Source organism: Procambarus clarkii, chromosome 85, assembly GCF_040958095.1.
Source record: "Procambarus clarkii isolate CNS0578487 chromosome 85, FALCON_Pclarkii_2.0, whole genome shotgun sequence".
NCBI lineage: Eukaryota > Metazoa > Arthropoda > Malacostraca > Decapoda > Cambaridae > Procambarus > Procambarus clarkii.
This window is the reverse complement of record NC_091234.1, coordinates 20,883,554-20,945,067: the sequence shown is the minus strand read 5'-3', so window position 1 is coordinate 20,945,067 and position 61,514 is coordinate 20,883,554. Positions and strand designations below refer to the sequence as shown.

At 43.2% G+C, this 61,514-nt stretch overlaps 4 protein-coding genes across 4 annotated transcripts; 2 read left to right on the top strand and 2 right to left on the bottom strand.

The window, feature by feature from the left end:
- Positions 1 to 17,190: 17,190 nt before the first annotated feature.
- Positions 17,191 to 31,353, bottom strand: LOC138358728 (zonadhesin-like). Its single transcript, XM_069316892.1, has 3 exons — positions 31,284 to 31,353; positions 30,066 to 30,099; positions 17,191 to 17,566 (listed from the first exon to the last, which is right to left on the bottom strand). The coding sequence occupies exons 1-3, from the start codon at positions 31,351 to 31,353 to the stop codon at positions 17,191 to 17,193; spliced, it is 480 nt and encodes a 159-aa protein (XP_069172993.1).
- A 3,551-nt stretch (positions 31,354 to 34,904) lies between these two features.
- Positions 34,905 to 38,070, top strand: LOC123746705 (large ribosomal subunit protein mL63). Its single transcript, XM_045728420.2, has 3 exons — positions 34,905 to 35,061; positions 36,860 to 36,971; positions 37,880 to 38,070. Exons 1-3 carry the CDS (start codon positions 35,003 to 35,005, stop codon positions 38,021 to 38,023), a joined length of 315 nt encoding a protein of 104 aa, XP_045584376.1. The 5' UTR covers positions 34,905 to 35,002; the 3' UTR covers positions 38,024 to 38,070.
- A 3,562-nt stretch (positions 38,071 to 41,632) lies between these two features.
- Positions 41,633 to 49,179, bottom strand: SmD1 (small ribonucleoprotein particle protein SmD1). The gene is made up of 4 exons (XM_045728419.2): positions 49,072 to 49,179; positions 43,856 to 43,932; positions 42,530 to 42,727; positions 41,633 to 42,201 (listed from the first exon to the last, which is right to left on the bottom strand). Exons 1-4 carry the CDS (start codon positions 49,083 to 49,085, stop codon positions 42,107 to 42,109), a joined length of 384 nt encoding a protein of 127 aa, XP_045584375.1. The 5' UTR covers positions 49,086 to 49,179; the 3' UTR covers positions 41,633 to 42,106.
- Positions 49,180 to 50,100: 921 nt separating this feature from the next.
- LOC123746706 (RING-type E3 ubiquitin-protein ligase PPIL2) lies at positions 50,101 to 60,936 on the top strand. The gene is made up of 12 exons (XM_045728421.2): positions 50,101 to 50,475; positions 50,699 to 50,879; positions 52,947 to 53,166; positions 54,906 to 55,049; positions 55,432 to 55,597; positions 56,029 to 56,177; positions 56,472 to 56,595; positions 57,026 to 57,174; positions 58,368 to 58,519; positions 58,708 to 58,897; positions 59,666 to 59,817; positions 60,747 to 60,936. Exons 2-12 carry the CDS (start codon positions 50,848 to 50,850, stop codon positions 60,829 to 60,831), a joined length of 1,563 nt encoding a protein of 520 aa, XP_045584377.1. The 5' UTR covers positions 50,101 to 50,475; positions 50,699 to 50,847; the 3' UTR covers positions 60,832 to 60,936.
- Positions 60,937 to 61,514: the final 578 nt, after the last annotated feature.

The window sequence follows — 61,514 nt, the reverse complement described above, 5'->3', positions numbered from 1 at the left end:
GTGACACACCTGCTCTAAAGGTGCACATGTGTGACACACCTGCTCTAAAGGTGCGCATGTGTGACACACCTGCTCTAAAGGTGCGCATGTGTGACACACCTGCTCTAAAGGTGCGCATGTGTGACACACCTGTTCTAAAGGTGCGCATGTGTGACACACCTGTTCTAAAGGTGCGCATGTGTGACACACACCTGTTCTAAAGGTGCGCATGTGTGACACACACCTGTTCTAAAGGTGCGCATGTGTGACACACACCTGTTCTAAAGGTGCGCATGTGTGACACACCTGCTCTAAAGGTGCGCATGTGTGACACACCTGTTCTAAAGGTGCGCATGTGTGACACACCTGTTCTAAAGGTGCGCATGTGTGACACACCTGTTCTAAAGATGCGCATGTGTTACACACCTGTTCTAAAGGTGCGCATGTGTGACACACCTGCTCTAAAGGTGCGCATGTGTGACACACCTGTTCTAAAGGTGCGCATGTGTGACACACCTGTTCTAAAGATGCGCATGTGTTACACACCTGTTCTAAAGGTGCGCATGTGTGACACACTTGTTCTAAAGGTGCGCATGTGTGACACACCTGTTCTAAAGGTGCGCATGTGTGACACACACCTGTTCTAAAGGTGCGCATGTGTTACAGACCTGCTCCAAAGGTGCGCATGTGTGACACACCTGCTCTAAAGGTGCGCATGTGTGACACACCTGTTCTAAAGGTGCGCATGTGTGACACACCTGCTCTAAAGGTGCGCATGTGTGACACACCTGTTCTAAAGGTGCGCATGTGTGACACACCTGTTCTAAAGGTGCGCATGTGTGACAGACAAAGGCGAACTCTTGACGGAAGTGTTTCCGACCGACGGGGGTTCGAATCCTTGTCGGGTCATAGGAGTTCTTAAGTGATTTATGGCTCGGGGGGCCATTCAAGCTTGTTCCATATATATCACAAGTCTAACCTACGCTTGACACAACTCAGAAATGCCAAAACTGCTCTGCTAACCGGTAAATGTGTTCCACAAATCGTTTCCAAACCAGTATTTACCCAGGTCTTTCCCCCTGCTCTAAAATTACTCAATTTCAACCCCTTGTTTGGTGTATTATGTAGCACTGTTTTAATTTACTATAACTTATATCTATAACAACCTTAATGTTATAGGCCTATAATAAACTTATATCTATAAGCTTATTATCTCTATTTGGCCATGAGAGGGGATGCTGGGGCTTGGGAGCTGGAGCCCAACCGTGTCAACTTCAAAAGTTGGGCTTCGTAATATGCACTTTAGGTAATTACATCAATATTGGTTAACAAACTTGTATGTCAGGAGAGGGTAGTAATGGCTGCCTCCCGTCACCTGTCTATCATCACCTGTCTATTATCACCTGTCTATCATCACCTGTCTATCATCACCTGTCTATTATCACCTGTCTATCATCACCTGTCTATCATAACCTGTCTATTATCACCTGTCTATTATCATCTGTCTATCATTACCTGTCTATTATCACCTGTCTATCATCACCTGTCTATCATAACCTGTCTATTATCACCTGTCTATTATCATCTGTCTATTATCACCTGTCTATCATCACCTGTCTATCATAACCTGTCTATTATCACCTGTCTATTATCATCTGTCTATCATTACCTGTCTATTATCACCTGTCTATCATCACCTGTCTATTATCACCTGTCTATCATCACCTGCCTATCATCACCTGTCTATTATCACCTGTCTATCATCACTTGTCTATTATCATCTGTCTATTATCATCTGTCTATCACCACCTGTCTATTATCATCTGTCTATCACCACCTGTCTATCATCACCTGTCTATTATCAGCTGTCTATTATCATCTGTCTATTATCACCTGTCTATTATCACCTGTCTATTATCACCTGTCTATTATCATCTGTCTATTATCACCTGTCTATTATCATCTGTCTATTATCATCTGTCTATCATAACCTGTCTATTATCATCTGTCTATCACCACCTGTCTATTATCACCTGTCTATTATCACCTGTCTATCATAACCTGTCTATTATCACCTGTCTATCATCACCTGTCTATTATCACCTGTCTATTATCACCTGTCTATCATCACCTGTCTATTATCACCTGTCTATCATCACCTGTCTATTATCACCTGTCTATCATTACCTGTCTATTATCACCTGTCTATTATCACCTGTCTATCATCACCTGTCTATTATCACCTGTCTATTATCACCTGTCTATTATCACCTGTCTATTATCACCTGTCTATCATAACCTGTCTATTATCACCTGTCTATTATCACCTGTCTATCATCACCTGTCTATTATCACCTGTCTATCATTACCTGTCTATTATCACCTGTCTATTATCACCTGTCTATCATCACCTGTCTATTATCACCTGTCTATTATCACCTGTCTATTATCATCTGTCTATCATCACCTGTCTATCATAACCTGTCTATTATCATCTGTCTATCATCACCTGTCTATTATCACCTGTCTATCATAACCTGTCTATTATCACCTGTCTATTATCACCTGTCTATCATCACCTGTCTATCATAACCTGTCTATTATCACCTGTCTATTATCACCTGTCTATTATCATCTGTCTATTATCATCTGTCTATTATCACCTGTCTATTATCACCTGTCTATCATCACCTGTCTATCATCACCTGTCTATCATAACCTGTCTATTATCATCTATCACCACCTATCTATTATCAGCTGTCTATTATCACCGGTCTATTATCACCTGTCTATCACCACCTGTCTATTATCATCTGTCTATTATCATCTGTCTATCATAACCTTTCTATTATCATCTGTCTATTATCACCTGTCTATCATAACCTGTCTATTATCACCTGTCTATTATCACCTGTCTATTATCATCTGTCTATTATCACCTGTCTATCATAACCTGTCTATTATCATCTGTCTATTATCACCTGTCTATTATCACCTGTCTATTATCATCTGTCTATTATCACCTGTCTATCATAACCTGTCTATCACCACCTGTCTATTATCACCTGTCTATTATCAGCTGTCTATTATCACCTGTCTATTATCATCTATCATAACCTGTCTATCATAACCTGTCTATTATCACCTGTCTATTATCACCTGTCTATTATCATCTGTCTATCATAACCTGTCTATTATCACCTGTCTATTATCACCTGTTTATTATCACCTGTCTATTATCACCTGTCTATTATCACCTGTTTATTATCACCTGTCTATCATAACCTGTCTATTATCATCTGTCTATTATCACCTGTCTATTATCACCTGTCTATTATCACCTGTTTATTATCACCTGTCTATTATCACCTGTCTATTATCACCTGTCTATCATAACCTGTCTATTATCACCTGTCTATCACCACCTGTCTATCATCACCTGTCTATTATCACCTGTCTATTATCACCTGTCTATCACCACCTGTCTATCATCACCTGTCTATTATCACCTGTCTATTATCACCTGTTTATTATCACCTGTCTATTATCACCTGTCTATTATCACCTGTTTATTATCACCTGTCTATCACCACCTGTCTATCATCACCTGTCTATTATCACCTGTCTATCACCACCTGTCTATTATCATCTGTCTATTATCATCTGTCTATTATCACCTGTTTATTATCACCTGTTTATTATCATCTGTCTATTATCATCTGTCTATTATCTCCTGTTTATTATCACCTGTCTATTATCACCTGTTTATTATCATCTGTCTATTATCACCTGTCTATTATCACCTGTTTATTATCACCTGTCTATTATCACCTGTCTATTATCATCTGTCTATTATCATCTGTCTATCACCACCTGTCTATCATCACCTGTCTATTATCACCTGTTTATTATCACCTGTCTATTATCATCTGTCTATTATCACCTGTCTATTATCACCTGTTTATTATCACCTGTTTATTATCATCTGTCTATTATCATCTGTCTATTATCTCCTGTTTATTATCACCTGTCTATTATCACCTGTTTATTATCATCTATCTATTATCTCCTGTCTATTATCATCTGTCTATTATCACCTGTCTATCATTACCTGTCTATCATCACCTGTTTATTATCACCTGTCTATTATCATCTGTCTATCATCACCTGTCTATTATCACCTGTCTATTATCACCTGTCTATTATCATCTGTCTATCACCACCTGTCTATCATCACCTGTCTATTATCACCTGTTTATTATCACTGTCTATTATCATCTGTCTATTATCACCTGTCTATTATCACCTGTTTATTATCACCTGTTTATTATCATCTGTCTATTATCATCTGTCTATTATCTCCTGTTTATTATCACCTGTCTATTATCACCTGTTTATTATCACCTGTCTATTATCATCTGTCTATCATCACCTGTCTATTATCACCTGTTTATTATCACCTGTTTATTATCACCTGTTTATTATCATCTGTCTATCATCACCTGTCTATTATCACCTGTTTATTATCACCTGTTTATTATCATCTGTCTATTATCATCTGTCTATTATCATCTGTCTATTATCTCCTGTCTATTATCACCTGTCTATTATCATCTGTCTATTATCTCCTGTTTATTATCACCTGTCTATTATCACCTGTTTATTATCACCTGTTTATTATCATCTGTCTATTATCATCTGTCTATTATCATCTGTCTATTATCTCCTGTCTATTATCATCTGTCTATTATCATCTGTCTATTATCTCCTGTTTATTATCACCTGTCTATTATCACCTGTTTATTATCATCTGTCTATTATCATCTGTCTATTATCTCCTGTTTATTATCACCTGTCTATTATCACCTGTCTATTATCATCTGTCTATCACCACCTGTCTATCATCACCTGTCTATTATCACCTGTTTATTATCACCTGTTTATTATCACCTGTCTATTATCATCTGTCTATTATCTCCTGTCTATTATCACCTGTCTATTATCACCTGTCTATTATCACCTGTCTATTATCACCTGTCTATTATCACCTGTCTATCATCACCTGTCTATTATCACCTGTCTATTATCACCTGTCTATTATCACCTGTCTATTATCACCTGTCTATTATCACCTGTCTATCATCACCTGTCTATTATCATCTGTCTATTATCACCTGTCTATCACCACCTGTCTATTATCACCTGTCTATTATCACCTGTCTATTATCACCTGTCTATTATCACCTGTCTATTATCATCTGTCTATTATCATCTGTCTATCATAACCTGTCTATTATCACCTGTCTATCATCACCTTTCTATTATCACCTGTCTATTATCACCTGTCTATTATCACCTGTCTATTATCACCTGTCTATCATCACCTGTCTATTATCACCTGTCTATTATCATCTGTCTATTATCATCTGTCTATTATCATCTGTCTATTATCACCTGTCTATTATCATCTGTCTATTATCATCTGTCTATTATCACCTGTCTATTATCATCTGTCTATTATCATCTGTCTATTATCACCTGTCTATTATCACCTGTCTATTATCATCTGTCTATTATCATCTGTCTATCATAACCTGTCTATTATCACCTGTCTATTATCACCTGTCTATTATCACCTGTCTATCACCACCTGTCTATTATCATCTGTCTATTATCACCTGTCTATTATCATCTGTCTATTATCATCTGTCTATTATCACCTGTCTATCACCACCTGTCTATTATCATCTGTCTATTATCTCCTGTCTATTATCACCTGTCTATTATCACCTGTCTATTATCACCTGTCTATTATCACCTGTCTATTATCACCTGTCTATCATCACCTGTCTATTATCACCTGTCTATTATCACCTGTCTATTATCACCTGTCTATTATCACCTGTCTATCATCACCTGTCTATTATCACCTGTCTATTATCATCTGTCTATTATCATCTGTCTATTATCATCTGTCTATCATCACCTGTCTATTATCACCTGTCTATTATCACCTATCTATTATCACCTGTCTATCATCACCTGTCTATCATCACCTGTCTATTATCACCTGTCTATTATCACCTGTCTATCATCACCTGTCTATTATCACCTGTTTATTATCACCTGTCTATCATCACCTGTCTATTATCACCTGTTCATTATCACCTGTCTATCATCACCTGTCTATTATCACCTGTTTATTATCACCTGTCCATTATCACCTGTCAATCATCACCTGTCTATTATCATCTGTCTATCATCACATGTCTATTATCACCTGTCCATCACCACCTGTCCATCACCAACGAACCCGTCCTCCTAGACGTCACATTTTGACGTATATTTCACCTAAGGCCGTTTTCTGTTTTGGGTTCTCTGGCAGGTTAGGATAAGGGCACATTAGTACAACAGTTTCGTGACGTTGGGGCACATTAGGAGGACTGGCTGCTCCAACACCATCGTGATATTGGTAGACTTACTATCATGTACAAAAACCAGGATTCTCAAAGTTGTGCACCTGGCCCAACTCCGTGGACGACCAGCAGTTAGCACCAGTAGCCCAAGGCTCTCAACCTTCAACAGTCTCATGCTAGAAGAGCCATTCTCAAGAACATCACTCCATCAGCAATCACTCATTCCTAGCCTGGCATCAGGAACTTGTTTGCCCAACAGGTTAACACGCGGGAGATCAGGTCACCTGATCACATGAAGGCTCTGACACACAGTTGGCTACAGGCTCATCCTCTTATATCACTGTTACTTAGATTTATATATCATTCCAAATACAAAAATCTTTATATAGGCTTTAGATGAGCTGAGGCAAGATAACAGCTCTTGCTTGCATTTTCACCAAGTACCTCACCTGATAACCCTAAAGAACCGTAGTATATGTTTACAAATGTGTGTGTGAGAGAGAGAGAGAGAGAGAGAGAGAGAGAGAGAGAGAGAGAGAGAGAGAGAGAGAGAGAGAGAGAGAGAGAGAGAGAGAGAGAGAGAGAGAGAGAGAGTGTGTGTGTGTGTGTGAGAGAGAGAGAGAGAGAGAGAGAGAGAGAGAGAGAGAGAGAGAGAGAGAGAGAGAGAGAGAGAGAGAGAGAGAGAGAGAGAGAGAGAGAGAGAGTGTGTGTGTGAGAGAGAGAGAGAGAGAGAGAGAGAGAGAGAGAGAGAGAGAGAGAGAGAGAGAGAGAGAGAGAGAGAGAGAGAGAGAGACAGAGAGAGAGAGAGAGAGAGAGAGAGAGAGAGAGAGAGAGAGAGAGAGAGAGAGACGCAGATCAATACCTGTATTAAATTTAAAATGTTCTCCAACATCCGGGAATGTGACCTCAAACACACTTTTTGGTGCTACATTTATGGTGACCCCAGGGTGACCCCAGGGTGACCCCAAGGTGACCCCAGGGTGACCCCAAGGTGACCCCAGGGTGACCCCAAGGTGACCACAGGGTGACCACAGGGTGACCCCAGGGTGACCCCAGGGTGACCCCAAGGTAACCCTCCAGGGTGACCCCAAGGTGACCCCAGGGTGACCCCAAGGTGACCCCAAGGTGACCCGAGGGTGACCCCAGAAGTGACCCCCTGGGTGACCCCAAGGTGACCCTCCAGGGTGACCTCCGGCTGACCCCAAGGTAACCCTAGGGTGACCCAAAGGTGACCCCAGGGGGACCCCAGAATGACCCCAAGGACGTACCCTGGGGGGCACTAGGGTGGGAGGACTGGGGAGATGCGCCCCCTTCCCCTCCCCCCTACCTGATGGCTGGGTGCCACTCTCCAACTGTCATGGGGCCAACTGATGGGTCATTGGGGACATTGGTGGTGGTGGGTGGTGGGTGGTGAGGGCCACAGTGCATGGGGTTGGCAACAGTGGGTGGGGAGGGCCACAGTGGGTGGGGAGGGCCACAGTGGGTGGGGTTGGCCACAGTGGGTGGTGAGGGCCACAGTGGGTGGGGTTGGCCACAGTGGGTGGGGTTGGCCACAGTGGGTGGGGTTGGCCACAGTGGGTGGGGTTGGCCACAGTGGGTGGGGTTGGCCACAGTGGGCGGGGAGGGCCACAGTGGGTGGGGTTGGCCACAGTGGGTGGGGTTGGCCACAGTGGGCGGGGAGGGCCACAGTGGGTGGGGTTGGTCACAGTGAGTGGGGAGGGCCACAGTGGGCGGGGAGGGCCACAGTGGGTGGGGTTGGCCACAGTGGGCGGGGTTGGCCACAGTGGGTGGGGTTGGCCACAGTGGGTGGGGTTGGCCACAGTGGGCGGGGTTGGCCACAGTGGGTGGGGTTGGCCACAGTGGGCGGGGTTGGCCACAGTGGGTGGGGTTGGCCACAGTGGGCGGGGTTGGCCACAGTGAGTGGGGAGGGCCACAGTGGGCGGGGAGGGACACAGTGGGTGGGGTTGGCCACAATGGGTGGGGAGGGCCGCAGTTGGTGGGGAGGGCCGCAGTTGGTGGGGGAGGGCCACAGTGGGTGGGGAGGGCCACAGTGGGCGGGGTTGGCCACAGTGAGTGGGGAGGGCCGCAGTTGGTAGGGAGGGCCACAGTGGGCGGGGTTGGCCACAGTGAGTGGGGAGGGCCGCAGTTGGTGGGGAGGGCCACAGTGGGCGGGGAGGGCCACAGTGGGTGGGGAGGGCCACAGTGGGCGGGGAGGGCCACAGTGGGCGGGGAGGGCCACAGTGGGTGGGGAGGGCCACAGTGGGCGGGGAGGGCCACAGTGGGCGGGGAGTGCCACAGTGGGTGGGGAGTGCCACAGTGGGCGGGGAGAGCCAGTGGGCGGGGAGTGCCACAGTGGGTGGGGAGTGCCACAGTGGGCGGGGAGAGCCAGTGGGCGGGGAGTGCCACAGTGGGTGGGGAGGGCCACAGTGGGCGGGGAGTGCCACAGTGGGTGGGGAGGGCCACAGTGGGCGGGGAGCCAGGAGTGCCCGCCCGCAGGACGCCCGCGCCCTGGGCGTGGGGGGCCAGCAGGGGCGGCGCCACTGGGGAAGCAGCAGCCAGTTATTGATTACACCCAGAGCGTGTGTACCCTCATGACGAAGACCACTCCGCTCCCCTGGAGTCACCAACCACACTGTCTCCTCCCACACACACACACACACACACACACACACACACACACACACACACACACACACACACACACACACACACACACCACCAACCACACTGTCTCCTCCCCCACACACACACACACCACCAACCACACTGTCTCCTCCCACACACACACACACATCACCAACCACACTGTCTCCTCCCACAAGTACAAACTTGTGTTGATTGGGTTTATTTCTACACTTTTCACGTTTCCAACAGACATTATCCAATCATATTGGGCTGTAACTACCAGTATCTTAGTGTATGGTTAGTATTGGATGGTAATTTTGGAGTAAACAAAGAATCAGGTTGACCGCGCTTGCCGCCAATTCTTTGTTTACATTGACCTCGTGGCGCGTCTGTTGTTGTGGTCGGTTAATCTCCGATCCACCCCCCGTGTGCCTGCTGGATTAATATATGTTATTTGTGCCCCCATTATACTTTATATATTGTTATAGATATTATTGGTATATTTTATATTCTGGTTTGATTCTTCCCTCATATATAGTGACTCACTCACTCTCCCCTCACACTCACAGTGACTCACTCACTCTCCCCTCACACTCACAGTGACTCACTCTCAGTGACTCACTAGCAACAAGACGTATCTGTTGCTGGAATCGGTGAGTGTCTAGGGGAAGTGAGGAAGGATTGGTGCGGAGGTGGTGAGTGGTGTGGCCTTGTCTGGTATTGAGTGGGTCTGCGGCCTGCCTGCCTGCATCGCTGTCTGCCTGCATCGCTGCCTGCCTGCCTGCCTGCATCGCTGCCTGCCTGCATCGCTGCCTGCCTGCATCGCTGCCTGCCTGCATCGCTGCCTGCCTGCCTGCCTGCCTGCCTGCCTGCCTGCCTGCCCCACTGCCTGCCTGTCTCCCTCACTGCCTGCCTGTTTGCATCGCTACCTGTCTGCCTGCCTGCCTGCCTGTCTATCTGACTGCCTGCCTGCCTGCCTGCCTGTCTATCTGACTGCCTGCCTGCCTGCCTGCCTGCCTGCCTGCCTGCCTGCCTCCCTCACTGCCTGCCTCGTTACCTACCTGCCTACCTGCCTATTCAAGAAACAAGGATCCTTATCCATCACATAAGCATATAATATTACCCATAAAAGCGCCTTTATCTGACGATAATCAACTTCCCTAATGGCCTAGTTCCCCGGCCTCTGTCTATCCGCTAGTTAACCGCCTCTTGACGGCTAACAGACAAACAGACAGTTATCTCCAACAGTATAAATGGTCTTGAAAGCTTCAAAACAAAACTTTAGTATAATTATATAGGATTATATAATTATTTAATATATATATATATATATATATATATATATATATATATATATATATATATATATATATATATATATATATATATATGCAATTGACGATCACAAAACACTGATCATTTTATGCGGAAAATCCACAGAGAAATATGAAATGAGGTGAACGTTTCGGCTCTGTTAAAGCCTTTGTCAACACCAGACTGACTGATGTTGACTGATGTTGAGTCAGTCTGGTGTTGACAAAGGCTTTAACAGAGCCGAAACGTTCACCTCATTTCATATTTCTCTGTGGATTTTCCGCATATATATATATATATATATATATATATATATATATATATATATATATATATATATATATATATATATATAAACGGTCCCCAGGCATATATGCAACTGAAAACACACACCCTAGAAGTGACTCGAACCCATACTGCCAGGAGCACTCTGCATCTGGCCTATAGGGCACCTTAACCACTCGACCAACACGACTGTGAGTTTTCTGGGGAGTGAGTTATCAGGCCCAATTTGCCTAACAGGCAGAGTGATTTTCGTTAATAAAAACTATATATATTTAAAAAAAATTAATATTGTTACATTATTTTAAGAGCGTGAATTACTCACTGAGGTTAGGTTACATATAGATAGTGTCGGGTCAGGTTAGGTTGGGTCAGGTTAGGTTGGGTTAGGTTAGGTTAGGTTAGGTCAGGTTTGGTTAGGTTAGGTTAAGTTAGGAAGGTTAGGTTAGGTTTGGTTAGGAAGGTTAGGTTAGGTTAGGTTAGGTTAGGTTAAGTTAGGTTAGGTTAGGTTAGGTTAGGTTAGGTTAAGTTAGGAAGGTTAGGTTAGGTTAGGTTAAGTTAGGAAGGTTAGGTTAGGTTTGGTTAGGAAGGTTAGGTTAGGTTAGGTTAGGTTAAGTTAGGTTAGGTTAGGTTAGGTTAGGTTAAGTTAGGAAGGTTAGGTTAGGTTTGGTTAGGAAGGTTAGGTTAGGTTAGGTTAGGTTAAGTTAGGTTAGGTTAGGTTAGGTTAGGTTAGGTTAAGTTAGGAAGGTTAGGTTAGGTTTGGTTAGGAAGGTTAGGTTAGGTTAGGTTAGGTTAGGTTAAGTTAGGTTAGGTTAGGTTAGGTTAGGTTAAGTTAGGAAGGTTAGGTTAGGTTAGGTTAAGTTAGGAAGGTTAGGTTAGGTTTGGTTAGGAAGGTTAGGTTAGGTTAGGTTAGGTTAGGTTAAGTTAGGTTAGGTTAGGTTAGGTTAAGTTAGGAAGGTTAGGTTAGGTTTGGTTAGGAAGGTTAGGTTAGGTTAGGTTAGGAATGTTAGGTTAGGTTAGGAAGGTTAGGTTAGGTTAAGTTAGGAAGGTTAGGTTAGGTTAAGTTAGGAAGGTTAGGTTAGGTTAGGTTAGGTTAGGTTAAGTTAAGTTAGGTTAGGTTAGGTTAGGTTAGGTTAAGTTAGGAAGGTTTGGTTAGGTTAAGTTAGGAAGGTTAGGTTAGGTTAGGTTAGGTTAGGAAGGTTAGGTTAGGTTTGGTTAGGAAGGTTAGGTTAGGTTAGGTTAGGTTAGGTTAGGTTAAGTTAGGAAGGTTTGGTTAGGTTAAGTTAGGAAGGTTAGGTTAGGTTAAGTTAGGAAGGTTAGGTTAGCTTAAGTTAGGAAGGTTAGGTTAGGTTAGGTTAAGTTAGGAAGGTTAGGTTAGGTTAAGTTAGGAAGGTTAGGTTAGGTTAAGTTAGGAAGGTTAGGTTAGGTTAGGTTAGGTTAGGTTAAGATAGGAAGGTTAGGTTAGGTTAGGTTAGGAATGTTAGGTTTGGTAATATTTTAACGCTAGTTTTAACTCCAATTAAAAAAAATCATATGGAATGATAAAGGTTTTTATTATATAAGGAAAAAAATAGAAAATATATAATTTCAGGAACACTCGGCGTATTAAGCATATCAGGCCTTGCATACTAGGCCAAGTAGTAGGTTCTGGCTATTAGGTCCAACATACACCCAAAGGTCTTCCCATCTGTTAGATGTGTACGATATATATCTGGGTCCCACCGTGGGACCCCAGGACCCCACTGAGACCTAACCCACCGTGGGACCCCAGGACCCCACTGGGACCTAACCCACTGTGGGACCCCAGGACCCCACTGAGACCTAACCCACCGTGGAACCCCAGGACCCCCACTGGGACCTAACCCACCGTGGGACCCCAGGACCCCACTGAGACCTAACCCACCGTGGGACCCCAGGACCCCACTGAGACCTAACCCACCGTGGGACCCCAGGACCCCACTGAGACCTAACCCACCGTGGGACCCCAGGACCCCACTGGAACCTAACCCACCGTGGGACCCCAGGACCCCTACTGGGACCTAACCCACCGTGGGACCCCAGGACCCCACTGGAACCTAACCCACCGTGGGACCCCAGGACCCCCACTGAGACCTAACCCACCGTGGGACCCCAGGACCCCACTGAGACCTAACCCACCGTGGGACCCCAGGACCCCACTGAGACCTAACCCACCGTGGGACCCCAGGACCCCACTGAGACCTAACCCACCGTGGGACCCCAGGACCCAGTGGTCGCGGCTTATATCTTAACCAACAGAAAACGGATCCCGGAAGCGCGGGAACTCACCCGATGAAAGGCCCTCAAAGGTGTTGATCAAATCGATGTGTTAAAAAGAAAAAATAAGACTAAGGTGTTTCAGCGAGGCGGTGAAGTCACGTGCTGGACCACTCGGAGCAGCGGTGAGAGTGCCGGCGAGTGCCGGAGAGTGCTGGGAGAGTGAGGGAGAGAGAGCATGTTGTCAGAGCTTCTGGAGGCGCTCTGGCGTCATTACTGGAGGGCGCGCGCTCTTTCCTTAACAGTATGTAAGTCTTTCTGGTGTTCTGGAGACGAAGATCAATATCATTTTTATCTCGTTAGTTATCTAATTGTTTTATGGTTTCTTTCGTCTTGCTTTCTCTTGTTTATGTTCCTTCTTTTTTTTCTTCTTGTTTTTCTTATTTCCGTTCTTCGTGTCAGCATCTTTTCGAAAGGCTTAAGGCTCATGCAGATGAGAAGAATCTTGAAAACATAGACACACACACACACCTGTGTGTGTGTGTCTATGTTTCTATAAAACCGCGAAATCAGAAGTTGGAGTTCAAGGAAATTGGCATAATAACCCCGAACGTTCCATTGAAGAATAGACATCGATGAGAAGAGAAAGGACAACAACAGAGAACAAGGAAGAAACAAAGGTGAAAGAGGAACATAGCACGTTAAAGATCAGGGTCAGCAAAGTCAGGGTTAAGGGGCATGGGTAAACTGAGCAAAGACGGAGGGAAGGAAGCGGGAGAACAGACCAGAGGCGGACGGGCGGGGTCCGGAGGAGGAGACAACCGGGAGGAGCAGTCAAGGACAACTGGAAGAAAAGTAGAAGAAAGAAGGGAGCGCACCTCAGCAAGGGCAGTGAACGAGAGGGAAGCGGGGGCCAAAGAAACCTACATAGCAGGAGCAGGGGGCGCAACCACCAAAATGGGAGGGGAAGGTGCGAGAGAGTCAGAAGCAGGGGGCCGAGGTAGAAAGCGAAGACTTCTTACCCACCGGGGAGGAGGAAGGAGAGGAGCCAGGCTTACGCTTCTGACTCGGAGACAGGTGTCCCAGCAACTACGTACTGGGCAACGGATTCCAGCATCTCAACAGAAGCTAAACGAGAGCATACACAACAGCCGTTGGGAGAGCGATGGACATCAGTCCGTACTGACAGGCGGCAGGGAGAACCAATAGACAGAGGAGAAGGATGGGAAGGAGGATGGGAGAGAGACGAGGAAGAAGACACAGGAGACATGACAAACCGGGCAGAAAGAAGGGGAACCCCAGACAGAGGACCAGGAGGGGGACCCTTCGGGATAGAACTCAAAGGAACAGAGGGGGCGGTGGGCGTATCAGGGTCCATGGCCTGGAAACAGTTGTGAGTCTGAGGAAGGTGGGAAGGATAAGGAGAGGAAGAGCGCAACACGCGAGCATAAGAGACGTTAGCATAAGGCGGAAGCCAGCGAACCTGGTGCCTCGCCACAGGAAAAGATAAACGCTCCTGGTGCTTCAAGTTGAGAACGGCTGAATCAAGCTTGTAATGTATACACGCACTGGAGACTGTGTAAACTTGTTACAAATGTTAGTCAGCCTAAGGTCGAAAGGTCGCTGATGGAGTGATATTCTTGAGGAAGAGACAGCAAGCATAAGGCTGTTGAGGACTGAGCGTCTTGGTTTGTGGTTGCCATTTTCTGTGTGGCTACCAAGTTGGGACAGGTGCACAACCTTGACAATATTGCCCTGAGTGTATACATAACAGTAAGTCCGCCACCATCTTGTCGGAAATTTCCGACACCCCAAATTCAATAAGATAAATACGTTGTATTAAGATACTAATCTAACTAACTGTACTAATAGAAGTTCTAGAACATGCTAAGAGACGATTGCATCAGCCACCACATGTTCACGGTGACTATTCCTTTGCCTAGCACTTGATAGAAACTGTCTTCAATCTGCTTTCATTTGTTATTGTTATCTTAGGTAGAGTTTAAGCAATGTTCATAGTAATTGAGAAGAATAAATTCATGTATAAATTAGCATTTACCTCCTTTCATTCGTAACTTTGCACCAAAAATTCATGCCGTGACTACCAGCTGATGAGAGGAGGGGGACGCCGCGCCATGCGACGGAGTCGAGGAGCACCTGAGACGCGGAGAGGCGTCCGTGGGCGTCCTGCGTCCGTCCGGAGAGGCGTCCGGCGTCCATATCCGTGAGAGGCGAAGGGACCACCGTCCTCTCCCCGATAGACGCCATATTTGTGCTTATAAACTGCAGAATTGTGCCCCTCAGAGTTACAAACTGAGCAGCAGAGTCGTGCTGTTGAACGCATTACCACATATCAAGCTGTCGCAGTCTCCAAGCACGAAAGGACATGTCCCAGTTGAATCCATTTAGTTGTGAGCTCTTAACATTAGAATTTCAACCGTGTTACAAGGCATGATTAACAAAAAAACACCAGTAAGCCTCTCACAATTTTATCGAGTATTATTTCCTATGTCATAATGTCAATATAGTAGACTGTTGCAGTTGGTACATTGTAATTCCCCGGCAGATGTACGGTGGCGACATGGGAGAGTGTTCTACTGGTTTCAACACGATGGAGTTCAGGGCTGGAGTACAGGACAGTGGCCACGAGGTCAACATTTACTACATAACCCACCTGATTACTCTCGTGTTCTTGCTGGTTCAGGAGGAAACCTTCAGATCAGCTAAGCTGAAGTTTTTGTAAACTAATCAGTAGTAGTGTAGACTACTAACTACTAAAAATTGATACTATTTGAATTTCCATGTATATTTAAACAGGTAGACTTAGCATTATTAATCTACCCCCCAAATTTTGTGGCAGTGGAAACCCCCGACAAGTAACCAAAATTAATACAGTCCGCTCTTACAATTTATTTAATTTCTAATAACAATACTCAGACATACTTGCTGAGAACTTCCCACACATCTCTTATTGTGATGTCTGTCTGTGTGTCTCTCTCTCTCTCTCTCAATATTTACCAATTCTCAACTCACACACACACACATACACATATATTAATAGCAAAATATTTTAAAAACATATATACAATGAAGGTTTTAGGTGCAATGGAATAGACAAACAGCTAATTTAACAAATTATTCCTTTTATTTCTTTATTTTTGTTATAAACTTAATAACAAGACATTGAACCAGTTCCTTCTCACAGGGCGAGGATATCATAGATATCCTTCTCACAGGACGAGGATATCATAGATATCCTTCTCACAGGACGAGGATCCCATGGTATTCCCTTATACGGAACAAATAGTCCTCCGTCCGCGCCTTGTCCCTCATAACCTGCTCCTTAGGCATCCTCAGTCCGTCTCTGTCTGTCCTCCACTTGGCGCACTTTGCCTCATACCGCTCAATCCTCTTGCGGTCTCGGTGGAAGGTGGAGTCCGTGGTGGTGTCGTCTCTGATGTGGTCCTGTAGGCGGCGGAGCAGGTTGGGCAGGGATGGCCGCCACTCTTGGTTGGACAGTGTCGCCTCTTGGAACAGGTTCACTAGTACCGGATCTTTGGTACCTGTTACCACTAGGATCTCCTGCATCAGACGGCCGTATTGGAACACGTCTGAGGAGAAGGTGCTGGGTTCACCAGCCAAGAGTTCTGGGGCGTAGAGCGGGTAGTCCTCGGGGTCACCTTTTGTAAGGACCACTTCACCACTCTTACAGGAGAGGCCGAAGTCGATCACACTAATTTTTGGGTGGTCGGGTGAGCCTTCAATCATTATATTGTTGGATTTTATGTCGTTATGCACATAGCCTTTTGTGTGGACATGTAATAATTTTAGGCCAATTTTAAACCCAATCTGCACTACGTCGTATCGCGGGTGGCATAAAATCTTATCCACGTTCGTGTCCCCTTTATAAGTCGTGAGGAGAGCTGGGCGGTCTTGAGACACCGCCAGTAGGAGGGGCGCGCCTCCAGCCCCCTTCAGCTCTGACAAGACGCTGGCTTCCCGCTTGAAGCTCTTAGCAGCCGATGCATGGTTGGCCACTTTAAGTGCGGCCTGCTCTCCGTGCCAGTTAACCAGGGCTACTCTACCATAAGTCCCGGACCCAAGAGTTTTTATTTTCTTCCTTAGGAGCTGCGCCACGTCGTGAGCCCCAAGACGCTCCATTTTGCCAGACTAACTAGTCACATGGCCACCTAGTTAAGCAGGTGTTAATATCCTAGATGCCAGATAATATAGTCAAGAGGATCACCAGGGCTGGCCAGAGGGGCAGGCAAGGGAAAATGTTCATGGTCCTCACACCATTTTGATCACCCGTCAACTTGTCTTAGCAACACCGTACACATTATTGACAGGACTTTATCCTCAACTTGTCAAGTGCAGTTTGACGGCGACTGTCAAGATGATTTTCATCTGAGATGGTAATGCTTTCTTCTGAGATGGTAATGCTTTCATCTGAGATGGTAATGCTTTCATCTGAGATGGTAATGCTTTCATCTGAGATGGTAATGCGTTCATCTGAGATGGTAATGCTTTCATCTGAGACGGTAATGCTTTCATCTGAGATGGTAATGCTTTCATCTGAGGTGGGAATGCATTTATCTGAGATGGTAATGCTTTCATCTAAGATGGTAATGCTTTCATCTAAGATGATAATGCTTTCATCTGAGATGGTAATGCATTCATCTAAGATGGTAATGCTTTCATCTGAGGTGGTAATGCTGTCAAGAGTGACACAGTTTACATAAGAGTAAGTTGTGAGTTTTGAGATAGTGAGGTAATTGTGTAAGTGAAAATGTTTATGAGTGAATATATGGTCAAGATTATTATACTGACAGTGAAAGTATGAGAGTTAGTGGGACAGTGAAGATGTTGGTGAGTAGTGTGGTAGTGATGGTGAGTAGTGTGGTAGTGATGATGGTGAGTAGTGTGGTAGTGATGGTGTTGGTGAGTAGTGTGGTAGTGATGGTGTTGATGAGTAGTGTGGTAGTGATGGTGTTGGTGAGTAGTGTGGTAGTGATGGTGAGTAGTGTGGTAGTGATGATGTTGGTGAGTAGTGTGGTAGTGATGATGGTGAGTAGTGTGGTAGTGATGGTGAGTAGTGTGGTAGTGATGGTGTTGGTGAGTAGTGTGGTTGTGATGGTGTTGGTGAGTAGTGTGGTAGTGATGATGGTGAGTAGTGTGGTAGTGTTGGTGAGTAGTGTGGTAGTGATGGTGAGTAGTGTGGTAGTGTTGGTGACTAGTGGTAGTGATGGTGTTGGTGAGTAGTGTGGTAGTGATGATGGTGAGTAGTGTGGTAGTGATGATGGTGAGTAGTGTGGTAGTGATGGTGTTGGTGAGTAGTGTGGTAGTGATGGTGAGTAGTGGTAGTGATGGTGTTGGTGAGTAGTGTGGTAGTGATGATGGTGAGTAGTGTGGTAGTGATGATGGTGAGTAGTGTGGTAGTGATGTTGGTGAGTAGTGGTAGTGATGGTGTTGGTGAGTAGTGTGGTAGTGATGATGGTGAGTAGTGTGGTAGTGATGATGGTGAGTAGTGTGGTAGTGATGTTGGTGAGTAGTGTGGTAGTGATGGTGAGTAGTGGTAGTGATGATGTTGGTGAGTAGTGTGGTAGTGATGATGGTGAGTAGTGTGGTAGTGATGATGGTGGTGAGTAGTGTGGTAGTGATGGTGAGTAGTGTGGTAGTGATGATGGTGAGTAGTGTGGTAGTGATGATGGTGAGTGGTGTGGTAGTGATGGTGTTGGTGAGTAGTGTGGTAGTGATGGTGAGTAGTGTGGTAGTGATGGTGTTGGTGAGTAGTGTGGTAGTGATGGTGAGTAGTGTGGTAGTGATGGTGAGTAGTGTGGTAGTGATGGTGAGTAGTGTGGTAGTGATGGTGAGTAGTGTGGTAGTAGTGTGGTAGTGATGGTGAGTAGTGTGGTAGTGATGGTGAGTAGTGTGGTAGTGATGGTGAGTAGTGTGGTAGTGATGGTGAGTAGTGTGGTAGTGATGGTGAGTAGTGTGGTAGTGATGATGGTGAGTAGTGTGGTAGTGATGGTGAGTAGTGTGGTAGTGATGGTGAGTAGTGTGGTAGTGATGGTGAGTAGTGTGGTAGTGATGGTGAGTAGTGTGGTAGTGATTGTGAGTAGTGTGGTAGTGATGATGGTGAGTAGTGTGGTAGTGATGATGGTGAGTAGTGTGGTAGTGATGGTGAGTAGTGTGGTAGTGATGGTGAGTAGTGTGGTAGTGATGATGGTGAGTAGTGTGGTAGTGATGATGGTAAGTAGTGTGGTAGTGATGATGGTGAGTAGTGTGGTAGTGATGATGGTGAGTAGTGTGGTAGTGATGATGGTGAGTAGTGTGGTAGTGATGATGGTGAGTAGTGTGGTAGTGATGGTGAGTAGTGTGGTAGTGATGATGGTGAGTAGTGTGGTAGTGATGGTGAGTAGTGTGGTAGTGATGGTGAGTAGTGTGGTAGTGATGGTGAGTAGTGTGGTAGTGATGGTGAGTAGTGTGGTAGTGATGGTGAGTAGTGTGGTAGTGATGGTGAGTAGTGTGGTGATGATGGTGAGTAGTGTGGTAGTGATGATGGTGAGTAGTGCTGTACAACACGTGCACTCCTGTACTTGTGTCCACATTCTTGGCTACAGAACACTTCACAAAGCCTTGAAGGGAGCCACACAAGGAACTGACGGTGGGTTGTGACACAGACCTTGACGGTGGGTTGTGACAGAGACCTTAACGGTGGGTTGTGACACAGACCTTGACGGTGGGTTGTGACAGAGACCTTGACGGTGGGTGGTGACAGAGACCTTGACGGTGGGTTGTGACAGAGACCTTGACGGTGGGTTGTGACAGAGACCTTGACGGTGGGTGGTGACAGAGACCTTGACGGTGGGTTGTGACAGAGACCTTGACGGTGGGTTGTGACAGAGACCTTGACGGTGGGTTGTGAGAGAGACCTTGACGGTGGGTTGTGACAGAGACCTTGACGGTGGGTTGTGAGAGAGACCTTGACGGTGGGTTGTGACAGAGACCTTGACGGTGGGTTGTGACAGAGACCTTGACGGTGGGTTGTGAGAGAGACCTTGACGGTGGGTTGTGACAGAGACCTTGACGGTGGGTTGTGACAGAGACCTTGACGGTGGGTTGTGACAGAGACCTTGACGGTGGGTTGTGACAGAGACCTTGACGGTGGGTTGTGAGAGAGACCTTGACGGTGGGTTGTGACAGAGACCTTGACGGTGGGTTGTGACAGAGACCTTGACGGTGGGTTGTGACAGAGACCCGGGTGGTGGTGCAGGTGTAACAGGACACCATCACAGTGTAACGTGTACACAGACCCGCGCCACCAAACTATATAATCTCCTCTACTCCACAAGGGATTAATCTAATAACAACTCTAATGGCTCGCTTTATAGGCGGTCTGCTCTCTCTCTCTCTCTCTCTCTCTCTCTCTCTCTCTCTCTCTCTCTCTCTCTCTCTCTCTCTCTCTCTCTCTCACTCTTTCTGTCTCTCTCTCTCTCTCACTCTTTCTCTCTCTCTCTCTCTGTCTCTCTCTCTCTCTCTCTCTCTCTCTCTCTCTCTCTCTCTCTCTCTCTCTCACACACACACAACACAAAGGATAGGAGAAAAGGTATTTCACCTCGAACTCTTTCTTTTCAACATATTTCCTGCCCCTGTCTTCCACCCACCGTCCCCGCGGCCCGGTCCTCGACCAGGCCTCCTTTTTGTTACACACCCCCTCCAGGAAGCAGCCCGTAGCGGCTGTCTAACTCCCAGGTACCTATTTTACTACTAGGTGAACAGGTGCATCAGCGTGAAAGAAACTCTGCCCCCCTTTGTTTTCGCCGAGGATCGAACCCGGAACCTCAGGACTACGAATCGCGAGCGCTGTCCACTCAGCCTTCCTGGGGGTGTGAAGTCCTTATGATTTCCAGGGAATCGGGCGAGTCAATGTTTGTAAACAAAGGCCTGGGGGGGAGAGGGGGGGGATAGAGACCTGCGCACGTGGTGAGTCAGCTGATCACGTCACCTGGGGTTTCAGGGGTGGAGGGGGGGGGAGGGGTGGAGGAGGGGGTTGTGAATCATCACACAATTCATAGTAATCATTGTTGAGGTTCCCCCCCCCACCCCCATAACCCACCCCTCGTGTCGTAGGGGATACGATCTTACCCACGAAGTGGTGACTTAAGTTGTTTTGGGTTTACTCTCCAACACTACTGCCGTTAGTGGTGTGTTGTGGTGTTACTGGCATGTACTGGTGTTACTGGCATGTACTGGTGTTACTGGCATGTACTGGTGTTACTGGCATGTACTGGTGTTACTGGCATGTACTGGTGTTACTGGCATGCACTGGTGTGATGTGGAGAAGTTAGCATGCGAACACACGAGCAAGAATCCATATGTATCCATGAAGAATCCGCCTTGACAGCTTCACGAACGGTGCGCGGCGAGGCGAGAACGCAGCTGCCAGCCTCACCTGTCCAGGCGGACATATTGTCTCAACCCCTTCCCCCGTCCACCGCCCACGCCACCCCCCCCCCCACCCCGGCGTCCCACCAGCCCCTGCAGGAGGCTGGACCCCAGAGCCGAAGCCCAACCTCAGTAAACACAATCGTCTCCGAGGTTGCATACGGCAACACTGCAAATCAGAGGTAATGACAGGTGAGGCGACCAGACCAAACTGAATCTACAACTCCAAACCTGAACTTGACCTTCCAAAACTGTCATTTCATGTGTGTGTCTGACCTTTGACCTTTCAGACAAGACTCTTATGTCAATAGACATAAGGTGTGACGTCACAGGTCCTGCCTCCCCCCCCCTCTTATGGCTTAGATTAAGAGATAGTGTGGCCACACTATGACCCACCAGTGTGGCCACACTATGACCCACCAGTGTGGCCACACTATGACCCACCAGTGTGGCCACACTATGACCCACCAGTGTGGCCACACTATGACCCACCAGTGTGGCCACACTATGACCCACCAGTGTGGCCACACTATGACCCACCAGTGTGGCCACACTATGACCCACCAGTGTGGCCACACTATGTCCCACCAGTGTGGCCACACACTATAACCCACCAGTGTGGCCACACACTATGACCCACCAGTGTGGCCACACTATAACCCACCAGTGTGGCCACACACTATGACCCACCAGTGTGGCCACACACTATGACCCACCAGTGTGGCCACACACTATGACCCACCAGTGTGGCCACACACTATGACCCACCAGTGTGGCCACGCTATAACCCACCAGTGTGGCCACACTATAACCCACCAGTGTGGCCACACTATAACCCACCAGTGTGGCCACACTATAACCCACCAGTGTGGCCACACTATAACCCACCAGTGTGGCCACACTATAACCCACCAGTGTGGCCACACACTATGACCCACCAGTGTGGCCACACACTATGACCCACCAGTGTGGCCACACACTATGACCCACCAGTGTGGCCACACTATAACCCACCAGTGTGGCCACACTATGACCCACCAGTGTGGCCACACTATGACCCACCAGTGTGGCCACACTATGACCCACCAGTGTGGCCACACTATGACCCACCAGTGTGGCCACACTATGACCCACCAGTGTGGCCACACTATGATCCACCAGTGTGGCCACACTATGACCCACCAGTGTGGCCACACTATGACCCACCAGTGTGGCCACACTATGACCCACCAGTGTGGCCACACTATGACCCACCAGTGTGGCCACACTATGACCCACCAGTGTGGCCACACTATGACCCACCAGTGTGGCCACACTATGACCCACCAGTGTGGCCACACTATGTCCCACCAGTGTGGCCACACACTATAACCCACCAGTGTGGCCACACACTATGACCCACCAGTGTGGCCACACTATAACCCACCAGTGTGGCCACACACTATGACCCACCAGTGTGGCCACACACTATGACCCACCAGTGTGGCCACACACTATGACCCACCAGTGTGGCCACACACTATGACCCACCAGTGTGGCCACGCTATAACCCACCAGTGTGGCCACACTATAACCCACCAGTGTGGCCACACTATAACCCACCAGTGTGGCCACACTATAACCCACCAGTGTGGCCACACTATAACCCACCAGTGTGGCCACACTATAACCCACCAGTGTGGCCACACACTATGACCCACCAGTGTGGCCACACACTATGACCCACCAGTGTGGCCACACACTATGACCCACCAGTGTGGCCACACTATAACCCACCAGTGTGGCCACACTATGACCCACCAGTGTGGCCACACTATGACCCACCAGTGTGGCCACACTATGACCCACCAGTGTGGCCACACTATGACCCACCAGTGTGGCCACACTATGACCCACCAGTGTGGCCACACTATGACCCACCAGTGTGGCCACACTATGACCCACCAGTGTGGCCACACTATGACCCACCAGTGTGGCCACACTATGACCCACCAGTGTGGCCACACTATGTCCCACCAGTGTGGCCACACTATAACCCACCAGTGTGGCCACACGCTATGACCCACCAGTGTGGCCACACTATAACCCACCAGTGTGGCCACACACTATGACCCACCAGTGTGGCCACACACTATGACCCACCAGTGTGGCCACACACTATGACCCACCAGTGTGGCCACACACTATGACCCACCAGTGTGGCCACGCTATAACCCACCAGTGTGGCCACACTATAACCCACCAGTGTGGCCACACTATAACCCACCAGTGTGGACACACTATAACCCACCAGTGTGGCCACACTATAACCCACCAGTGTGGCCACACTATAACCCACCAGTGTGGCCACACACTATGACCGACCAGTGTGGCCACACACTATGACCCACCAGTGTGGCCACACACTATGACCCACCAGTGTGGCCACACACTATGACCCACCAGTGTGGCCACACTATAACCCACCAGTGTGGCCACACACTATGACCCACCAGTGTGGCCACACACTATGACCCACCAGTGTGGCCACACTATGACCCACCACTGTGGCCACACTATGACCCACCAGTGTGGCCACACACTATGACCCACCAGTGTGGCCACACACTATGACCCACCAGTGTGGCCACACACTATGACCCACCAGTGTGGCCACACACTATGACCCACCAGTGTGGCCACACACTATGACCCACCAGTGTGGCCACACACTATGACCCACCAGTGTGGCCACACACTATGACCCACCAGTGTGGCCACACACTATGACCCACCAGTGTGGCCACACTATGACCCACCAGTGTGGCCACACACTATGACCCACCAGTGTGGCCACACACTATGACCCACCAGTGTGGCCACACACTATGACCCACCAGTGTGGCCACACTATGACCCACCAGTGTGGCCACACTATGTCCCACCAGTGTGGCCACACTATAACCCACCAGTGTGGCCACACACTATGACCCACCAGTGTGGCCACACTATAACCCACCAGTGTGGCCACACACTATGACCCACCAGTGTGGCCACACTATAACCCACCAGTGTGGCCACACTATAACCCACCAGTGTGGCCACACACTATGACCCACCAGTGTGGCCACACTATAACCCACCAGTGTGGCCACACTATGACCCACCAGTGTGGCCACACTATGACCCACCAGTGTGGCCACACTATAACCCACCAGTGTGGCCACACTATGACCCACCAGTGTGGCCACACACTATGACCCACCAGTGTGGCCACACTATAACCCACCAGTGTGGCCACACACTATGACCCACCAGTGTGGCCACACACTATGACCCACCAGTGTGGCCACACTATAACCCACCAGTGTGGCCACACTATGACCCACCAGTGTGGCCACACTATAACCCACCAGTGTGGCCACACACTATGACCCACCAGTGTGGCCACACTATAACCCACCAGTGTGGCCACACACTATGACCCACCAGTGTGGCCACACTATAACCCACCAGTGTGGCCACACACTATGACCCACCAGTGTGGCCACACACTATGACCCACCAGTGTGGCCACACTATGACCCACCACTGTGGCCACACTATGACCCACCAGTGTGGCCAAAGCTATGCCCAGCGATACACGGTAACTGATCATATCGCTCACCTGTCCAATCCACGGCTTTTCTGTGCAATAATTCTAAAAAGTAGTTCATTGCCTTGCAACCTGTATTGTCAGCCGTTCTCGTAAATAAAGGCTGAATGCTCGTTAATCCGGCCGCTAAACATAGTGTTTAGGCAACCCGTTCTCAGACCAGGTCCATTCCATCCAGCGGTCGACCCCAAAGACACATTCATCAATTTTAACATGCGGTTCATTCAAAACAGGAATTTTCTCAAATATACATATGTATAATGATATATTTAACAAAAAACTGTGTATATATATACATATTGTGCATACTTAGGCTCTGGTTAGGTTAGGTGTTTAGGTTCTGTTGGCGATTATTTGTGTTTGTAGTACGTGGGTGAAGCATTTACAGCGTTGTGGTTCGAACACCAGTCGTCAGTGAAGCACTTGTTCCGGAAGTGTTCGAATGTCATCAGTTGTGAGTCGTGTGTAAACTGTTTGGCTTTCATAAACAGGGAGGTTTCTTTTCACCGCGGGGTACAAGGTAACCCGCGGCCCGGTCTCTGACCAGGCCTCGTGGTTGATGGACTGGTCAACCAGGCTGTTGAACGAGGCTGCTCGCAGCCTGACGTATGAATCACAGCCAATCACTCGAGGCTACACGACATTCAAAGAAACTCTTTTGCAAACAAAGGTAGCCAATAATCCCACATGCACTAATCACGTTGACCAGACCACACACACACTAGAAGGTGAAGGGACGACGACGTTTCGGTTCGTCCTGGACCATTTTCAAGTCGATGAATGCGCTAATTACATCAATACATAAGAACATAAGAACATAAGAACAAAGGCAGCTGCAGAAGGCCTATTGGCCCATACGAGGCAGCTCCTATTTATAACCACCCAATCCCACTCATATACTTGTCCAACCCGCGCTTGAAACAATCGAGGGACACCACCTCCACCACGTTACGCGGCAATTGGTTCCACAAATCAACAACCCTGTTACTGAACCAGTATTTACCCAAGTCTTTCCTAAATCTAAACTTATCCAATTTATACCCATTGTTTCGTGTTCTGTCTTGTGTTGATATTTTTAATACCCTATTAATATCCCCCCTGTTATGTCCATTCATCCACTTGTAAACCTCTATCATGTCACCCCTAACTCTTCGCCTTTCCAGTGAATGCAACTTAAGCTTTGTTAATCTTTCTTCATATGAAAGATTTCTAATTTGGGGAATTAACTTAGTCATCCTACGCTGGACACGTTCAAGTGAATTTATATCCATTCTATAATATGGCGACCAAAACTGAACTGCATAATCTAAATGGGGCCTAACTAGAGCAAGATATAGCTTGAGAACCACACCAGGTGTCTTGTTACTAACGCTGCGATTAATAAATCCAAGTGTCCGATTTGCCTTATTACGAACATTTATGCATTGATCCTTTTGTTTTAAATTCTTACTAATCATAACTCCCAGATCCCTTTCGCAATCCGACTTCGCAATCACAACACCATCTAGCTCGTATCTTGTAACTCTATCATCATTACCTAACCTCAGAACTTTACATTTATCAGCATTAAACTGCATCTGCCAATCCTTTGACCATTTCAAAACCCTATCTAGATCAACTTGAAGTGATAGTGAGTCCTCCTCCGAATTAATTTCCCTACCGATTTTCGTATCATCGGCAAATTTGCAAATGTTGCTACTCAAACCTGAATCTAAATCATTTATATATATTATAAACAACAGAGGTCCCAGGACAGAGCCTTGAGGCACTCCACTTACAACATTTTCCCACTCTGACTTGATTCCATTTATACTAACTCTCTGTTTCCTTTGGTATAGCCATGCCCTAATCCAGCTTAATATAGCACCCCCAATACCATGAGACTCTATCTTTTTAATCAGTCTTTCATGTGGCACTGTATCAAAAGCTTTGCTAAAGTCAAGGTATACAACATCGCAATCCTTACCACTATCAACTGCCTCAACAATGCTAGAATAAAAAGATAACAAATTTGTTAAACATGAACGGCCATTTATAAAACCATGTTGCGACTCAATTATTAATTTATGTTTTTCAAGATGAAGACGAATTTTATTTGCTATTATAGATTCGAGTAACTTTCCCACAATAGACGTTAGGCTAATTGGTCGATAGTTAGACGCAAGTGATCTATCTCCTTTCTTAAAAACTGGTATCACATTAGCAACTTTCCAAAACTCTGGCACTCTGCCTGACTCTATTGATTTATTAAATATGGTTGACAGTGGGTCACAAAGCTCCTCTTTGCATTCTTTAAGCACCCTAGCAAACACTTCATCCGGCCCTGGGGATTTGTTTGGTTTGAGTTTTACTATTTGTTTAAGAACATCCTCCCTGGTAACTGCTAAACTCGTCAACCTGTCCTCGTCCCCACCCACATAGACTTGTTCGGCTGAAGGCATATTGTTAAGTTCCTCTTTAGTAAATACAGATACAAAATGTTTATTAAAAATACTACTCATCTCTTCATCACTATCTGTTATTTGACCTGTCTCAGTTTTTAATGGACCTATCCTTTCCCTAGTCTTAGTACGATATAACTGAAAAAAAACCTTTAGGATTTGTCTTTGCTTGCCCTGCTATGCGAACTTCATAGTTTCTTTTTGCTTTCCTTATCTCTTTTTTAACATTTCTAACCAGTTGTATGAATTCCTGTTCTAAAGTGACCTCCCCATTTTTAATCCTTTTGTACCAAGCTCTCTTTTTACCTATAAGGTTCTTCAAATTCTTTGTTATCCACTTTGGGTCATTAGTATTCGATCTATTCAATTTGTATGGTATACTACGTTTCTGTGCTTTGTTTAGAATATTCTTAAATAAGTTATATATTGAATCCACATCGAAATCCCCATTTAAGTCACCTATCGCTGGGTTCATGTCTCGCTCCAAGACCGGCCCACACCCCATACCCAAGACTTTCCAATCAATTTGACCCAAAAAATTTCTTAGGCTATTAAAATCAGCTTTTCGAAAATCTGGCACTTTAACAGAATTTTCTCCTACTGGTCTATTCCATTCTATGCTAAATCTGATTTCTTTGTGATCACTGCTCCCTAGCTCACTCCCTATTTCGATGTCATTAATTTGCGTTTCCCTGTTAGTTAACACTAAATCTAAAATATTATTTTCCCGTGTTGGTTCCTTAATGTGTTGCGTAAGAAAACAATCGTCAATTAATTCTAGAAAATCTTCTGCTTCACTATTCCCTGTTTTGTTCAACCAGTTTATTCCGCTAAAATTAAAGTCACCCATGACATAAATACTGTTAGATCTAGATGCTCTAGATATTTCATCCCATAGATGCTTTGCTTCCATTCTGTCTAAATTTGGTGGCCTATATATTACTCCTATTATAATATTATTAGCTTTTTCGTTTAATTCAATCCAAATAGTTTCTGTGTGTGGCTCTGTTTTGATTCCCTCTTTGAGACTACATTTCAAATTGTCCCTAACATATATGGCTACTCCACCTCCTCGTCTAATATATATTTCCAGGAAATACAAATGATAATTTGCAGCAACCCCACTTTAATTGGAACCTTTTTTTTTGAGCTGTTTCATGTCAACCACTTGGGGTGGACGGTAGAGCGACGGTCTGACTTCATGCAGGTCGGCGTTCAATCCCCGACCATCCACAAGTGGTTGGACACCATTCCTTTTCCCCCCGTCCCATCCAAATCAAATCAAATCAAATGTTTATTTAGGTAAGGTACATACATACAAGAGATTTTACAAAGAGTGATGGATTTATAGATAGGGCTAGTACATACAATGCCTAAAGCCACTATTACGCAAAGCGTTTCGGGCATATATCCTATCCTTATCCCAAATCCTTATCCTGATTGATGAAGATTAAGCCACCCAAAAGGTGGCACGTGCATGAATAGCCCTTATCCTGACCCCTTCCAAGTGTTATATAGTCGTAATGGCTTGGTGTTACAAGTTACAAACAGAATGTTGGATTTCTAGATAGAGCGAGTATATACTGTCCCTGAAGCCTAATATACTCGCTATACCACTAATGCGCACATCGCTTCGGGCAAACCTTAGTTTCCGAACTGTTTTCTTAATCTTGAATGCTGTAATAAACTATTCCTACATTTACAGTTGGAATATAACAAAATCTTCATTTTTTTAATGTAACAAAATCTTCATTTTTGAAGATTTGTTAACACTTATGCTTGTAATGGCGGGTAAGTTGAGCTTGGCGGAGCCGCCAACAAGCCGGTCGGCCGAGTGGACAGCACGCTGGACTTGTAATCCTGTGGTCCCGGATTCGATCCCAGGCGCCGGCGAGAAACAATGGGCAAAGTTTCTTTCACCCTATGCCCCTGTTACCTAGCAGTAAAATATGTACCTGGGTGTTAGTCAGCTGTCACGGGCTGCTTCCTGGGGGTGGAGGCCTGGTCGAGGACCGGGCCGCGGGGACACTAAGCCCCGAAATCATCTCAAGATAACCTCAAGATAGCCTCGGACCAGCCCTGGCCTTGTCTCTCACCATAACTAGTTACTCCTTGAAGGGACCTCCATATAACCCTAACATGTATATACACACTGGCTGCCTGTCCCCTACACAATGATTTGTTATTAATTATTATATATTGTATACCTTATTAAAGAGAACACAGTACAGTTTCGTCATAGGGAGATTCCTAGACTGGAATTCACTATCAAATTTCAATATATCGAATAATTTTTAGTGTGAAATGCTGTTATTATATGGATAATTTGTTGTTTAAATAATATTACGGACTGATTAATTTATTTGGAAATACTTCACATCTCAAGAAAGAGCAGTACACTACACTACATAGTATATTAAGTACAATACATTAAGTTTATTTATTTATTTTTATTTATTATATTTATATACAAGAAGGTACATTGGATTTGTGAGAATACATAGCATAGTATTCACAATCTTGTAAAGCCACTAGTACGCGCAGCGTTTCGGTCGCTTTCAACCAATGGCGCCCACTGGCAGGATTTTAAGAACAACAATTAACATCAGATATACGACCAACAACCTAACACATTATATGATAATATCCTCAACACCAGATAAAACTAATTAAATGCAGAACTCCACTTACCTTATACCAGCATGGTATAAATCCTTATCATAAGCTACGGGATTTATAGATCAGTGTTTAAAGGGAATATCAAAAATAAAAAAATACAGCAGATGCCATCTAACGGCAGAAAAGAACACTATCAACAGGCCTGAGGGCCACATTCACGACAGCACTTATGTAAGCACTTACGAACGTGTACATCTTTCCTCAATCTTTGACGGCTTTGTTTACATTTATTAAACAGTTTACAAGCATGAAAACTTGCCAATCAACTGTTGTTATTGTTATAAACAGCCTCCTGGTGCTTCCGAGCTCATTAACTGTTTAATAATTGTAAACAAAGCCGTCAAAGATTGAGGAAAGATGTACACGTTCGTAAGTGCTTGCGTAACTACTTCGTGAATCTGGCCCCAGCCTTCAAAAATACAGCTAGCGCCATCTGTTGTGTCGACATTGCACTATCAAATGAACAAAGCCACAAGGGCCGTGACGAGGATTCGAACGTCTGGGATGCTCTCGGACGCAGGTTCGAATCCTCGTCACGGCCCTTGTGGATTTGTTCATTTGATGCATCACGCAATTGTGATTTCTGTGTGTAATTGCACTGTCAATAGCGGAACAGGAACCCATAAGGCGGGTTGTTGTGCTCGAGTAAAAATTCCCGCGCTTGTATATCATTGGTGGAAATGCTTTGTTGACATTCACCACAACAGCCAATCACCGAAAGGGATCAGCTAAAGGTGCCACCCAACTTAATAAATCATCTTATTTCAGCACAACAACCCGACTTATGACATTCTGCTTCAACTTTAATCTACCCAGAAAAGTGGTGTTAATTATTGAAAAGTGTTTATTGAAATTATAATTAAATACTGCAGGATATAAAAGTTGTTAAGATAAAAATGGTCCGGCAACTTACCTTGTGACGTCATCACTTGGGTTGCCTCGAAGCAAATAACATCAATGATAAATAAAGACGGTTCCGCCCCTCTTATTTGCACTAAATTATTCACTTAGATGAATAACGTCCGTCAGGTACAAAACAATGATGTCGTTGCGCAAAAGGAAGTATTTCTAAGTTAGCATTTCATTCATAGAAAAGTGCTGACATTTTCCTGCAACAGCCAATCACAGGAAGGTATTTGCCACAAGCCCCGCCTACTTCTTGAGGCATCTGGAGCCTTTTCTCCCACCATCTTAATCATTTCAATTTTCTCCTCAAATGTCATCAATTACCTTCTTTCTTTTTGCGTATCCCGCTTCTTGAAGCTTTCCCCGAGACAATGAAAGCATCTGGAGCTGACATGTTGCACGGATGTTGCTAGATTGTCACGATATATGCAACACTCACAGGATCAACACTCGTGACAGATCAAAACATTGGGTCGTGTCTCACAGGGTTGCCAAATCCGAATTGCTGAAAGTAGCGAACTGACGCTCTAAAAGTAGCGAATTTGTAATATAAGTAGCAAACTTGTAATAAAAGTAGCAAACTTGTAATAAAAGTAGCACATTTGTAACAAAAGTAGCACATTCGTAACAAAAGTAGCACATTTGTACCAGAAGTAGCACATTTGTAACAAAAGTAGCACATTTGTAACAAAAGTAGCACATTTGTAACAAAAGTAGCACATTTGTAACAAAAGTAGCACATTTGTAACAAAAGTAGCACATTTGTAACAAAAGTAGCACATTTGTAACAAAATTAGCAAATTTGTAACAAAATTAGCAAATTTGTAACAAAAGTAGCAAATTTGTAACAAAAGTAGCAAATTTGTAACAAAAGTAGCAAATTTCTAATAAGGATAGCCCAATTTTTTTGTTTTATAGTGACTGATACGATTTTCAAAGTAATATATTTTAACACATTAACATTTAATATATTTTAACCCGCTACACGATTTAAATAATTTTAATAATATTATCTCTACATATATATATATATAATACCAAAATGTGATAATAGGATAGCTGACCAATATTAATATTTTACCTGTCATTTTTTTAAATTTTGCTGCAAATCACCTAATTAAAATTTACCAATTAGATTAAGGACGTGTCCGAAATGCTGTGCGTGTCAGTGGCTTTAGAAGATTGTAAAAACATCACTGCTATGTACTCTCATAAACCCAATGTACCTTCTTGTATATATATATATATATATATATATATATATATATATATATATATATATATATATATATATATATATATATATATATATATATATATAAAATAAATACATAACAAATAAATAAAATTGACATGGGTGGTTCAGCAGAAAGCTATCATTACGAAGGAAGGGATATAAGGATTAGGAATGGGACGGGGGGAAAGGAATGGTGCCTAACCACTTGGGCAGTCGGGGATTGAACGCCGACCTGCAGAAAGCAAGACCGTCGCTCTACCAAGTAAAAAGGAAAAAAGAGAAATAACATGACTGTAAATTTTGAACACTTGCTAACCTGACTCTTGTGTAATTCTTACAATACATTATATATGCTGTAAGTTTAATGGTATGGACTGGTGTCAGAGGACAGGAGGGAGTGTCAGAGGACAGAAGGGAGTGTCAGGGGACAGGTGGGAGTGTCAGGGGACAGGTGGGAGTGTCAGGGGACAGGTGGGAGTGTCAGGGGACAGGTGGGAGTGTCAGGGGACAGGTGGGAGTGTCAGGGGACAGGTGGGAGTGTCAGGGGACAGGTGGGAGTGTCAGGGGACAGGAGGGAGTGTCAGGGACAGGTGGGAGAGAGGTATAAGGGACTGCGGTCGTGTACCAACAAGGAACAAGAAGTGTCAGGTGACACAAGTGCTCCACATCCCTGCCAGTGGTGCCGGAGCAGCGAGCGCCGGAACACCAGGGAGCACACGGCCAGGAGCACCACCAGTAACAGTAGCACTGTGTTCATGTTGGTCATGAGGAGCAAGTCCTGGCCACCCTGCTGTGTTATCTGGCTATCCTTCAGCAGGAGGCTGCCGGCGGCTCTCGCTATCCTCTCTTTTAATGCCCCCAGGAGCGGCACTTCCGCCACCAGTGCCTCCGCTACGGGCACTTCCGCCGCCAGTGCCTCCGCTACGGGCACTTCCGCCGCCAGTGCCTCCGCTACGGGCACTTCCGCCACCAGTGCCTCCGCTACGGGCACTTCCGCCGCCAGTGCCTCCGCTACGGGCACTTCCGCCATCAATACTTCCGTCAGCGGGAACTCCGGCAGCAGCACTTCCTTCACGAGCTCTTCCGCAGCGGACACCTGTGGCTGGTCCACCTCCGTCTGGTCCACCTCCTGCAGCTGGTCCACCTCCGTCTGGTCCACCTCCTGCAGCTGGAGGTCCTCCGTCAGGTCGAGCTGGTCCAGCTGCGCCTCCAGGTACTGGTAGCGCAGCTGGTGCGCGCGCGCCATACAGCGCATCACGGCTAAATGTCTAACTAGAGGCAGGAGATAGTTCTTCAGTTGGTCCGGCGGGTAGTGACCCTGGAGGGTGTGGTGACCCTCGAGGGTGTGGTGACCCTGGAGGGTGAGCGCGGCCTCCTGGTCGACTTGGGAGTGACAGTTGGCCTCCGTAGGGTGCGGCGGGGCGGCTGCGGGTGGCTGCGGGAAGGGGCGGCTCAAGTAGCCGCAGGCGGCCGCAAGCACTACAAGAGCCACCTCACACAACCGCTCCATTACAACACCTTTACGCTCCATTATTATTTATCACAACTTTATTAACAAAATGTTTATTTTGGTAATAAATGTCATCATTGGTAACTATATTATGGTGATGTTGTTAGTGGGAAATGGGTTGGTGAGTCACAAGACAACCTGGTTACTAGACAACCTGGTTACTGGACAACCTGGTTACTAGACAACCTGGTTACTGGACAACCTGGTTACTGGACAACCTGGTTACTAGACAACCTGGTTACTAGACAACCTGGTTACTGGACAACCTGGTTACTGGACAACCTGGTTACTAGACAACCTGGTTACTAGACAACCTGGTTACTAGACAACCTGGTTACTAGACAACCTGGTTACTAGACAACCTGCTTACTAGACAACCTGGTTACTAGACAACCTGGTTACTAGACAACCTGGTTACTAGACAACCTGGTTACTAGACAACCTGCTTACTAGACAACCTGGTTACTAGACAACCTGGTTACTAGACAACCTGGTTACTAGACAACCTGGTTACTAGACAACCTGCTTACTAGACAACCTGGTTACTAGACAACCTGGTTACTAGACAACCTGGTTACTAGACAACCTGGTTACTAGACAACCTGGTTACTAGACAACCTGGTTACTAGGCAACCTGGTTACTAGACAACCTGGTTACTAGACAACCTGGTTACTGGACAACCTGGTTACTAGACAACCTGGTTACTAGACAACCTGGTTACTAGACAACCTGGTGGTCACCACACCACCTGGTGGTCACCACACCACCTGGTGGTCACCACACAACCATCCAGTGACCCTTGACCTCCTATACCAGGTCATTCACGAGTACTTGATGAGTATAAGAGTGAAATACTCACTATATCAACACGTCATCCTGTTACGTTAATTATATATATTTTACTACATTCTAAACTACATAAATTGTCTAGACTTGAGTGTATATAGTTTGACAGTTAGCTAAATGGATATATTTATATATTAATACGAAACGTATAAATTATATGTCGGAAATGGTACGAATATATGTATTAGTATTGTGTACGAAGTGGCTGATGAATATGGTCGTTTCGTACACGAAATGATTCTAAGCTCGTTTAATACTTGTTTAAACCGTGTATATTGCTATACTATTATGTATTAGAATTTTTAAAACTGTATTTCACGCGGTTGGCTTAGGTTAGCTTAGGCTAAATTAAATTAGGCAGGTTTCCAAATATCCCGTGTCGAATGGTGTTGTGTACGAAGTGAGTGTTGTTGTTGTGGTTGGAGGGAGTCGAGGGTCACTCGACCACCATGAGGTTGTCCTTGTTGCTCTTGCGCAGGAAAATGCCCAATGGGTACATCTACGGCGGGTGAGTGACGTCCTGCTGGGCACGGGTTGCTCTTGTGGGTATGTGTGAAGCTGTGAGGGTAGAGTGGCCACCTTAGGGAGCCGGTCGGCCGAGCGGACAGCACGCTGGCCTTGTGGTCCTGTGCTCCCGGGTTCGATCCCAGGCGCCGGCGAGAAACATTGGGCAGAGTTTTTTTCACCCTGATGCCCCTGTTACATAGCAGTAAAATAGGTACCTGGGTGTTAGTCAGCTGTCACGGGCTGCTTCCTAGGGTGGAGGCCTGGTCGAGGACCGGGCCGCGGGGACACTAAAGCCCCGAAATCATCTGAAGATAACCTCTAGATAACCCTCTCAATTGACTTGATAATGGTCCAGGATGGATCGAAACGACGTTGACTCCTCATCTTCAGCCACGTCATTATGACTCGTCGTCTGCATAAATAATTAAATAAATAAATGTTTATTTAGGTAAGGTACATACATACAAGAGATTTTTACAAAGATTGGTGGACTTATAGATAGAGCTAGTACATACAATGCCTAAAGCCACTATTACGCAAAGCGTTTCGGGTTTCGTTGCATAGACATAAAGAGATTATAATGTACTGTATAGTGTGTCCGAAACATTTACAAATGGTTCAGGTAGGACGTACAGTATGGAGGTTTGGTTTACATTTACTCTAAAGTTTCTACTCACTTGTTCCCACTATATTCTCCACTTCTTGGTGTGTAAAGAGAAGCTAACACATTGTGATGTATGCAAAATGTATATGGACTGTACAAATCCACAAGGGCCGTGATGCGGGTTCGAACCTACGTCCGAGAGGATCCCAGACGCACCTTAATCGACTGTGCCACGACGTGGAAAAAGAAGGGGATTTTGTTCATTTGATGCATCAAGCTGTTGTGATTTGTGTGTGTTGTATGTACTGTTTGTTGTAGAAAAAAATGCCATTTTAACAGTTTCCGCTGTTTTTGTTCCCTTGCATGTAGAATGTAACGTAAAAAATAATTATTATATCGAACCCAAAAGTTTTGAAGCTTTTCTAAATGGCAAGTATTCTATATATTAAAAAAGGGATTGTAGTGGCCATTCTCATTATAAGGCTCTAATGCTCAGATAACTACTGGGAAAAAATTATTGATAAAAGTATGTAGAGAACTATAACCATAATGGGTAACTCTGTACAATGTAAACGTTAACCTTTACGATATATTACTAATTCAAATATTATTTTTTTTAGTAATGAGATACAGGTATTATGGTTGTTTATAAAAATAAAGAATGCATATGTTTTTTAATGTGGTGTAAAATAATTCCCATGCAGTGCTGAATGTAGTGCCTTACAACATATACAGTACAGTATATAAACACACACACGTCATAGATTTAAACTAACTAAACAAAGATGCCAAAGAAACATAAGAAAATTCACTTTCGCAAATCGTGGTAAATGGTTGGAACAAGTTAGGTGAGAAGGTGGTAAAGGCCAAGACCGTCAGTAGTTTCAAAGCGTTATATGACAGAGTGCTGGGAAGACGGGACACCACGAGCGTAGCTCTCATCCTGTAACCACACTTAGGTACAGGTAATTACACACACAGTCATCAAAATTTGCTTTTCTGCATTGTGAATATGGCAGGAAAATGCTATTGTAAGCAGTTTTTTTCCCAGACACTATACTGTACTATTGTCCCCACCATTTTATATAACTTTTACTGAAGATAAAACAAATTTTACCCTGAAAGGTGATAAACTGTTGGAGCTGCAAGTGTTAAAATCTTCAAAAATAAATTAATTAAGAAATCCACTTTTCAGGAAGCACCGGAAATATCCAAAGGTTACAGAACTGGAAGTGGGAAATGCTGTAAAGGGCCTAAAGGTTGAAGAAGAAAACATGTTCTACTTACGGCATCCTTACCTGACACTGGTAAGTTCACTTATTTACAGTACTGTAGTACGTAGTAATAATATGGACATGTGACAGGAGTGGGAGGGAATGGATCAAATGGAAGAGGAAGGAAGGGGGGAGGAAGAGATATAAAGGGGGGGTTATCTTGAGATGATTTCTGGGCTTTTTAGTGTCCCCGCGGCCCGGTCCTCGACCAGGCCTCCACCCCCAGGCAGCAGCCCGTGACAGCTGACTAACACCCAGGTACCTATTTTACTGCTAGGTAACTGGGGCATAGGGCGAAAGAAACTCTGCCCATTGTTTCTCGCCACGCCCTGGATTGAACCCGGGACCACAGGATCACAAGTCGAAGTCTCCGTGGTGTAGTGGTAAGACACTCGCCTGGCGTTCCGCGAGTGCTATATCATGGGTTCGTATCCTGGCCGGAGAGGATTTACTGGGCGCAAATCCTTAACTGTAGCCTCTGTTTAACGCAACAGTAAAATGTGTACTTGGATGAAAAAAGATTCTTCGTGGCGGGGGTCGTATTCCAGGGACCTGCCCGAAACGCTACGCGTACTAGTGGCTGTACAAGAATGTAACTCTTGTATATATCTCAAGTCCAGTGTGCTGTCCGCTCGGCCGACCGGCTCCCCAAATGGACTTTTGGATTGTTTCTCATCCTATTATCCCTATCATCAAAATCATAATCTATTCAGTGAGTGCCCTTCACACTTGCAAAACATATGACTTTAGGATGAACTTTGGTGAATCTATATACTGTAGTCATACTAGCTTAGTACTATTCAGCCAGTATGATTATATAGTAACAGCCAATAATCATGATTAGTTATCTGTGGATGTATCTTAAACCCTATTTAGAAGGGTAATTGGTTTCATTCAAGTAGGAATACTTATATATATTTATGGTGTAATTTTTTTTGCAGGACCAGTCCTGGGGTCATGCTCAAGCACTTGGAAAAGGTAAAGCCTTCATAAGGAAAATGTACGCAGCACAGCAGAAGGTTAAACCTACCGTTACATTGGAAGAGAGGTACACAACACTAAGAAATACAGATGTGTGGGATTAAGAGAATGTAATTATAGAAATAACTGTAAATAAATTACATAACAAAAAGTGTGTTGTTTTTATCCAGAAACTTGATTAAATTTGGTGTAGGGGATGTGTGCTCTGGTAATGCCGTGAGCAGTTGCATGTTGCTTATGAAGACTAAAGTCTCATCATAAGGTAGAGAGGGCTGATGAATGTGGCTTCTAGTGTGTGTATGTGTGGCCAAAAGGTCAGCAACCAGACCAAGTGTACTCTACCTTTAGTATGAATATAAATGTTTGGAGTAGCAGTCAGGCTAGGTAACCTCAGCCTAATTTTTGTTTTCTTTCACATGACTAGAGGATATTAGAGTGGGAGTAGAAGTAGCCTAAGCTACTCTATCCCTTTGAGATGTATTTTTTTTTTTTTCTTGTCTCAATAAACTTACTAGAACTTGAACTTGGTATTAGAGTAGGAATCTTCTGTCACTTATTTGCAGACTAAGATTTCACCTTCTTACAATTCATCTTAAGCCTTATCCTACTAGTTTTCAACAGAATATGTATGTTCTACTAATCACTTTACAACTAGGTCCATAATTATGACTGGGTAAACAGAAGCAAGTGGAGAAACACTGGTTTCCAACTGTCTCCTCCCTGCCCAGGGGTTTAACCCGTAATATTCTTGCTTGCAGAGCAAGTGGACCGTATACACTACATTAGTGGGTTGGGAACCTTTCGTCATGTGAAGGCCATATTTTACTTGGCAAAAGATTACATAAAGCAACAGTAATATTTTAGAGTAGGATAGTAATACTGCACAATACTGTATGATGTAAAAGATCATTTTTTATGTTTTAGATCTAGCTACTCTGAACTAAAATTTCCATGTAGCATGGGCTATGGTGAGCCTGTATACAGTATTTTATATAATGGAGGCTTATAGTTAAAGTTCCAAGGAACTTATGCACTTATATACACTATATTATAGTAAAAAGAAAAGGTAAATATTTTTAAAGTCTAAAAGAGTACTTTTTTATTTGTTTACAATACAGTAGTTATAAAAGCAAAATTAAAAATAATATACAAGGAGATACAAATATGACCTTTTATATAAAATTTGAACCTGTCTGAGATTGGGCTTCATGTCTAGAAGACCACAGATTCTACTCCTCTGTACTACACCGTAGGGGTCTGTCTTCTTTGATGTAACAGATCGGGGGTTCAATTGTCTTCTACAACCATTGTTTCCAATGTACAGTGGATGATGGTCACTTTGGCTCTGATCATAACCTCCCCATTGACTGGTGCCATGTGTGGCGGTGCTATCCCACGTCACCAATGAAATTTTTGGAAATTCCCCCTTTAAAATCAAATCCTCATGCTCCCCTTGTCAACAATGTAAGCTCTTGAAAGCTCTGCTTATCTTGAGAACAGTCGAGTGAGCCTTAAGAGAAGCTTTCCTTCTGGCTAATGGGTTACAGTATACTGTACTATACAAGCCTTTTGACCTTGGCACTTTGATAATTACTTCTGGCCAAAGTTTAGTACTGTATTCAAACCATGTGTACCTAATAGGATATTCATTTTATCATTAGTTTGTGTTACAGTACTAAACATAGTGATGTTCCTAAACCCTGCGGCAGATCTAGCATTATGCATCATCCTATGATTTGCCTATATTAATTTTTCACTTTTGTGCCACAGCTTGTCTGTTATTGACAGCATCGTCCAAATGAAGTTGTTTTAATGTAATTTAAGTGACAATTTGTAAATATACTTGGAGCCATGTGCATTGGCCTAGATAGGCAAGGTGGGTTCATTTATACTCACAGGATCTGTCACAGCCACATGTCATGGTCGTGTGTAGCATTTCCTATGAAAACAATCTCTCGGACTCTTAACTACAACATATGGTCTCCAAACAACCTTATGCTCGCCTTCTCTATAATGTGAGAGCAGTTGGCCCTCATTATCTAAAACACAATTTTACAGTGTATTTAATCACAAATGTGAAAAAAATACTTTTAATTTAAATCAATATTCTAGTACGTAAGTTAATGAAGTACAGTCTGAAGACTAGGCAGACTATGTTTTTAATATTTCACAAATTATATTAATACTTTGGTCAAAATTACCAACCTCGATTCTCAGGTGGGATTAAATGCTGCATTAAGGATAATCTCTCTCCCATGTCTGCAATATATGCCAGAAATTTGGCAATGGTGCTTCAGTTTGTAGTACAATGATCTTTGTGCCCCTTTTGTGGGAAGTCTGACCACTAAATCTGCATGTGCATTTCAATGGGCTTGTTGAATAAATTGTGCGAGTAATTCAACTTCCTTTTTCTAGGTCCTGTGACCATTTTTAAATTGGAACATATCTTCCTACAACTCAAGGCAAGAAGCAAATTAAAAAAAAACAGGGCCTCTTGGAGCCGGTCGGCCGAGCAGACAGCACGCGGGACTTGTGATCCTGTGGTCCTGGGTTCGATCCCAGCCGCCGGCGAGAAACATTGGGCAGAGTTTCTTTCACCCTATGCCCCTGTTACCTAGCAGTAAATAGGTACCTGGGTGTTAGTCAGCTGTCACGGGCTGCTTCCTGGGGGTGGAGGCCTGGTCAAAGACCGGGCCGCGGGGACACTAAAGCCCCGAAATCATCTCAAGATAATCTTCTCTTCCATAACATGCTCATATAATGTCGTTGGCCTCTCTTCTGCCTGTTTCAGAAAAGCTTTGATATCATATGACCTTGACCACCAGAGCAGCCCACACTATCTACCATATTAACACTGCTCCTTCTACATATGCAATCACAACTGACATTCACCAATATCTGCATTGCCCATACCAGAAAACTTAGTAGTAGGCACCCATCAGTCTCGGGAGACTATGGTGTTGTGCTCTGGAGTGGCCTCACCAGGGCGCAAAGCCAGGGTAGGTTGATATGGAGAAGCTGTTACCCAGGCAGCTGTTACCAGAAAACTTAGTAATTATCAAAAAATACTAAGCCTGGAAGACTATTGAGCACCATACCAGGAAACTCTGGTCCACAAACTCATACCACTTCCTTGCATATTTTGCAACCATTTTATAGATGATTCAACATGGAAAATTTGTTATTCATAATTATGAAGTTGAAACAAATCCACAAGAGCCGTGACGAGGATCACAGTTGTGGATTTGTTCATTTGATGCATCACGTTAGTGTGATCTGTGTGTAATGAAGTTGGAACATCCCTAATCAGACAAAATATTGGCCATCTTATGGGAACCTGATGGAACAGGCCCTATACTTTACTGTCAGAACTGTTATTCCTCTCAACAGCCATATGCATCTTGGCATGAACCAATTTTCTGGAGAAATAGTTTTCCGTTTCAGCGAGTAACAGGATTTTATCCAAGGGGCACGACAGTCCTTCGACATCACTAATCTGTATCAGAATTTTTGCTCTAATTACAGCCAGCCCAAGATTTATTTCTTGCAAAACCAATTAAAAAAATTTAATTTTTTTTTTGTTCATCAAGGACTATACTATGAAAAGTTATTTTAAATTTAGGAAAAATTATAAGTGTGAGAGTAAGCGGATGGGGACCTCAGTAAATTTATTACCTTACTCATTGACAAAAGGAAATTAAAGTTGTTATTCATACAAAACTTAATTTATTTAGAAAAAAAAAAAAAATTACTACATTGTAAGGACTTGCGTGCCTATGGAGAAAAACTTCACTTTTCAAAAGATTTGTTATTATTCACTTTATAAAATAACTCCACTTTCTGAAGGCTTGTCCAAACATTCATTAACTTCATCCGGTTACATAACACAGTACACTCACAAAAATAATGATGAAAAACTATAGCTCAACTAATCAAAGTAATAATTAACAAACTGATTCTGAATTCAAAAAACTAATAAAACATTTTCTAAAAACTCTACAAAGACAATGTCTGACACTATTTTCTACTACTATACTGTAGTTCGCAAGTTGCCGATTTAAAAAAAAATAATGATCATCCTTCAGTGACACTATTCAAGACCTGACCAAGATCCTAACACCCTTCACATACAGGTTGTTTCATTTTTTGTACCAAATGAACAATTTTATATTTGTCAAAGCCAGCTCTTAACGACGTGGTGGGCCACCTCTGCCACGTCCTCGAGGGCCGCCGCGACCTCGCCCACGTCCACCGCGGCCTCCACGTCCACGCCCACCCATACCTGTAATTAAAAATAAAATGGAACCACTTATAAATCAATCATAATTAATTAGAACATTACTCTTTCTCTCTAGATTACATCAGTGGGAGAAGTCCAAGAGCAAGATGGGGGAATGTGTCAAAAGTCGGTCTGCATTTTTCAATTAGTTTAGGCACAAAATATCCCTGAAGCATCTACAGTACTGTATATTATATATATATGTGTGTATATAATGCATAACATGTCATTTAATTAAATAATATATTAATGCATAACATGTCATTTAATTAAATAATATAAGTGGAAATCAGATGCTACACTTAGAAAATTCTTTAAATAACATGCTTACCACGCCCACGATCTGACCGACCCCGCCTTGCTCTGGGGCCATCGTCAATCAGTAGATTTTCTAGGGGCAGAGACTCTGGCAAAATGAAATAACGGATGTTGTTGCCTCGGATGGTCAATGTATCGTAGCTAGCTGGATCGTGGTTCTTTAAAGTCATTTTTACACTCTTCAAGTGAGTGTTCATAGCAACATCCACACCTGTTGGAAAGAAAGGGTCAATTAATATACAGTATACACAATCACTAATGGATAATTCTGTATTACAGTATTTTATAATTTTCACATGATTTTACATGTTGCAGTACCAATTATGCTATTTTAACTGCATTCACAAGTCACAAACCAAAAGCTTTACATAAATTGAGTCTAGTTTCTGTTACACTTCATTTTACTATCTTGAGATGATTTTGGGGCTTTAGTGTCCCCACGGCTCGGTCCTCGACCAGGCCTCCACCCCCAGGAAGCAGCCTGTGACAGCTGACCAACACCCAGGTACCTATTTTACTGCTAGGTAACAGGGGCATAGGGTGAAAGAAACTTTGCCCATTGTTTCTCGCCGGCGCCCGGGATCGAACCCAGGACCACAGGATCACAAGTCCAGTGTGCTGTCCACTCGCCCGACCGGCTCCCAGTATTTTAATACAAAAAGCATAAGTCCAATTAGTGCAGTTTTGGTTTTAATCAACCATTAGCCTTTTTCTTGCCTAAAATAATGCTTACAAAAATTCAACTTTTAATATGTAATATGATTCCTTAAGGAACAGACTAAGAAACTGTGTAAAGTTTTTCATAGGTACATTTTATTTAGACATAATTACTTGTGTTTTTCTCCTATAATTATACTGTACTTTTTGTTGTGGGTTGTCTACAGTACTGTTAAGTTACTAACGGAGTTAGTAAATTAATAAGTTACTTTAACCATAGGAACGTCTCAATGCATGCTACACCTTACATGCATGCTACACCTTAACAGTCACCTTATTAAATTTGGGATTAGTTCAGAGGTTAGGAATTCAGTAGGAGCAGTGATGAGGGTTCGAACCTATGCGGTGGGTGTTCCCATGCACACATTTCTAGCGACTAGACTACAACATGGTATAAGGATTGCATCCTGGAGTTCTTCTGAACACACAAGGATTTGCAATCCTTATACCGTGTCGTGGTATAGTCGCCAGAAGTGTGCGTGTGGGAACACCCACAGCATAGGCTCGAAACCTCATCACTGCTCCTATGGATTTTCTCGTTGATGCAGTCACATTAGTGTGATTACTCTGTGTTTAGAGGTTAACCTTGGGATAGGATAGGTCAAACAACTCAACCACCCACCTGTAATTGTACCCTGGACTTGGGTGCCATTCTTCAGCTCAATGGTCACTGTCTCATGACTGAGCTTCATGAGAAACCTGTAAAAAGAAAAAGTCAATTAGGCTTTTCATGTAATGTTTTAATGGGAAATATTTATACATTTGGTATCAAAGGATACATTTTATAATGGGAAATTATATTCCTTTGGGACTGTCAGTTCTGATACTGCAAATGTGACGCTACTCCTTGAGTAAACCAATTAAATATATTTTGGGTATCTCTAAAATTTTTATCTTCCCAAAATATAAATAAAAGCACAATGGTATATACTGTACAGTTGTATTGCAATTTATATATCAGTTATCTGTAATAGATCAAGTCTGAGAACCTAAACGATGAACAGACTTTCAAGAAAGTTTACAGAGTTCATAACGTAAGACTTATCAAAGGTAGATGGGTTCTCAGTGGAAATGTGTATGTGTAGAGACCCGGGCATTGCTAGGTACTCGGGTATATAATATCAAGAGTTCTATTGTAGTTATTCTAATAGTCGAGAGTCAATTGAATGTTCGTGATGGTAAAGCAACCAACACCCTAGATGGGAAGAGTGAAGTAAATATATTTAAGGTCCCCTAAGACATAAGATGATTACATGCAAATACATAGGATAACATCAGCAGCATTTGAGGAAATGGACATTAGGAAAGCATTAAAAGCCTAAAAACTGTTTCTTTGTAGACAATTTACACAGCCTACATTAGATCAATCCAAGAATATGTAGCAGCAGGCGATGAGTCACAATAACGTGGCTAAAGTATGTTGACCAAACTACACACTAGAAGGTGAAGGCACGACGACGTTTCAGTCCGTCCTGGGCCATTCTCCTTAAGAATGGTCCAGGACGGACCGAAAAGTCGTCGTCCCTTCACCTTCTAGTGTGTGGTCTGGTCAACATATGTAGCAGCAGCTTGGAATATGCATCTATTGAAGCACAAAAATATAGAGCACTGATTACAATGAAATGCCCCTCTGTGGAGGCTCCCTCAGTGGCTCCCTACAGCTTAGACACTGGCACACTTGGGGCTAAAGCTGACCTGCCTGAAACCTGTGATTATCTGTGTAACCATGAACAAGGACCCAGAATTCTGGTTCTGGTACCCAGTAGGTGAATATGAATCTTGGAGGCCTGGTACAATTTCTAACCCTTAGCTGATGGCTTACATCACATGACTTGATTCAGACAAGGTAAGGCACCTTCTTGAGGTTATCTTGAGACGATTTCGGGGCTTTTTTTTTTTTTGTGTTCCCGCGGCCCAGTCCTCGACCAAGCCTCCACACCCAGGAAGCAACCCGTGACAGCTGACTAACACCCAGGTACCTATTTTACTGCTAGATAACAGGGGCATAGGGTGAAAGAAACTCTGCCCATTGTTTCTTGCCGGCGCCCAGGATCGAACTTGGGATCACAGGATCACAAGTCCAGTGTGCTGTCCGCTTGGCCGACCTTATGTCATGTCATGTCATATTTTCAACTCGCCCTCATCAAGTGCCATGTGATCATTAATCAAGCCACCAAACCCAGTTTATGAATGAAAAACACTATACAAGACTCACAACCGATGATGTTTGTATCTGTCTCAAGGGGTGTTTCATTCACATTTGCTCGAATCGCACCTCTCTAAAGGCTTCGTGTACTGAACTGCAAGTACCAATACTGTACCAATTGCAGTCCCCGTGGCACACGGCAAGATACTTGCCCGGCACTTTGTAAGCAGTTTGGCCTGGGTTTGTATCTTGGCCGGGGAGGATTAACTGGGCGCCAATCCTTGACTGTAACCTCTGTTCACCCAGCAGTGAATGGGTACCTGGTTGTTAAACGATTCAGCGGGTCATGTTCCGAGAAAAATTAAGATTGAGGACCTGCTTGAAACGTTATACTGTACATATACGAAATGCTTTACAAGAATGTAAGACCTCTTTGTATTAAAAAAAAAAAAAAAAAAATTATCAACCAAACCATCTAACCTAGCCTAAGTTAGGATGAACTCTTCAATGCACTTTAATATGAAAAAATATTACCTTATACTTGAGAAAATACAGATTTTAAATTAAAAAGATGCCATTTGAAAAAAAAAAAAAATAAAAAATCAATGGTATCATTCCTGGGTGTGAAGGCCTCAGTGAGGAACCAAGGCTGGTGCATACTGCACGAGCTAACAGCACCACCGGACCAGGGAGCCGGTCGGCCGAGCGGACAGCACGCTGGACTTGTGATCCTGTGGTCCCGGGTTCGATCCCGGGCGCCGGCGAGAAACAATGGGCAGAGTTTCTTTCACCCTAAGCCCCTGTTACCTAGCAGTAAATAGGTACCTGGGTGTTAGTCAGCTGTCACGGGCTGCTTCCTGGGGGTGGAGGCCTGGTCGAGGACCGGGCCGCGGGGACACTAAAAGCCCCGAAATCATCTCAAGATAACCTCAAGAAGAACCACTGTTCAGCTTGTGGCCACAGCATCGCTTAAAAATTACAAAATACATATGTAACTGCTATTATTTTGCAAAGATAATATAATATAGCCTGAAAGTGATTAATAAGGTGCACAATGTTCAGATATCAGCGAACACAATGCTGTTTATGATGTTCACAGTGCTTGCACACTGGAGCTTTTGTCGGCTAGTAATAGCTGCGTACCCCACGGGTTATAGGAGATAACATTTATTCTTTCTCTTTCCATTCTCTATGAGCAACTTTTATTAAGCAAAATTTTATTTTCAACATATCATATGAAGGATGTTTACCAGCAAAACTTCTACGTCATCCCCCAGGCCCCAGCCTGGGAAAGTGAGTAAAAATCTCAGAAAAAGCACATAGCCAGTTGCAATAGCTATAACCACTACAGAAAGTCCAATTAACAATATTTTAATACTATACAAATAAGAATAAGCTTTGTAAAAACTAAATTACCAATTCTTTCTGGCCCAGTAAGAATTCTAGTCCACCTCTGTCAGTTCTAGGAACATCTCACTGCATGCTAAAACAAAATCTAGAATTTAGAATTTTTATCAATGCATCATTAAATAAGGGTCTAAGTAGTCCCCGTGGTGTAGTGATTAAGACGCTCACCTGGTGTTTTGCAAGCGCTTTGTCCTGGGTTCGTATCCTGGCCGGGGAGGATTTACTGGGTGCAATCCTTAACTGTAGCCTCTGTTTAACTAAACAGTAAAATGGGTACCTGGTTGTTAAACGATTCTTCACGGAGGTCCTCTCCCCTCACAGTGTTCAAGAGAGAACTGGATAAGCACCTCCAAAGGATACCTGATCAACCAGGAGGCCTGGTCGACGACCGAACCGCGGGGACGCTAAGCCCCGGAAGCACCTCAAGGTAAGGCAAGGTAGGTCATATTCCAGGGAACATAGGATTAAGGACTTGCCCGAAACGCTACTCGTACTAGTGGCTCTACAAGAATGCAAGAACTCTTGTTTATATAAATAAATAAATAAATAAAAATACATGACGGCTTTGGAGATTTAACAATGCATACTGTAGTAATAATTTTGAAGTTGAACTTTAACTGGCATTTTATAGGAGTATTTCCCCCTCCAGGCCATACTTGGAGGTAATTCGCTGAGCTGCCATAAAATAGCAGCCAATACCAGCCACGTCATCTTCAGTAATCCCGAGTTTGAGACGCCATGTCACCCCTGGCCAAAGCAAACCTTGCCAGTCAACCTGCATACTCCCACAGCTACCAGGAAGCTATGGATAAGACTCCAGACATGTCATTATCAAGATGACCCTCACCATTTCAGCACTTTACCCTCGGGAAGGTGGCACCCTAGCGTGTCGTATGGCGTCCCAGCCCTTTACAGTTCACAAGACCATGCTACAGAAATTCAGTGCTAGCACACTTTCTGAAGGTCAGAACACAGTGATGGAAAAACAGCAGTTTCCACTGCACTATTTATACACACATAGGGGGGCTGTGATATATGCATAAATGTACGTAAACATGGGGTACATCAACATCGTTAGCACAAGGGGCTCATCATATCCTGAAGACTCTTCCCATTGGTTTGTGTGTGTAGAGTGCATACATTATCACTCTAAATGTGCAACACTTCACTATTTGGATACAGGCCAATAGGTTGCTGTGCTATGTGAAAACCAGTACATGAAGCACAACTATTATGATGAAGGCATAATTGGGGATGTTATGTCCTTTGGATATAGAAAACTATCTTGTACTGTTTGTATAATTTACTTCCATTAATGAGTATCCAAGACTGTGCCACACCCTAGGAGCCCAAGACATAGTACTAGTGCAATGTACCGTCCGTCTGCAAGGTATCCACACTCGTGGGGTTAGGCAAGCATTCATTAGTCGGAATATTCTTGCATTACTCTGGGGTGAATAAATGAGGTGCAGGTCACTTGGTCACTTTTCAGAAATTCACTCACACAGCACCGCTCCAGTGCCAGGTAAGTCCACTACGGGCTCACCATAGCCCGTGCTACTTGCCCCGCTCCTGTGCCAGTAAGTCCACTACGGGCTCATCATAGCCCGTGCTACTTGCCCTGCTCCTGTGCCAGGTAAGTCCACTACGGGCTCACCATAGCCCGTGCTACTTGGAACTTGTTCAGAGTAGCTAAATCTATAACAAAATGGCCACTTTAGTGCAGGTCAGAGTAAACACCGCAGTTGTTTAAGATTCGCTACCTGGAACAAAAAGTTCCAAGTAGCACGGGCTATGGTGAGCCCGTAGTGGAGCTGAACACTGTAGATGATGGAATATACTCAAGGCCATGTGGGGGAAGCTATGGGTTACCCGAATCTTTAAAACACCACTGCGTGTGGCTATTAATTGAATGGGTGACCGCGCGAGGGACGTGAACTAGCCAAAGAGGACCTTGTATGCCTGACAATACTACACCAATACACCGGCTCGCCCTCAGCCCCTCTTGACGCCTCTCAACACCTCACTAATGCGATAAACCACATAATCAACATCTTAACAATTATCTTACACGAATTAATCATTGATTTTAGTGTTGTATGCAGGAAATACACAAGACACCTGAGATAGCAACAGCCATGAAGCCCGCGGAATGGAACCAAACTCCCGGGAATTCTTGTTATGATAATATTTCAAGAAGTTCGCCATATACAGACATACAAGTCTTGAATATAACATCTGTTACAAGCGCTACAAGTTTGTATGCGCAAGCAGGACTTACTAACCGTACGAGTTTCATGATGTTTGCGGATAAAGACCGTCCTTCAAAAATTGGGAGGCAGCTCAGAGGGACGCCAAACGTTCGTTTCAAAACAAACCACTTGTCTATGAAATCTGGAATAGACAGAAAATATATACCGACTTAAATTTCAAAATATTTTCAATATTTGACTTTAAAAACATATATATGAAAATAAATTATTTAATAATTTGGAAATAGGCTGTATAAAATGACAACTGATTGTGATTATAAATATATGGCGCGTTTTTTTTTTATTTATATACATACAATAGTTCACACAGAAATCACAATAGCGAGATATATCAACATCTTTATATATGTTTATACAAGAGTTCTTACATTCTTGTATAGCCACTACCACGCATATCGTTTCGGGCAAAACCTTGATTAAAAAATTCACTTGAACGTGTCCAGCGTAGAATGACTAAGTTAATTCCCCAAATTAGAAACCTTTCATATGAAGAAAGATTAACAAAGCTTAAATTGCTTTCACTGGAGAGGTGAAGAGTTAGGGGTGACATGATAGAGGTTTACAAGTAGATGAATGGACATAACAAAGGGTATTACAAGTATCAACACAAGACAGAACACGAAACAATGAATATAAATTGGATAAGTTTAGAGTTAGGAAAGACATGGGTAAATACTGGTTCGGTAACAGGGTTGTTGATTTGTGGAACTAATTACCGCGTAACGTGGTGGAGGTGGGGGTCCCTCAATTGTTTCAAGCGTGGGTTGGACATGTTTATGAGTGGGATTGGGTGGTTATAGATAGGAGCTGCCTCGTATGGGCCAATAGGCCTTCTGCAGTTACCATTGTTCTTATGTTCTTATGTCCCCACTCACATGATAATCAATATGTTATTTAATTTATGCTTTAAAATGTAAGATTTTACGGTTATAAACGTATTCAAATTAGATAGTATATAAAATTTGAATATAGTTTGGATTTAAATTTGAATAGTTAGCCAGACAAAACTCTCCAAAGAAAACGAAAATTACAAAGGAAAATAAGCGAGCAAGAGATCAAAACAAAGACCAGCGAGCGCCTCCCTGTACTGTGACCAGCCCGAGCCACAGTGACCTGTCAGGGCTCCCCTACACAGATGAGCCAAGGCTAACCCTCACTGTGACCAGCCAGGAGCACCCTACTCTGATAATTTAGGGTCTCCCCAGACACACACACCCGTTCGGACCCTCCCAACGGGACCCATTAGGGCCACACTGTTGCTTGGTGCTTATCGTTACCTGGACCACATAAGGTGACCAGCATACTCGCCTGGACCACATAAGGTGACCAGCATGCTCGCCTGGACCACATAAGGTGACCAGCATACTCGCCTGGACCAACATACGCTAACATCGTCATAAGAACATAAGAACAAAGGTAACTGCAGAGGGCCTATTGGCCCATACGAGGCAGTTCCTATTTATAACCACTCAATCCTACTCCCATACATGTCCAATCCACCTGACATGACCCACCAACCCACCTGACATACATGACCACTTATATACGCTGTCATCAAGTTACCAGACCAGTTACGGGCTATTCATGCCCGTGCCACCTCTTGGGTGGCTTAATCTTTATCAATCTTTATCGTTACCAGACGTAGAGCGGGTGCAGTTCAAGACGTGAAGCCTGGTAGTCATGTTAAAGTGACCTCGCGCTGTGTAACCTGTTAGGCAAGACAATTATTTTACGTCTTCCCTCAATTGAACTGTTTTAAGATAGAAAAGGTTACTCTAAGCCGCCAAAATGGGGAAACGACAGCATCAGAAAGATAAAATGTAAGTACAATGAGTTGTTGTTATATTGGGAGTCTTGTTGTACTACAAATTTAACTTTCCCATTTTTTTATTTTGAGGATGGGCAATGCCTTGTGGGTCTCTTCTCTCAGTCCTTAACCACTACACTGTGCACTTGTTTTTGGCAAAAACTTCCAAGTCAAGGGCATATTTTTGTTGTTTTTATAAATGTTCAGGTAAAGTTAATGTCAAAATGTTTTCAAATTTGACTATTTCCATTTCAAAACACATGATGTAATGAATATATTAAAAAACATTAAAATATAGCCTAATTAAAAAAAATAGCACAACTCTCAGAGTGCCTAAAGGCACTTTATGCAGTGCAGTGGTTAAGCCACTATTGTATAGGTTGTAGAGTTGTTGGGGCTGTCATATCTATATGACTGTGAGTTTTCAGTTGCATGTATGCCTGGGGACCATTGAGGCTTATTCGCATTTGTGTTCCTCACGTGTGCCCCAAAGAATGAGGTGATTTGATAAAATACCATGCCCAAGATTACCATCAGAGTGCCGGCGGGCTGATGGGCAAATAGCCTCGGCTACCATCAGCTTTTGTCCGGTCGAGTGGATAGGGTGCCCTGTACACCAGTTGCAAAGTGCTCCTGGCAGTATGGGTTCGAGTCACTTCTGGGGTGTGAGTTTTCAGTTGCATATTGTCCTGGGGACCATTCAGGCTTGTTCGCATATATGACTGTATGGAGCTGGCCTCCACAACTTAGCACATTCCATTTGTTCACTATTCTGAATTTGATGCGTGTTGAATGACGCAGACTGAAAACTGCAAATGTTGAGGCATATGTTATACATTGTAAGTTTTGAATAAATTTGGAGAATTTTATAAAAAATTAAATATACTCCAAATAAATTAAAAAAAAAAAATGACAGTAGAATAAAGTTTATAAAATAAACAAATGTAACCCATTTATCTTAAAAAAAATTAAGTACTGAATCAATGGAGAAAGTAGTTTTACAGAACTAGTGTTGCTGCATGAGAATAAGTGGGTAGTAATTTAGTACAACGTCGAAGGTACCACGTACAACTGACCCGTGTTAGAAGCATCCAAAGTCTGCAGCACAGAGTGATAATCACCACAGTCCATGCTCATATTAAAATTGCTAGTTATTATAGAAATGGCTGTGGAACCATTTATTTTTAGAAGGGTTACCCCCACAGCCTGGATAGACCAGACTGTGGGGTAAGGTAAGGTAAGATAAGGTAATGAATGTTAGGGAGGTTTCACAAATCTATGATATAGAAGGAGGCAGTTATTGGCTCCATTGCAATACAGTATTGTATACAGATTATATTATTGAAATGATGCACATGTTAGAATAAATTGGGAGATTAAAGGAAAGCTTTGGAACAGGTGTTGGAGTGAGTTACGTATGTAGTGTTTCCCATGGCATTTTAATATAGCCATGGGTAGGGCTGTCAGGGAAATGATGGCAGAGGTGGGAAGAGTCGGGGCAGAGGTGGAGCTGGATGGCTGGACTCTGCTCCTGCTGGGGGCAACCTCTGGTTGATAAGTTAGTACTAAGAAAAGTAAGAAAACGAGTGTAAGAAAAAAAGAGTGTAAGAAAACTACTAACAAGGCTTCTAAATATTTTTTGGTAGTTAGATGAATAGTATGCTGTAACAATGTTAATGACAGTAGCAGAAGTGCCGTGAGTAGAATTTAGTTCTATCTGTGAACTTCGGAAATACAGTACTGTATTAACAAACATGTTTCTACATTTATAATACTGTATCCTAATAGGAGCTAATATGGAAAGACAAATGAGAAATTTAAAAGGCAATTCAATTCTGCATTTTAAAGTTACAGGCAGTAAGTTTTAAGCTCTTAAACAGTTTGATTATAGTAAATGCAAAGTAAACCTTTTCCAGCTATAAAACAGTACTCATGTTTTACTTTGTTCTTAGCCAATTTTTAATTTATCTTGATGCTTTGCTTGCTTTTCATGTCAATATTTTACTGGTAATTTATAAAAATGTACAGTAAAATAGTCTTCTCGGCTTGGTGTCTTCATTTGGTAATGTCTTGCTTCCAGGTATCTGACCTCAACTGAGTGGTCAACATTGTACGGTGGGTACAAAGCCTCGTCTCACACAGGCGCAAAAGCAAACTTTCGGAGACTCCCCCTCACTCACTGTGCTCTCTCTCTGCTGCCATTTAGTCATCCATATATTGATCCACATGGAAATGTGTATGATCTTGAAGCCATCCTTCCATTTTTGCGCAAGTTCAAAGTGAACCCTGTCACTGGTGAGGTAAGTTCTGCATTTAATATAATTCGTTTGATTTATTGTTTGTTCTGATCTGATGATTCATGTGTAACTGTTACAGATTTTTAAGATAAACAATAACATGTAATACACACAGAAATCTTGTGATTAGCATGATATATCAAATGAACAGATCCACAAAGGTCGTGATGAGGTTTACCAGACCACACACTAGAAGGTGAAGGGATGACGACGTTTCGATCCGTCCTGGACCATTCTCAAGTCGATTGTGACAATGTACAGTGACAATTGACTTGAGAATGATCCAGGATGGACTGAAACGTCGTCGTCCCTTCACCTTCTAGTGTGTGGTCTGGTCAACATACTTTAGCCACGTTATTGTGACTCCTCGCCTGCGTCGTAATGAGGGTTTGAACCTATGTCCGGGATGATTGCAGACGCACCTTAACCATGTCGTGGTGCAGTTGACTAAGGCTACGTCTCATACATAGGTTTGAACCCTCATCACACCCCTTGTGAATTTGTTAATAACATGTACACTGTAACTGAGAAGTATAGGTCATTTGTATATGGTATGCATGAACATACAGTATAAGGCTGCTATCTTACTAACTCATTCATTTCTTTGATACCAGAGACTGCCCATTAATTAAACATGAAAATTTTCTCCAGACTCCAGACATTTAATATATCTTAAGATTTTTAGGTGAACAATTCACATATAATTGTACATGCTCTTGATTCCCAAGTAAGTGAAGCAGGAGCCACTTGAATGATCAGAGAGGTGATGGTGAGTGGCAAGAGTGAGGATAAGCAGGCGATGAGTCACAATAACGTGGCTGAAGTATGTTGACCAGACCACACACTAGAAGTTGAAGGGACGACGACGCTTCGGTCCGTCCTGGACCATTCTCTTATCAGACCATTATCAGTGAGGATAACTTCAACCAGCGTAAAAGTGACACAATAGAGGATAAAAGAAATAGAAATTCTGCCCGAAACGCTTTGCGTAATAGTGGCTTTAGGCATTGTATGTATTAGCTCCATCTATAAATCGATCAAATTATGTAAAATCTCTTGTACAGTATGTATGTACCTTACCTGAATAAACATTTTATTTTATAGAAGAGAAGACAGGCACAGGTTAGGGAAAAGGATATAAAGTGGGAAAAACAGTGTTCATTCATAAAAGTAGTGGAGAGGTGGAGTAGGCCTGGGTACTGCACCATGGTGGTGCAGTACCCAACTTTGGTCTGCAACTGTTCGTTATTAGTTATACTACATTAAGGAATTTACAATGGTTTAATAATGAAACATTATAGTAACTTCAATTTGATTTCCTTTGACTGATTGATGATTGTGGTTTATAGTGTATGTGGTACATACACTAATTGGCAATTTTTGTGTTCTTTCTTAGCTTATGATCACATATGCCATTACACCATATTTCTAAACTACAATACATAACAGCTTGCATACTTTACTTTAATACATAACATAGTAGTCTATGGTGCTTTACATACACCATATTCATTGTTTATAATATTTATAGTTGCCAAATCTTGAATTTGGAGTGTAAAATTCATTATGTACAATACAATATTTAACAATTAATATTATGCTAGAAAACTTACATTTTGCACAAGGTGAATCAGTGCTTTGATGCAAGTTTATTCCATTGAAATGAATAAATAACCAAGGTATATTTAATTTAAAAAATTGTTCTTAAAATCAATGATCAGTATACAGTATTACATTTACAGCCTCTAAGTGAAAAGCAACTGACGAAGGTAACCTTTCACCGTGCCAGCACCGGAGAGTATCATTGTCCCGTTCTGTACAAGCCTCTCACCAACACTTCACATGTCGTAGCTGTGAAAACTACCGGCAATGTTTTCTCCTATGAGGTAGGTTCTAATTAAATAGTCACAGCCAGGTAGGTCCACCACGGGCTCGCCATACACTGTGCTACTTTCAACTTTTGGTTCCCAGTACAGTAGCTGAATCTAAAACAACAACCTTCAAATATACTGATTGTCTGCCTCGTCCATGTGATATTTTTATTTTACCCTTGGTTCACACTTCTTGTTAAGCAATTCTCAAGCATTCCACTGCTTATCTAGATAGCTTGTTTAACCCATAGATCATAACTGGTTCAGAATTTATCATCATCTAGAGTTTGATTAAGGAAAGTTTACTGTAAGTTATTCCAAATGTAAACTAATTCTTAATCTCAGAAATGATAACGTTGAAATACGTGCTTAATGCATAGTTGTGTGTTGTGGACAGGCAGTGGAGCAGCTGAATATTAAGGTAAACAACTGGAGAGAGCTGCTGACAGACAAAATCATCACCAGAGCAGATCTCATCACCATTCAGAATCCACAAGATCTAAGCAAGTACAACATCAGCAGCTTTCATCACATCATAAATAACCTTAAGGTTGAGAATGAAGGTACGTAAGTCAAATCTTGTTATTTGCAACTGTTAATTATACTGTATTATTGTATGACACTATTAATGGGGAACTGGTTGGCCGAGCAGACAGCACGCTGGACTTGTGATCCTGTGGTCCCGGGTTCGATCCCGGGCGCCGGCGAGAAACAATGGGCAGAGTTTCTTTCACCCTATGCCCCTGTTACCTAGCAGTAAAATAGGTACCTGGCTGTTAGTCAGCTGTCACGGGCTGCTTCCTGGGGTGGAGGCCTGGTCAAAGACCGGGCCGCGGGGACACTAAAAAGCCCTGAAATCATCTCAAGATAACCTCTCAAGATAGGTATACTGTATTTTGTATTAATTTTATGCTTACAAATATAGTTTTGGATTTTAAATTTACCACTGTCTAATTAGGGAAATAATTGGTGACTTTTTATCTTATCATTACAGAGACAGTTCAAGCTCGCTCAGATGCATCAATGCGTTTGAAGAATGTATCGCAAGACACTAAGCAAATTTTGGATGAATTCAACCGCACATACAAGGAGACCGATGCAAATGAGGAGGCTGCAGAAAGGGTTGCAGATAAATTTAATGCTGTAAGGAGAACGGATAGTTTAAATAGCTAGATTAGATGACATTTGTATTGTAGAGTTGAAGGAAAGTGGGTAATAATTATGAATGAATGATTTATGCATTGTTAGATTTGTGTCGAGATTACCCAAAGGTCCGAGTTACTAGAACTAAAATTAACAAACTCTTACAGTATTTGTTTGCTATATATCGGTATGTACAGTATATTTATATATATTTTATTTATTTATTTATTTATTTTATTATTTATTTATGTGTTGATTTAGTAATATTTGTTCAGTGAATTCTCATTATTGCAGGCCCACTACTCAACCGGAAAAGTATCAGCAAGCTTTACATCAACCTCCGTTGATGTGGAGACTAAGCACGAAGCTGCAGTGTTGGAGGATGACGTTGTACGGTATCAACGAGTTAAGAAGAAAGGTAACTACTGTATTTAGCAATGCAAGATTTAACAACAGCGTGGTATTAATATTCTATTAACAATGAACCTCATCCTTGTAACTAGGGAGAAAGCATTACAAATACAAATAAGTATCAAAGGCATCTACTGTACCAAAAAAGAGCATTTCATGAACAAATCCACAAGAGCCGTGACGAGGATTCGAACCTGCGTCCGGGAGCATCCCAGACACTGCCTTAATCGACTGAGCTACGATTAAGTTGATTAAGGCAGTGTCTGGGATGCTCCCGGACGCAGGTTCGAATCCTCGTCACTGCCCTTGTGGATTTGTTCATTTGATGCATCATGTTAGTGCTCTGTGTGTAAAGAGCATTTCATTTTACAGTTTAATTTTTGTAATGGTCTTGTGCCTACATTTTAATCAGCTGAAATCCTGTATCATCATTACAGGCTACGTATCACTGAAAACTAACCATGGTGTGCTGAACTTGGAAATATACTGTGACACTGTGCCTAGAACTTCTGAGAATTTCATAAGACTCTGTGATCGTGGATATTACAATGGAACTAAGTTTCACCGCTCCATTCGTCATTTTATGGTAAGTCATCTGGTTTCAACTTAATTGCTTGACACCATACATTAGTCTAGATTTTTGTATTATATTTGCTACTTCAAACATATAGGTGGAAGAGAATCGTTAAATGCTCAATTTAATTAATTTCCTGCCTTATATAGAAGACGTAGTGATGTCGTAATGTCACCACACAACATGTGATGCATTCAACCCTGTGTCCTCATGGGGGGTGGATTAGGCTGGGGGACCCATCTTCCTAAGATTTCTTCCACTAAAACTAAAAATGGTGTTGGATCTGATGAAGGAAAGGGAACTATCAGGGGGAAAGCAGCAAGCCATTAGACTATATAGCACTTGGAAGGGGTCAGGATAAGGATATGGGATGGGATGCCCAGCCACTAGGGCGGTCGGGGATTGAACGCCGACCTGCATGAAGCGAGACCGGCGCTCTACCGTCCAGCCCAAATGGTTGGATCTGATGAGTGCACATATTCAGGCCTTGGAGCAGCAGGCTTGTGTGGCTGTGGGGAAGATGTGCAAGGAAAAATGAGGAACAGAAGCTGGAAGTGGAAATGGAAATGTGAGAGATAGGAATACCTGAATGGTAAATGGTGATGCGTGATTAGAAGTATGTGGAGAGAATATTTGAAAGTCTAATTAGTGGAAGTAACGAGAGCAGTGCTAATGTGAACCTTCTCACACCATCAGATTGTATCTGATGGTGTGAGAAGAGTATGACATTGTATGTCAGTTGATATATCTATGGAAGAGACGAGTACATTGATGAGGAAGCTGAAAGGTGGAAAATGTGCACGTGTTGATGGGGGAAATGCAAAGATAATTAACTGTAGTTGAGAAGGAATGAAGTGGGTGTTGAAGAGTTTGCAAGAAGACCTGGAAAAGCGATACTGTGCTAGAGAGTTGGAAAAAAAGCTGACTTAATACACTCTATAACTATAAAGGTGAATGCGTTATAGAGGTCTTGGCTTGCTAAGCCTTGGGGGCCATGTGTATGGCAGTGATTGAAACGAACAAAAAATTACTGAGAAATTGGTCAGTGATAAACTGCATTGATCATGTGGCAGGGTAGGGTGTGTAAGTCAGATATTAACATCTAGAAAATGCAGAACATACACGTTTATGATTTGTAATACAGTATCATGTTCATCTTATTATGAGAAAAGTAATGGCTAACGTCATATGTTTCTATACTCTAGATACAGGGCGGAGATCCAGAAGGCACTGGAAAAGGTGGCGATTCTATTTGGGGAAAGCCATTTAAGGATGAATTTCGCCCTAACCTGTCTCATAAGGGTAGAGGCGTACTCTCTATGGCCAACTCGGGACCTGATACCAACAAAAGTCAATTGTGAGTTATTGTATGTTCTCAGTTACTTAATCATATAAGGAACACCCAGAGAGAGAGCTGTCAGCTAGAATTATAGACTCTTATATAAATGTGATATATTTGTTGGAAATAGCATATAGTCTGCTTGTTTGCAGAGTGATAAATATGCTATTTAACCTTGTGGTTATATATAACATAATTTTTTTCAGCTTCATTACATATCGCTCATGTGCTCACCTTGATGGCAAACATACAATCTTTGGACGTGTGGTAGGAGGTTTAGCAACACTGTCTGCCATGGAAGCCATTGAAACTGACAACAAGGACACTCCTATTGAAGATATCATGCTTCAAGAGGCATCAATTTTTGTGGACCCATTTAAGGAGGCTGATGAGAAGGTTAGTTAATGGAAGTCCATTAATACAGTATAACACAAAACATTGAGTTTCTCATGATATTTAACCCTTAAACTGCTAGGGGTCTAAATGTCATTAACACTGATGGGTGAAATCAAAATACTGTACATAAAACCAGTCAAGTATGAAGCATGTACACAACACACACTCTGTCATGTTCGTGGCAGAGTGGTTTCTTACCTTAGGGAGCATCCAAATGTCTCTGCTTAAAAGGAACTTTTAACAGTGAAAGCGTATGATTTCTACCAAAAATATTTATACAGTATAACACAGTATGGGACTTCAATTTAACAATGAAAAAATTCCAGAATTTAAAAAAAATAAAATTAGTATTAATTAATTTTAGGTACTTTGTAAATAATATTTAACATTATAAAATCAAAATACATACAGTATAACATTTAGGTTATTGCACACAAACAAAAAATGAGTATTGAACACTGATAATATGTAGTACACTGCCAGATAAAGTTCACTATAAAATACAGTTGTAGTAAGGGAATTCAATAAAGAATTTGTTCCATAAATGTGACATTGCTATTTTTGTTTGTATAGTTATATGGATTTTCATGTGGTTTTACATAAATTACCAACAAAAGTTAAATAAAATAGTTTTAATAATTCTAGTACTGGATGTGGATTAGCTATACTCTGATGTCAAAAGCATAAATTTAGGTGCATTCAACAGTTACAATAATTTCCAAATTTATATAAAGTACTGTACAAGTTAATCTAAAATTTACCTCTTAGTTGGCAGAAGAACGAAAAATTGAAGTGGAAAAACGAAAAGCCGAAGATGATGAGTTGAAAAGCCGAAAACGACCCAAGATTAAAGATGATCAGCTTAAGGTGTTTCGTCCTGGAGTCGGAAAATTTTTAGACTTCACTGTTGCATCAGTGTCGTAAGTATCTTAGGACTGTACAGTATGCATAATCAGTGGCGCGATTCGGCCACTTTGCATTGGTTTGCCAGAATAAGTTTGCTAAATGTCTGTAGTTTGCTGAACTGATCCTTTAATTAATCCTTTCAGGGAATACATGATTATTCTTCATGCACAAGAATTCATATCAACATGAGGAAATCAGTAGGAGCATGGCCAAGTAGTTTAGAGCGTGTGCTTGGGAGTACCCAGTGTACAGGTTTAATTCCTTCTCGTGGCTCCTACTCATTTTCTCATTATTCTTTATATTGAATATTTATTTTATTAAAACATTGAATTCAAATTGTACTTATACATGTATTTACAAATGTCCATATGCTAATATATAATGAAAAGAAATAGGTTTCTGAATGTAGGTCATGATTTGCCTCTGTCACCCACTCTCTGTGCCTCTCTGAAGGGGCAAGGGGCAGGTTTTGGCTCTGTCACCCACTCTCTGTGCCTCTCTGAAGGGGCAAGGGGCAGGTTTTGGCTCTGTCACCCACTCTCTGTGCCTCTCTGAAGGGGCAAGGGGCAGGTTTTGGCTCTGTCACCCACTCTCTGTGCCTCTCTGAAGGGGCAAGGGGCAGGTTTTGCCTCTGTCACGCACTCTCTGTGCCTCTCTGAAGGGGCAAGGGGCAGGTTTTGGCTCTGGTCCCCAGTAGGCCAACAGAAGTCTGTGGCTGATGTGATCTACTAGTTGGGAGCCATCTTGGCATTTATTCACATTGAATTCCATTTGCCTCTTGCCAAGATGAAGCTATCTTGGCAAGATAGCTTCTGGGAGCTATATTGGGGCTCATCCAGAAATTGGAGTTGCATTACATTCATCACTTTTTGTTTTACTACCTTCCTGTTTTATATTTTACGTCTTAAAAAGGCTTTTGGAATGATTTTTATTGTGTTTTCAGGAGGGAAGAGGCCCAGGCATCAGCAAGCCAACAGAAGAAGAAAAAGGATGCTTCCTATGGATTCAAAGACTTCAGTATCTTCTGAAAGAAATGAATCAGTTACCAATATGTCTTGTAAGAAGTAAGACTTCTGGTAAGTTCCATGAGGAACTGTTAAGGTTATGTTGTAAAAATAAATAATTGTACATCATTTTGAAAGTTTCATTCCTTGAGAAATTATCAGTCTTTTATGATTAATTTAAAAACATTTATCCACATTATTGTCCGCCATAGATGGCGAGCATGTTGCAAGGCAGGATGAATCTGCTACACTCGTGACCAGTGGGGTGTGATTAGGTAAAGACAAATGCAGAGAATTATTATTATACAATATGTATGTGTATATTTTAATCCTGGAATACAGTATATTTCCTGTTATGTCCCAGCAGAAGGAAGAGTAATAATTATTAATTAATTGTATTATTATTATACTAATTATAATAATAATTGTTGTAATTAATAAGTACAGTACAGTATTATTCTTCCTTCTGATAGGGCATAAAGGAAACCGGTCTCGGGTGAAAGGGGGGGGGGGAGGCGTGACGATCTCTGTTTGGAACTCGTAGGTGCGGGACTCAGTCATCCACCTCCTGGGGCTTGTGTGGCCCAAGCTCTACTTCAGGAGACTGGGGTTGTTCTTGCCCTTGCTGGGGTGGTTCTTCTCCGGCCCCGACCAAGGCAGTCTCCGAGTTTGGAATCCCTGTGCCTTACACACAGAAATCACGATAG

Bases quoted from the DNA above. Each gene is read 5' to 3' on its own strand.
- LOC123746705 (XM_045728420.2), top strand. From the start codon at position 35,003: ATGAGGTTGTCCTTGTTGCTCTTGCGCAGGAAAATGCCCAATGGGTAC. The intron at 35,062-36,859 runs GTGAGTGACGTC...TCCACTTTTCAG, and splicing joins AATGGGTACATCTACGGCGG to GAAGCACCGGAAATATCCAA. The intron at 36,972-37,879 runs GTAAGTTCACTT...TTTTTTTTGCAG, and splicing joins GGCATCCTTACCTGACACTG to GACCAGTCCTGGGGTCATGC.
- LOC123746706 (XM_045728421.2), top strand. From the start codon at position 50,848: ATGGGGAAACGACAGCATCAGAAAGATAAAAT. The intron at 58,520-58,707 runs GTGAGTTATTGT...AATTTTTTTCAG, and splicing joins GATACCAACAAAAGTCAATT to CTTCATTACATATCGCTCAT. The intron at 59,818-60,746 runs GTAAGTATCTTA...TTGTGTTTTCAG, and splicing joins TTCACTGTTGCATCAGTGTC to GAGGGAAGAGGCCCAGGCAT.
- SmD1 (XM_045728419.2), bottom strand. The intron at 42,728-43,855 runs GTGGGTGGTTGA...TCTTTCCAACAG, and splicing joins AGTCCAGGGTACAATTACAG to GTGTGGATGTTGCTATGAAC. The intron at 42,202-42,529 runs GTAAGCATGTTA...TTTTAATTACAG, and splicing joins TCGGTCAGATCGTGGGCGTG to GTATGGGTGGGCGTGGACGT.
- LOC138358728 (XM_069316892.1), bottom strand. From the start codon at position 31,353: ATGTCAGCTCCAGATGCTTTCATTGTCTCGGGGAAAGCTTCAAGAAGC. The intron at 30,100-31,283 runs GTAATTGATGAC...TAAATCCCGTAG, and splicing joins GATACGCAAAAAGAAAGAAG to CTTATGATAAGGATTTATAC. The intron at 17,567-30,065 runs GTAAGTGGAGTT...CACTCTTGACAG, and splicing joins TTATACCATGCTGGTATAAG to CATTACCACCTCAGATGAAA.